This window comes from Euphorbia lathyris, chromosome 7 (assembly GCF_963576675.1).
Source record: "Euphorbia lathyris chromosome 7, ddEupLath1.1, whole genome shotgun sequence".
NCBI classification, from domain to species: Eukaryota; Viridiplantae; Streptophyta; class Magnoliopsida; order Malpighiales; family Euphorbiaceae; genus Euphorbia; species Euphorbia lathyris.
The window spans coordinates 80,733,244-80,805,332 of NC_088916.1; the positions used below are offsets into that span (position 1 = coordinate 80,733,244).

The 72,089-nt window shown below is 35.7% G+C and overlaps 3 protein-coding genes across 5 annotated transcripts; all 3 read left to right on the forward strand.

Moving 5' to 3' along the window:
- Positions 1-25,813: 25,813 nt before the first annotated feature.
- On the forward strand, positions 25,814-28,269 carry LOC136235964 (bZIP transcription factor 60). Its single transcript, XM_066026091.1, has 3 exons — positions 25,814-26,436; positions 26,955-27,178; positions 27,879-28,269. Exons 1-3 carry the CDS (start codon positions 25,973-25,975, stop codon positions 28,112-28,114), a joined length of 924 nt encoding a protein of 307 aa, XP_065882163.1. The 5' UTR covers positions 25,814-25,972; the 3' UTR covers positions 28,115-28,269.
- Positions 28,270-33,206: 4,937 nt separating this feature from the next.
- On the forward strand, positions 33,207-39,982 carry LOC136235426 (pyrophosphate--fructose 6-phosphate 1-phosphotransferase subunit alpha). The gene is made up of 19 exons (XM_066025093.1): positions 33,207-33,405; positions 33,730-33,902; positions 34,039-34,151; positions 34,543-34,617; positions 34,707-34,820; positions 34,911-34,978; positions 35,096-35,179; positions 35,968-36,021; positions 36,309-36,389; positions 36,485-36,578; positions 36,663-36,736; positions 36,933-37,043; positions 37,137-37,181; positions 37,268-37,324; positions 38,033-38,137; positions 38,230-38,346; positions 38,507-38,610; positions 38,772-38,937; positions 39,590-39,982. Exons 1-19 carry the CDS (start codon positions 33,316-33,318, stop codon positions 39,716-39,718), a joined length of 1,854 nt encoding a protein of 617 aa, XP_065881165.1. The 5' UTR covers positions 33,207-33,315; the 3' UTR covers positions 39,719-39,982.
- Positions 39,983-40,824: 842 nt separating this feature from the next.
- Positions 40,825-44,643, forward strand: LOC136200715 (protein FAR1-RELATED SEQUENCE 5-like). Of its 3 annotated transcripts, none has more exons than XM_065991142.1 (2): positions 40,825-43,300; positions 43,944-44,643. In XM_065991142.1, the coding sequence occupies exons 1-2, from the start codon at positions 41,201-41,203 to the stop codon at positions 44,106-44,108; spliced, it is 2,265 nt and encodes a 754-aa protein (XP_065847214.1). In that variant the 5' UTR covers positions 40,825-41,200; the 3' UTR covers positions 44,109-44,643. The 3 variants fall into 3 exon arrangements, with proteins under 3 accessions (XP_065847214.1, XP_065847215.1, XP_065847216.1); XM_065991143.1 differs by having other exon boundaries at positions 43,950-44,643; XM_065991144.1 differs by having other exon boundaries at positions 40,825-43,316; positions 43,944-44,084.
- The last annotated feature ends 27,446 nt before the right edge of the window (positions 44,644-72,089 follow it).

The following is a 72,089-nucleotide window of genomic DNA, read 5'->3' on the forward strand; positions in this document are numbered from 1 at the left end:
ATGTGTTTATATTTTAGTTGCTTCCCGCATTCACAAACACAACCTTGAGCTTAAACCTTCTTATACATAGCTGATAACGTGTCCCTTTTGGATTCTGACTTGCTTGAGGACAAGCAAGATTTTAAGTATGAGGAGGTGGTTTATAGCTCCCTAAATGCGAAAAATGTGTCCTTTTTGCAAAAATTTTAACTATTTGAGTCATTAACTTTTTGCCTATAAATTCCATTTTTCCTACCCTAAACCTTTAGCCAATGTTACAACCCTTTAAAGACCTATGATTTTGTTTAATTTTAATGCATTAATTTTGACCGGATGGATGATGCAATTCCAATGTGACCACTTTGTGCAATTAAATGTAGAGCGTTTACAAAAAACATTTCACCCAAACACTTGAGCGTTAGAGTGGCCACTTGTGAGCCATCAATTTTAGTCCTTTTCTTTCGTTTTCATGAAGTGTTGATCGATAAAACCAAATTAATCAGTTTTGGAGACTCGCCTGAGGTTCATTATGTTTTTAATTGCAAAATGAGTAGTCTGAACTGTTGTGAATAATAAAGTGTAGTAGATTCTTGTTTTTGTAAAGGAGCTATTTGTTGATTTTTCTCTGCTTTGGATTCTGTCTTGCTTGAGGACAAGCAAGATTCAAGTGTGGGGAGGTTGATAGCTCCCATTTATATAGGGTTTTTAGGATTAATTTAGTTTGTTTTCCCTTTGTTTCTATTTAATTTCAGTATCGTTTTATTACTTTTTAGTTAAAATTAGTAATTTCCTTTATTTATGGTATTTTTGGTGTTTTCATGGATTTTCAGGGACCTTTCGTGCATTTCCGAACCAGACCCAAGCCTATTGGAGCATTTCCGGATCATTCAAGGACCATCAGAGCACTTTTGGGATTCGTCAGGGACCATTAGAGCACTTTTCGGAAGCCCATGGACCTAAACAGATAAAAGCCGGAGCCACAGTTCCTCAAATAGGACCTGTCTCGGCGAGACATCACCTGTCTCGTCGAGACAGGCCCTCGTCTCGTCGAGACAGGCCTTGTCTCGACGAGACGAGGCGGGGGAAGTCGGGCCTGCGCCTTCCCCTTTGCTGAAATTCGCGGATCAGGACCCTAAAAGCCCATTTAACACTTTGTAAATGCCATTTTTACCCCTGAGGCATTAGGGTTTCCTTCCTAACTCTATAAATAGGGAGCTAATCCTAATCTTTTCGGCGGGGATTAGCCATTCAATAAATTGGAGAGCCGCTAGGGCTTTCTCTCCTCCACAATGTAGATTTAGCTTTTATTTCAGTTTTATTTTCATGTTTCTAGATTAGGTTTATTTCAGTTTTTATTTTCTTTTCTCAAGAACGATTGATGGGAGAAGCTCCGCATCTTCTATTTTTATAATTGGAATCGGCAAAACGGGTTTTTGATTTCTATCTCTTTCCCTTTCATCTTTTGCGATTATATTCAATTGAAGCTTTTTCCATTGTTCCTATTTTCCTATTGCTATGATTGGTTTGTCTATGAACTGATCTCCATCCAATTTGGGATGGGGATGAAATTGATTGTATGAATATGTATGATTAGGGATCTAGGACCTTTGATTGATCAGTTTATGCATGCTTAATGCCTAGATATTGTTAGGAACAGGATTTATGCTAGAATGAACATTGATAATGATCAACTAGCCTGTTTATGTATATAATGTGCTTAATGCCTGTGACCCTGACATTAAATAGGATTATAGATAGATGAGAACCTGACCACGGAATCGTCTATACCGAACTTGTGTAAATCTGACTTCGCTAGAGACCACTAGGAATGAGGCTTTATGGCTGGGCTACGGCTTTAGCCTTAGTTGTCAATAAACCTAATGCTTTGCATGACCTAGGGTATATGCCTAATCAAGCCGTCACCCGAATGCATGTGAATAGGTTAGACAAATCCCGTACAAATTTTTCTTTCACTTAGGACAATTACCTTCAATCATTGGTAAAACATAAATCTGAACTCCCTAAACCCATACCTAGGATTTAATCAAAGGAATCCTCAACCTATATTGTGTCATCCATCAATTCACCTTCTACCCTGTCAATTGTTCACTTTATTTTGTTATGTTTATTTCCTTTAATTCAATTAGTTAGTTATTAAAAACCCAAATCTTTATCCAACCCTCTAAACAATTAGATCATTCTAGGTAGATTTACTAGTTGTAACGAATAGTCTTTGTGGTTCGATCTCGTGTTTAGCACAATATTACTTGTTGCGATAGGATACACTTGTCCTATTAAATGCTATATACTTTACGAGCATCAGGAGGTCTTTAGTATGGGAGCCACTAAAGCTCCTGGGATTGATGGCATCCCTGTTGGCTTTTATCATAAACATTGGGAGACTGTGAAAGAAGGTATCTATAAATTTATTGAAGGTGTGTTTAGGAATCCTGAAGATATAAGGCTTGTTAATAAAACCCTTCTGGTTCTGATTCCGAAAGTGGCTAGTCCCTCTTCTTTCTTACAAATGAGGCCTATTAGTCTTTGTAATGTTTTGTATAAAGGTATTACCAAAATGGTGGCAAATAGACTCCGTTGCATTCTTCCTGATATTGTTAGTCAGAACCAAGGCAGTTTTGCCCTGGTAGACAAATGATGGACAATGTGGTTATAGCCCAGGAGATGGTTCACTCTATGAAGATCAAAAAGGGTAAGAGGGGTATTGTGGCTCTTAAGTTGGATCTGGAAAAAGCTTATGATCGCCTTAATTGGAGCTTTCTGCTAGATAGTCTGAAGAGAGCTGGTATCCCGGATAGTTGGAGGAGCCTTGTTGAGGTTTGCATTTCTTCTCCTACTTTTCAGGTTTTGATTAATGGTGATATGTCGGAGGAGTTCTCTCCTTCCCGAGGTATCCGTCAAGGTGATCCTATGAGCCCCTTTTTTTTGTTATCGCTATGGAAAGGTTGACTCACCTAATTCAAGAGGCAGTTGATAATGGGACTTTTCATCTGGTGTCCATAAATAGATTATGTCCCTCTATTACTCACTTATTCTTTACTGATGATGTCATGTTATTTGTGGAAGGGAACAATGAGCAAATTGGTGTGGTTATGAACATTATTAACTGTTTCTGTGCTGCTTCTGGTCAAAAGTTCAATATCCAAAAATCCAGGATGTTGTGCTCTAAAAATATGAGTAAGAGTACTTGCAAAGAGTTGAGCGATATTTCTAGTATTCCTTTAACCAATTCTTTGGGTAAGTATCTCGGGGTTCCCTTCCATAGTGATAGAGTTTCCAAAGCTTCATTTAAAGAGACTCTTGATAAAACTTCTAGCAAGTGTGCAAGTTGGAAAGCTAAAACTTTGTCTCTTGCTGGCCGTCTAACTCTTATTCAATCAGTCAATTGCGCGGTTCCTAACCATATTATGCAAGCTTGTAGACTGCCTGAGCCTGTCCTTAATGATCTAGATAAAATTAATCGGCGGTTTCTTTGAGGGAACTCTGAAGAGAGTAAGAAAATCCATCTTGTTCCTTGGGGGGAGGTTTGTAAACCTAAAAACATAGGGGGGCTGGGGATAAGACAAGCTAAAGATAATAACAAAGTGTTATTAATGAAACTCCTTTAGAGGATGTGGCAACTTCCTTCTTCCCTTTGGGTTCGTTTATTATGCGATAAGTATAGAAAAGATAGGATTTTTGGAGGTCCTAAAGAAAAAGTTTTAAATTGTTCTTTTCTCTGGAAAGTCCTCAGCTCTGTTTTCTCAGAATTCTGTTCTGGAATTGGTTGGGTTGTGGGTAATGGTAAGTCTATCAGCTTCTGGAATGACAAGTGGCTTGGTGACAATTCTTTATTAGAGGTTTGCAATTCCCCGCCCCCTGTTAATATTCGCCACTAGAAGATTACTGATGTGGTGGATTCTGAAGGAGACTGGATTTGGTCAAAGTTTGAATCCTTTTTAAGTGTGGATACTCTTCTGAGACTTAGAAGTGTAAAGATTAGTAGTAAGGAGGAGGATAGGGATACTCATTATTGGGCTTTGACTAACAATGGTGCCTATACTTGTAAATCTGCCTTTGATGCCTTTAGCCATAATGAGGAGGGTCCTCACTCGGATATTTGGAAGATTATATGGGCCCTTAAAGTTCCTTACAGAATTAGAAGCTTCTTGTGGCTTGGTATTAAAGATAGATTGCTAACTAATTCAGATAGGAAAAGGCACCATCTGGTGGAGTCTGGTGATTGTAGTAGATGTAGAGGGCATGAGGAAACCATCTGCCATGCTCTTAGAGATTGTACTAGAAGTAAAGAGGTGTGGAGGAAAGTTCTCCCTAACCACATGTGTGCTGCCTTCTTTTCCCACTCCAATCTTGACTGGTTTGCTGATGGTGTTAGAGGGAAGTTGCTGGCTAACCTGGAGCATGGTGGGATTTTCTTTGCAATTATTTGCCACCAGATTTGGAATTGGAGAAATAAGGAGTTATTTGGAGCTGAAACGGTTATTATCCCGAACTTGGTTGAGTTCTTCGCCAAGAAATTATATTATATTATTGATAGCTTCAAAGAGGATTCTCTTACTAAATATACCCAGAAAAAGGCTACTCACCTCCTTTGCTGGAAAAGACCTAGGGAAGGAGTGGTGAAACTTAATACTGATGGCTCTTGCCTAGTTGATGGTAAAATTGATGCAGGCGGAGTCTTGAAAGATGATGGGGGTGCTTGGCTGTCTGGGTTTGCTCAAAATCTTGGCTTGGGTGCGTCCTTTTCAGCTGAGCTTTGGGGCATTTTGTCTGGCCTTAGTCTTGCTAAGAGGCTGGGTGTGGAAAAGCTGCTGGTGGAGTCTGATAATCTGGAGGCTATTAATATGATATCCAGCAATAAAGCTATTTGCTTAAATAGCCAAAATTTGATTAAAGGTATCAAGAGAATCTGCTCTTCCTTTGTTTCTATCAGTTTCAGCCATGTCTTTAGAGAGCAGAACCGGGTGGCGGATCGTCTGGCGGCTGCTGGTCATGAAGAGTTGTGGGGGATCACTACCTATTCTTCTCCTCCGGCGTTTCTTTCTTCGCTCCTTTTGGACGACGTGGTGGGGGTTAGCTTCCCTAGGCTAATCCCAGGTTAGGTTTTTGTTTTGTTTTTTCTTTCATGTTCCTACCAAAAAAAAATATCACTCAATATTTTTAGCACTTATAATATTCAGCACTTAAAATTTAGTACTTATTTTTTCAGCACTTAATTTTCAGTTTTATCAAACAGCACCTTAGTCTCTACATATAAAATAATGTAACGTTTGATATAATTTCAGAATAAATTCTTTACTGAATGTGCTTTTTAGCAAGTTCTTATCTTAAACATCCGGTCTTTCATATCATTAGAAGGACCCACAATTCACATTTGGACACGTATATTGTGATCCCACTTAATAATTAAAATAGTAAGACCTTTTATAATATGTGTGGGTCCATGTTACACATGACAAAATATGTATGGAATGTTCTACATTTAACATGAAAAACCGGGTGTTTCTAATAATTTTCTATTTTTAGCAGTGACCGTAGAAAGTACTGTGAATGCTTTCTATGATATCCTCGAAAAATAAGTTTTTCCATTAGTAGAAAATATGCAATTTCGAATTTTATTGGGTGATTGAGCACTGGAGAGGTGTACAACAGAATATGAAAAAAAAAACTCAAATTTCGTTATCGAGGTTTTTTTTTATAGGATTATCGAGGCTTAAAATAGAACCACATGATAGGGTGAGCATAGTTCAATTACTAACCGAACCGATAGAATCAAAATTCCCTTCAAAATTAAAATCGAACCAAATCAAATGAATATAATAACCAAACATAACTAAATTGAATTTTATTGGTTCGGTTTGCTTATTATTTGATGCCCAAAATATATTATAACAAGTTAAAAAATTATAAAAAAAATATGAAACAAATAATAGTAGTATATTGATGATAAGCGTCTACAGTAGAGCGGTAAACTATTGTGTGTGTTACGGTTAAGATCTTTCTACGTTCTCTAAATCTACTAGACGCTACGTAGGGGCAAGTGTACCATGTCGTATCAAGTAATAATTCCGGTTAAGACCGGGTATCGAATCCACAGGATTTATAACTACAAGTATTAAACTACTCGGTTTTACACGTTATCTAATCGGTGAATACTTTAGGCTTGAGTTTGGTGATAACTATAAACTACTCCTAAATTATGGTGAAACGGACTTATGTAATTCAAACTCTAATGAAATGTTACGGGCAGTGATAAGTTATAACATATGGCAAACAATTCGAAACATATATGATTAATAATTTACTCTTGCAAAGACGACTATCTATAGACCGAACAACTCCGTGAGGTTCTTAGGTCGTGATTTCCACTTAAGGCTTAGGATCAGAAACTAGGGCCTGTAAGTTCCGTGGCTCGTCAATTCCTACGGTTTTCGGATTGTCAACTCTGGTAAGGCAACACCTATGTGAATCTTAATAGATTTCGGAGCTCGTAAGCGACCTACACAATAATCAATTATAAGTATCAAAACAAGCAATAAATAATAACACACATAGTGAAACCGAAATTGTAAATCATATATTATAAATGTGGAACGTGTAAATACGGAATACAACCAAACTTGGTACATAGAAAGAGTACAAACTAATTAACAAGTGAAAGGGATGAAGAATCAGCCCTTAGAACTAGCTAACCAGACTCAAAGTCGTCTCTTAGAACTTGGTGGTGGAACTCTCGAGCTTGATGGATGCGGATGGAACGAAACTTCGACGGCGTGACGGAAAGAATACACAAGCTCTCAAAGTGATAGAGTTTTATTACACAAAATCTGAATTTGATAGAGTTTTATTACACAAAAATATCCATATCTAAATGAGTGTCAAGCACTCCTATTTATACACAAATCAAGCTTGGGTCACAATTGTAATTACATTAAGTAAGGAGACTTTGAATGTGGAGAGAAGACTTTGAAGGAAGACTTTGAATGTGAAAGGAGACTTTGAATGTGTGTAAAAGTAGTAGGAAGACTTTGAATTTGATGTAGAATAATGAAGCATATGATGCTTCATTATTTTCTTATTTTCTCCCTTGCATATTTTACACCCATGAAAGATTTTCTAGGCTTCAACACGTCCAGCAACTTAGATTAATTATTTGATCCTGTCCAGCAACTTAGATTAATTATTTGATCCTGTTATGCTGAGAATTTGGAGATGATATTATTAGTCACTTGTTCATCTTTCTCTTAGCTTTCCAACGCATTTTGAATCGTCTCAATCCGAGTTCGTATGAGGGAGATACGATGAAAATACGAAAAATGTGTCAAATCTGCCCTCAATGTGAACAAGGTGACCTGAACACTTCAAGTTCCGCGTGGAATACCTCAAGCTCCGCGTGGATGAGCTGCTGAAGCCTTATTTCTGTTCTATAAAAGGTCCAAGCTCCGCGTGAATGAGTTGCTAAAGTTTATCAAACATTTCTCACTGCTTCAAGCTCCGCGTGGTACATGTTACGCTCCGCATGGACTGAGTTGACCTGTTTTCATCGCCTTTTCCGTCTCGTACGTTTATCCTGCAAAGCACAACTATGAACACTGAGATTACTTGATTTATTTATTTACTTTATTTATAACAAAATGAGATTCAAAATGACGAAAATTAACTAAAAGTACATAATTTATTACTTGTTGTTAATTTATTGAAATATGCATAAAACTAGCACTAAACCTAATAATTTAGCTTAAAAATAAACCGTAAATTATCCCAAAAGATAAGGATAAAACTTCCATATCATATATTAGTAATAAATACTGTCACACCCGACCCTAAACGGCATCGGGTATGAAGAGAAAACAATATAATTATCTACGAAGTTGACTCATCAATTCTTAACTCATAAAATTCTCAATTTAATTTTCTAATAGATAAAAATTTATTTGGACTACCTTAAGTTTTATTAATTGTTTGGCTTGGACTTGATAATTCTATAAAGCTTCCTATGTATCCCGAACATATTTTAATCTTTAAATCGGGAATCAAAGCCACATAGTTCTACCTATTTTAGGTAGTTCTCGACACGTTGATAAAATTAATATACTTCACTTTATTGCTATATAGTTTTATTTTATCGCTACTACTATTCAGAATATTGTTCATGACCGGACACTAATATTTAGTATTCCGAATTTATTTAATAATTCATATGAAATAATCTTCTTAAAATATAAATATATTTTATAAAATATATACCAAAATATTTTATCAAAACCGATAAAACTTTTAAGTTTATAAATTACGTTATCAAATCAACTCGTATCACAAATAAATATCGATAATTTCATATTAGCATTTTTGTCAATACAAACCGTGATCAAATAAATATAACATTTAAACCAGCTCATAATCAAATAAACGTTTTATCAAAACAGCTTGTAATCAAACAAACGTTTTATCAAACCAACTCGTAATCAAGCAAACGTTTTATCAAACCAACTCGTAATCCAAATAAACTTAAAACATTATATAAAATCATAAAATCATAACGTACTCAAATCTCTTTCCACAATCAAATTTTCAAGTTATTCCATAATCATAAATCATTTTCCTTCAATTAACTATTTCGTACATAATCACAATTATTCAAAATAGTTTACAAACAAAATACTAAAATCCATTAAAAATTAAATATTCTTTTAATATAAGTAAAATTCTTAAAACTCGTATAAAATCACCGATTTATAATTTAATCCAACTCCAAGAATTAAATTACTCAAAATATTGTATTTGAATCGATGTAATGTACTATCATTTAAAGTTAAATATTTTTATCAGGCTACTTTTAGTCACCAGAATAGTAACATATAACACTAAACTGGTATCGTTAATTCTGATCGAATGTTCAGTTAGACTCGTGACACTGCTAGTAATCTATTTGTACTAATTTTATATTCGACTTTATACCGACTCTACTTGACAAATATCAATATTAGTCCTTTTATTTTCGATCTATTTTAACTCTAACTATTAAAATTGCTTAAAATATTTTATTAATAGAATTTAAATAATCGAAATATTCTTATTGGATTATTCTCGGTCACTGTTACGATTCCGAAATCTAAAACAAACCCTAAATTCTAATTTTGAAACTTGACACCTTCTTTTACCTAATTATTTTGATCTAAAATTAATTCTAGTTAAAGTGTCCAACCAAATTTAACTTTGAATTGAATTGATCTTATTATATGTCTAGGGGATTAATCAATAAAGAATAAATTGATCCGGATCCAAATATGTAAATACATGCTTTATTTTTTTGATGTTTTCATTTTATTTGTTTGGTATATTAGGCTGTGGGTTTCCACCATTTTAAGGGATGAGATATTAAAATAGGTCTTTTTTTTTTTTGAAATATCAATCTAGGCTTCACATATAAAATAGGCTTAAGGTTAAAAAAGAGAGTCTAAATTAGCTTAATCGAAATAACACAGAACCGAATAATATTAATTAATTGAATCTTTTACAAAACTTTCTTAAATCATTATAATAAATCAGAAATTTGGACCTTTATGTTTCACAAATTAGTTGAATCAAAAATTGAAATTCAAATATAACACACTCTTTTCCAAATTATGGTATTTGTTCCCATGTTTGAATGTAGAGAAATTTTACTGTGCGCCATGCACACCACATCATCATCCAATGTGGTGTGCCATGACAAATAGAATCATCACACGTGGTAATTCCTTGAATTTCTTAAATAATAATAAAAATTGATTTAACTTTTTCCTCAAAAACACATCTGATATCAAACAACCACCATCGCCGTAAGATCTGGGCCGACAATATCCACAACTGACTTCATCATCGTCCCGGGTTTGGTTCCTTTTGTATCTGGTATTGTTGTTCTTATCAAGAGCTCGCCGGAATTTGAACCAGATCGGTTCAAAGTTTTCAAAAAATTCGAACGAGAAAGCTGTATTAATTACAATTGGTTTTTTGCCTCCATTAATGGTAGAAGAAGATGAAAAGGAATCAAAATCAGTTGTATAAATTGCCCTAAGGATTGAGGCTGCTTTAACGAGAGAATAAATTGAGGAGATTAGACTTTCAAATAGAAAAAAAAGTGAGGAGGTTAGCAATTGGAGAAGTCGAAATCGGTTTTCTTTTAGATTATCTGATTATATTTCCTGTTTAATTAAATAGATTTCCATCTATCTTGATTTTTGCCATAGTTGATTTTGCGACTCCAATTTACAAGATATCTTCGTGTGGTTCTGGGTGGATCTTGCCGGCACCCAAATTTATGGTGATGGTGGTTGTTTGATATCAGATGTGTTTTTGAGGGATAAGTTAAATCAGTTTTTAATATTATTTAAGAAATTGAAAGAATTACCACGTGTGATGATTCTATTTGTCATGGCACACCACATCGGATGATGACGTGGTGTGCATGGCGCACAGTAAAATTTCTCGTTCTTGATGGATCTTGCCGGCACCCAAATTTATGGCGATGGTGGTTGTTTGATATCAGATGTGTTTTTGAGGGATAAGTTAAATCAGTTTTTAATATTATTTAAGAAATTGAAAGAATTACCACGTGTGATGATTCTATTTGTCATGACACACCACATCGGATGATGACGTGGTGTGCATGGCGCACAGTAAAATTTCTCGCAATCATAGAAACCATTGCAAGTTTAATATGATAAAATTAAAAATTTATTAAAATCCAATATATATATATATATATATATATAAATGAAAAAGAAATATACTTTTAAATTAGGTAGTTATTGTTTTTAGGGTCAATTTTAAAAGAAAATCATGTGTTAAACACTGTTTTGTTGATGGAGAATTGTATTATTATTTATTTTATTTTTTTTTGTCAAAATCAGAAGTGTTTTGTTGAGATTTGCAAATTGAAGACTTTTGAATTATCATTACTAAATTTAAACGTTAACGACCTCAAAATGAAAAATTTCAAGAATTAAGCAATTTTAATTTTTCAACTTTTTAGTTTTGATGTCATTTAAGTGTTGTTTGGTGAATAGAAAGAACGTTAATCTGTTAAGGGAGAAAGCTCCAAACTTTATGATTTTGAAAAGTAAAAAATATGGTTCCACAATAAATATGATACTAAACAACTTTAATTCTAAAAAGTTTCTTTTTGAGGTTTTTAACAATCAAATTTGACTATGTTAATCCAAGAGTTTTCGATTTACCAATGTCGATAAACACAGTTCACGTTTTGAAAAAAATAAATACCACAATCTTCCATTTGTAAAATAGTGTAAACACAATAGTTTCTTTTAGAATTAACCCTTATTTTTATTAATATTATTAGCATTTAAATATGATAAAATACAATAAAATACGTATTTTATAATTTAATTTAAATTATATATATTTATTAAAATTTTAAACTTTATTAATATTAAGAAAATAAAATAATTTTTTTACAATATTTATCTAAATATAAAAAATAATACTTTAATTATTTAATTTATAAAATAAATGTAGATTCATAAATGATTAATCATAAGCGAAAGAGTGGTGTAATTAATCCAAGGTTTGATAGGGATGACAACAGGTAGGGTACTCGCGAGTAGTGTCAATTCCAAACCCTCACTCGTTTATTCTATAATTATATGTACTCGTCTCATTATCCTAACGGGTATACTTTTTTTTTTTTTTTGTAGAAAAGGAAAAGAAAAACGAATAACAACAAACTACCCAGGAATTAGCCTAGGGAAGCTAACCCCAATCCTATCTTCTAAGAGAAGATGAGAGATGAAACTAGGGGAAACAGAAAGGGTAGTAACGCCTAACGTCCCTTCATGGCCCGCCGCCGCCAAGCGATCAGCAACACGATTCTGCTCTCTAAAAATGTGTCTGAACTCTACGAACTCAAAGGAGGAGCAAAGCCTTATAATAGCTTTGATGAGGTTGCGACTGTTAAGACCCATAGAATGATTCTCAGAAATCATTTTGATTGCTTCCAAATTATCAGACTCCACAGAGAGCCTCTTAACACCCAGCCTTTTAGCAAGATTGATTCCAGTAAGAATAGCCCAGAGCTCCGCAGAAAAGGAAGAACCCAACCCTAAAAAAATTGATGGATACTCGTCCTATTTAATTCATGGATACTCTTAGCCGTTAAGAAATACATAAAACAAAAACTATTACAAATTTAACAAAGTATAAATTTAATAAATCATCCATTTAAAAATTGACCAAATTGAACCTTAATCAATAAGAATGAAATAGCTTAATGATGTCACTCAATGGTTGAAAAACAAAAGATTGGGGTTTGAATCTCATATCTTCCATCTAAAAGACAATAATATATTTTAATATATAAAATATTTATGACATGTACCGAGTACCCTAAGAGTATTCTCATACCCGTCACGGATAATGATTTTGATCTCATGCTCGTCACATACCCTTTTATATATGGTACGTGTAGTCCCATTAGAGTCGGATTGTACCGGGTACCCGCAGATACAGTAGTCGTTTCCATCCCTAGTTTGAATCCTACCTTTACTTAAAATTTATATATTTTTTATATTAAATATGGGTAAAATCTAATTGGACAAAACGCTCAACCGGAATTGTGTCAATCGGTTTACCTGACAGGTTCGAGTAGTTTTAACCGGTTTTCAAAGATGAAAAATTCGACAACCTCCGGCCTCGCAATGGTTCTGGTTGAATAGGGTTGATCCGACTGGTTCTGTCTAGGTCTAACAACTATGAATCTGACTAGATTGTGGCATGGGATCATTTTGTTGTCTTAATCCAACTCAACACCTCACAGATCGTTAATGCTTCTGCTATGATAGAAGGAAATTATTAAAAGCACCTAGTTCTCCATGTCAAACGAGGATCTTCCATACATATTTTGTCATGTGTAATATGAACTCATATATATTATTTCCGCTATTTTATTTATTCAGTGGGATTACAATACATGTGTCCCGATATGAGTTGAGAGTCCTCCAAATGATATGCAAGACCATGTGCTATATTAAGCCTTCCAAAGCTCCATAAATTGCAGTTTGACAAAGTCCTGACTGATCTCTAGTAAAAAAAACAAAGAAACTTAGAGAAAATTGGAATCATGAAAATATCTTGCTTTCAATACCCTTGAAACCAACAAATGTTTATCTTGAATGCTTCATACTCCGTTTTGCTAATAAAACCAAATTGAAATCATGTATATTTTTGAAGCCCTCACCCCAACTTTTGGAAATTACAATTTGTGCATTTTTTTCTAATGGACACCGGAGGACGACGAAGAGCCCGCCGTTTTCCATCGAAATCGATTAAGCATCTTATTCACATCTTCACAAAATTGATTCGTCACCAGAAAAACACTCATAATGCAAGTGAGAATATATTGTAAAAGAATTTGATGAGCACCTCTTTATCGAGCGGAATTTCTCCTTTCAATTATTAATATGTTCCAAATGCGGTCATTGAGGAAGCTAAAAGCGTGCATTTTTTACTCTTACGCACATCAAATGGTGCACCTAAGTAACACCCCTGAAGCCTTATTGACTGTCAATGTTAAGTTAACTGCGACCTTGTTCGAATTGATGGTGTTTTTACAAAAGAATATAGATGACTTGTAATAATTGACACATTGGCCGGATGATAGCTCATAAGCTTTGAGACACCGTTGAACCATTATAATATTGTCAAAAATTACCCTTGAAAAGCTAGTAGCTGTAATCCGCAAAAAACAAATGAAAAATCTTGGGCAAATCGAGCCACTTGACAATCATGAAAAAGATATGCATGCTCTTTAAGAGTTAATAATGAAGATAGACCTCTGTATAAATAAGGAACAAGAAGGGGGATAAGGGGTCGCCTTGCTAGAGACCTCTACTAGAAATAATAGAGCTAGATTCTCTTCTCATGAGTTATTTTATAAGAAACTGTTATAATACATAACATTAGCCATTTAACCCATTGAATTTCGGGAAGATGCCATATTGGGGCCAATTATAATAGGGCCAAGTCGAGCTCTAATGTGAGTTCAGATCTCTGTAATGCTAATAGTAATTTGCTTAAAGTGTACGCTCCTTTGAACACTGGTCGGTATCTGAGTCTTCCTTTTCTTATTAGTAGATCTAAAAAGGCTATTTATGGGTTCCTTAAGGATATAGTGTTCAAGAGGTTCAATAGTTGAAGTTTTTGCTTCCTAATGTGGTGAAGGAAGTTCTTTTGAAGTTTGTAGCTCAAGATCTCCAACTTTTTGCATGAGTATTATTGGTGGATAGTAAGGTGTGAGATAAAGGTAAAATCTTCTTTTTATTCCATCATGTTGAAGATATTTTATGATCGGTTTGTTTTCTGGCAAAAGCCTCCTACAGCGTCATCAAATGCAACATCGACACATCGTTGTTTAAGGTTAGATTGAGGTGTGATTTGAGGACATTCTTCATAAAGTGACGAGAGATTCATGTCTCTTCAATTTGTTTTATAATAGATTGGTGGCAATGAAGATCACGAAAGCAATCTCCTTGAGGAATAGTATTTTGTGGATTTTATCGCTTAATGTAGGTTGTGCTGAGATTGATGCAAAGTGTGTTGTGGATTGCTTGTATTTGTCTAAAGAGGACGTTTCAGAATTTAGAACTATTATCCAAAATTGTAGGGAGTTGTTAGATCATCGATCAAACCTGAATGTTTGTTCCTAGATTGTAACAAATGAGGTAGCACGCATTATTGTGCGATTTTGTTTTCAATACTAATTTTTATTTTTGTTTTAATGTTCTTTTTTTGTTAGTGAATTACGTAAGGATGTTCTTATTTCTTAAATAAAGTTTTTTCTCCTCTTTAAGAAAACACAAAGGTTTCAGGGGTCTCTTGAAGTTGGGGTAAATTTCATTAATGGTGTACAACCTTTGGTTCATTTCACATTTTGGTGTACAACCTTCGTTTTGTCTTACTAATATGTACGACCTTATGAGTGATCTCCCAATATGGTGTACAAAAGGTAAAAATGATTGGTCAAACCGGTCAAATCTGCCATGTCATATTTTTTCAACTTATTTCTTATAAAATATGGACCCACCTTATATTCAATTACCATTATACCCATCCCATATTTTCTTCATTTCTTTCTCTCTCCCATTTCTTAATTATTTTCTCCCTCTTCCAAATGAACCATCTCCTCACCTTCCACGTCTAAATCCACAGATCAACTTCCATTGCAAAGAAAACCTCCAGTTCTTCTAATTTCATAACAACATATGCTTTCCACCCAAATTAAACTAGTAATCATATAGGTTTCAAAAAGGATGCTTCTTCATTGTTTACGACAACTGGATTCTAATTTGGGATTTGATTATCCTTTGAATCGACTGTATCATCGTCCCCTTCAGAAGTTGTAGCAGAAATCCAACTCAGTCCCATTGACGTTCCTGGAACTGCACATGAGAGGAAAGGAGAGCGAGGCTCCGACCGACCGGAGTATGAGACGAGATCGGAGCACTGATTCGGAGGAAGAGACTTAATCGATTTAGGTTATTACTGCACAAATTTACTAATAATGGTGACTGGCCAATTTTTTTATAAATTGATACTCATTGTTTATATTGAAATAAAAATCCCTGGACTGGTCAACTCCTTGTTTCTTCCTCTTTCACTTTATTCTGAAAATACCCATGAAGATCCTCCCACAACCACCGCAAAAACCCTTTGAATGACAAGATCCGAGGATGGAGAAAAAGAGAGTCACAATTGAGAGAAGGTGAAGAATGGAGCCGGAAATGATGAGAGTCATGAAACCAAATAATTGGCGGGAATTAGGGGTGTGAGCTTGGGGAGAGAGAGGGTTTAGAGAGAAAATGGAAAATAAGAGAGAGAGTATTTGCAGGTTTTGAAGTTCTTAGTTTTCAGAAAAAACAAAAAAAAATTACATCATGGATCATAACATTTCAACTTTGGCCAATTTAAAAATTTAATAATAAGTAGCATTTGTCTAATTTGAAAGCTTTAACTTATTTGAAAAAATGACATTCGATGGAACTTGAAACCTTTTTATAAAACAAATAATACTTGCAAAATGGATAAAATGTTTTGAAATATAAACTTTTTTTGAAGGTTGAAATATAAAGGCTTATGAAATATAATTTGTAAAATTAAAAAATGAGGGTATTTTAGTAATTATATATATTGTGGTTAATTTTTGACTGGTCAAACTGCTGACATGGCGAGTTGACTTTGCGTTGACCGGTCACTTTTACCTGTTGTACACCATATTGAGAGGTCACTCATAAAGTTGTACATATTAGTGAGACAAAATGAAGTTTGTACACCAAAGTGTGAAATATGGCAAATGTTGTACACTATTGATGAAATTTACCCTTTGAAATTGGGCCAAAAGACGGATTGACTCTTGAATTTATCGAGTGTGTCATTAGCCTCGTGAACTTTTTTAAACGAATATATTATTATTTTAATGTGTTTAAAGGGACCTATTAATCTTTTAAACTTGCTTATAATAATTTATTGGCTTATTGAACTTATTTAAGTTAATATATATTTCCATTTACCAAAATCCAATCATATTCTATGGTGATGGATTCAAAAAAGTTAATTATATCACTTTAAACAAAACCAAGTTTAGAAGACAATAAGTTTTTTAGCCAACTTCGGAGCATCCTAATATATTAATCCAAAAACAAAATTATTCAATTTGGAGTTGACCCACAATAATAAGTTATTATTAGTAGGGAGAATTACAAAACTAACACCTTTTAAAGGGGTAGTTTACATTTCTAGCTCTTTTTTAAAAACTCACCAAAACTAACACATTTCAACAAGTAACTTCCAAGTTTACCCTCATCTTCTTCCTTAACATAACTGTGTGTCTTTATCTTTCCCCCCCTCTCTTTCTCGCGCTCTCTCTCTCTAAAAAACAGAACAATCTACAGAACGACTACGAATACTACAACAATCAATCCAACCCACAGTTCATACAACAAAATTTCTACAATCATATAAGTTTTTCATTGGTTTTTAGTTTTATTGAAAAGATTTAAAGTTTAGTTCATTCATCGTTAAGATCTAGCAGGTTGTTTCTCTACAACCCAATGTATACTACAACAATCAATCCAACCCACAGTTCATACAACAAAATTTCTATAATCATATAAGTTTTTCATTGGTTTTTAGTTTCATTGAAAAGATTTAAAGTTTAGTTCATTCATCGTTAAGATCTAGCAGGTTGTTTCTCTGGGTAAATTACACCAATCGTACCTGAAATATACCCCAACTCACACTTTGGTACCTGGATTACATTTTGTCACAAAAAAATACCCCAAGTACGGGTGACTGGACAATTATGTGCGTTTAGCCGGTTTCTGCCTGGTCAACTTCAGTTTGACAATTAATAACCTAGAAAGAGTGGGACCCACATAATATGGTGAATGCACAAAGACTAAAATACCCCTATTAATTTCCCTCCATAATTAGTCACATCTTTCGAGTACCTTCTCTCTCATGTCCATTCCAACAGTCTTTTCCATCTCTCTTACTGCTTCACTCAGTTCCATTTGAGAGAACTCAAAAACCATTCAAACCATTCGACATTTCTGCGCATACAAACACCATGGATCCTAGTTGAAAGTTGTACTGAAAAGCACAAATTTACCATTGAAGAGGCTGTCTGAAGCGCACGAGGAACGAAACCACTCCTGGATGGTTGTATTGCAACAGGTATGAAAGGTTGAGCGATCGTTTTCATTTTCTGCCTTAACCTGCTTTTGCGATATCAAGTTGCGATGTATGCGATATTTGTTCTTTATTTGCTTCTTCTGTTTGATTCTTCTGTTTGTTCTCTCTATTTGCGATTCTCATTCGTATCGCGATTTTAAATGCAGAATCCTACAGCACCTAACATCTCTGCTAAAAAATATGGAGTTCCCCTGTAAGTTCATATTTCGTTATCGTACTGTATGTGTTTTGTGGATTTTGATATTGATGCTCTGTTTCTATTACTTTATGAATGGAAGCTTGATTTTTGGGGAAAGTCTATGATTTATGGTGAAAGTCTATGTTTTTTAGGGTATTTTGGGTGTCTTGGGTACATGTTCTATTGTTTGAAAGTTGTTTGATGATTGGGTTTCCGACTTTGTTGGTGAAATTCTCTGTTTTATTGTGGAATTTTGGGTTTTCGACTATGGATGCTTAGTTTGTTGGTTTTCGACTATTGAAGCTTTGTTTTCCATGGATGCTTAGTTTGTTGGTTTTCGACTATCTGTTCTATTGGTTGTTGACTATGGATGCTTAGTTTGTTGGTTTTCGACTATCTATTGAAGATTTGTTTTTTTTAATTGTAGACCCGGAAAATGGGTATTTTGATATAATTCTCCATTACAACGGAAGGTTGAAGGGGTATGAGTACGTGGATGAGGACGTGTTTATATGGCCAGATTGCCATTGGGATAGGCTGTCATTGGTGGCAATAGATGCAAAATTGCTAAGCTTGGAATGTGAAGGAACTCTCCAGTATTTCTGGAAGTGTTATGAGGATCCATTTACTGATGATTATCTGAAGCCCCTTGGTAGTGACGTGGATGTCTATCATATGGCATTGGCTGGTGTTGAGTGCGGAGAAATTAACATATATGTTAAGAAACTGACAATGGAAGACATTGAAGATGTATTGGATGTTGGAGGAAGTGGTGTAGTGATAGAAGAGATTGGGGAAGGGAATGAAATTGTAAATTTCAAGAAGTCCAAGGCAAAAGGTAAGTCTAAGATAGGGGCTGGAGGTGAGGCTAATGTTGGGGCTGGAGGTGAGGCAAGTATTGGGGCTGGAGTTGATTGTAGTGTTGGGGCTGGAGGTGAGGCAAATGTTGGGGCTGGAGGTGAGGCTAATGTTGGGGCTGGAGGTGATTGTAGTGTTGGGGCTGGAGGTGAGGCTAATGTTGGGGCTGGAGGTGATTATAGTGTTGGGGCTGGAGGTGAGGCTAATGTTGGGGCTGGAGGTGAGGCTAATGTTGGGGCTGGAGTTGATTGTAGTGTTGGGGCTGGAGGTGAGGCTAATGTTGGGGCTGGAGGTGAGGGTGTGCATAGGTTTCACGCGTTTTATGAAACTGCAAACGAAACCACTCCTGTTCAATTCAATGATAACCCCTATGAAGGACGTGAGTATGAAGAGGATGCTAATGTTGGGGCAGGGAATGGTAATGAAGATGATGTTAATGGTGGGGCAGGGAATGGTAATGAAGATGATGTTAATGGTGGGGCAAGGAATGTTAATGCATCATCTGTCAATCAGGATAACGATGATGACTTTGTAGACCTAGATTACGTGATGGAGGATGATGATGAGGACTTAATTGAAGGGGTTAATAACGCAAGGATTGGGAGGCCTAGGACTAGAGGTAGACCATATGGTACTGGGGTTTATATGGGTAGTAGTGGAGTTGATCACACCATGGATTTCGAAATTGAGGATAATGATTCAGAATATGAAAATTCAGATGAATTGCATATAGACAGTGATTCAGAGACAGATTTAGGAGGTAGGCCGCGATATCCCGAATTTAATGCTGAAAGGGATATGAATGATCCACAATTTCAGATTGGGATGTTATTCGATGATCATAAGCAGTTCAAGGATGCTTGCAGGAATCATGGAATTAGAAACAGGTTTCAGTTGATTTTTAAGAAGAACACGCGTGAGAAGGTTGAAGCTGTATGCAAGGGTGTAGTTGGTCCAGATGCAAGCTGTCCTTGGCGTGCATATGCATCGAAAGTTGATTTCAAGGATCCAAATAACCCAACCATGTTACTTAAAAGTGGCCATTTCGTGCATGAATGTTGCAAAGTGTATTCTAACTTCCACCTAACATCCAAGTGGCTAGCCAAAAGATATTTGGAAGATTTTAGGAGTGACCAGGACTGGAAAGTTCAGGCACTGATTGATCATGTTCAAAGAAGTATGCAGTTGACAGTTGGGAGAATGAAGGGATACAGAGCAAAATGTTATGCTCTTGAAATGATTAACGGGGATGAACGAAGCCAATATGACAAGGCTTACAGGTTAGACTCAATTTATTTCATAGTGTCAGTTTATCATGTTTGAATCAGTTTATGTGCTTGACTCAATTTATTTGATAGTGTAAGTTTGTCATTGTGTAACTTTATCACACTGTATAGGTACATGGCTGAGATCCTCCGCTCTAATCCTGGCAGTACAGTGAAAGGTAGATGGAAGGATGAAACATTCAGGGGTATTTATATCTGTCTAAATGCACTGAAGGACGCATTCAAAGCTGGATGTAGGAAGTTCATATCTATTGATGGGTGCTGGCTGAAGGGCTTATTTGGTGGTCAACTGTTGTCTGCAGTTGGTATAGACCCCAATGATTGCATATTCCCAATTGCATTCGCAATGGTGGAAACTGAAAGTAAAGAGACGTGGACATGGTTTTTAGAGCTCCTAGCAGATGATTTAGGAATTGAACATAGCCAGGAATGGACCTTTATGTCAGATAGACAAAAGGTTTGTAATTTAACAAATTGTTACATGTAGTTCAACTCTTTGTAATCAAGGATTTAACCTGTTCTACTGTTACAGGGGTTAATTGGAGCTGTCGAACTACTCTTCCCTGATGCTGAACATCGACTATGTGTAAGGCACATGTACACCAACTTCAGAACTAAATTTAAAGGAAAAGAATTGAAGGACCTGTTGTGGAATGCAGCAAGAGCTCCTTACATGGCAAGATTGCAGGAATGGCTGAATAGAATTGAAGAAAGGTCCCCTGAAGCTAGAGAGTGGTTGAGACAAAGACCCAGTGAGCATTGGGCAAGGGCTTGTTTCACTGAGAGGAGTCAATGTGACATGTTGTTGAACAATCTATGTGAGTGCTTTAATAAGTACATATTGGATGCAAGGGACAAAGGGATCATTACAATGTATGAAATGATCAAGTTAAGGCTGATGAGAAGAATGAAGGCAAAGTCAGATAAAATGAAGTTGTATAAGAAGAAATGGTGCCCTAAAATACTAAAGAAGCTTGAGGTAAACAAAGAATTTGCCAAACATTTTGATGCTGTTTTTTCTGGGGGACCAAGGGTACAAGTTAAAGGTTTAGGAGATCAATATGTTGTCAACTTGGAAGCACATGAATGTACATGTAGAAGGTGGCAATTGACTGGTATCCCATGCTGTCATGCCATTTTAGCCATTATAGGGCAAAATCAGAGTGCAGAAGATTATCTTGCTGAATGCTATTCTGTGGCTACATATCTCAAAGTGTATAGTCACTTCATTGAGCCTACAAATGGGATGGATCAATGGCCTGAAGTTGAGTCACCTATCCCTATTGTGCCTCCATCCCCAGTTAAAATGAAAAGAGGGAGAAGAAAGAAGGCAAGAAGAAAGGACCCTGAAGAATTGGAAGTTGCAAAAGCCAGGGGAAAGTTAAGTAGAAGGGGTCTGATTACAATGAGTTGCAGCAAATGTGGGAGTACTTCTCACAACAGGAGGAGGTGTATAGCTACATCTGCTCCACAGGTGTGATTTCAATTGTATTACTTCAGTTATTTTTGTTTTTGTGTCTTAAATGTTGCTTATGACATTTCATTATTCGTGTAGTCCAAGAGGCCAAGAAATGCACAAACAGACACTTCTCAATCTACAACCACAAATGTATCTATACCACGGGCTCCGCCCCAAACCGTGCATTGGATGATGGATGTAAGTTATACTTACACTGTAAATCTGATAATTGCACTTTCATTACATGTACCAAAAGGTAACATATTGTATGCATACAGGGTTCAAGCCAATCTGGTGCACCAACCCAGAATGCAACCATGAACGTTGATGCAAGATCAGACCATCCTAGTCAAGCCAGCAGTTCTACACCTTTTGTTGCACCAAGACAGAATGCACCCAGCAGACCTCAGACTAGGAGTGCTGCAGCAAATGTAACTAGACGACCTCAAACTAGGAGTGTTGCATCCACAAGCCGGAGCCAACCATGGAGATGAATTGAACATGTGTGGTTTTGTGTTTTTTTGGAGAATGAATGTGAATAGTGCCGTTTGTGGCCTTTTTTTTTGGATATTCTGTGAATCTGTGCCATGTTTTCTGGATTTGAAAATTGCACAGTTGGGGTATATTTTGGTTCCTATTTTGGATACTTTGTTCATCTGTAAATTGCACTTGATATATGCAGATTATAGGCCATTCACAGTTGGGGTCTATTTTGGTTCATTTTCTTTCAACTCTGTTCATCTGTAAATTGCAACCAGGTTATGTGCAGATTATAGGCTCTTTTTTTGTCATTGTTCAACCAGTTTTTATGGCATAATTTTGCATCATTGTTCAACCAGGTTATATGCAGATTATAGGCTCTTTTTTGGTCATTGTTCAACCAGATTATAGGCTCTTATATTGAAGGGCATTGTTTTCCAATTATGTGCCCTGTTTTGTGGTGTACATATGTTTCAATTAACCAAATCCAAGTATCCAGCAACACAATTATAACAATTTGCATAAAACACTACTTCATTTCTTTCAATTAACCAAATACATAACTTTATACCATTAAAACTAACTACCAATTTTCACTACCAAATACATAACCAAATATATAATCTGTCCTTTTTCAATACCAAATACATGAAATTTAAGCCAACTGATACACAACCCATAAAACAAACCCAAAGCAAACAATAAACTTGAATACACAGTTGCATCTTCCTTCATTAACCCTTGTTCTTTCATTCCCCAGCAAATTCTGCAATTCACCTTCTTTTTCTCTTTCCATTTCGCTATAACGCACCAAATGAGCTTTCAATGTCTCACATTCTCTCTCAATTCGATTCAGCTTTCTCAGAAGCCCAAGGATAATTGATTTTTCTCTTTCGTTCATTGGCGGGTCACGCCACTCAAAATCAGAGAGATGGAGAGATATATAGCTATACACTTACCCCGAAATTTCTACAATTGTAATACCTCCTACCCGGATTCGCATTACTCCATGAAGTTGTACAAGGGGATTGCAGTCCACAGTGGCATATCAAACTTCCATCGCTATATGAGGCCGCCATCTTCACTGTTCTGAGAAAAATTAGGGTTCCTGGTTTTTTCGTTATGGGGCAGAAATGGCGATCGAGAGAAACGTATACTTAGAGAGAGAAGGCCATCGTTTTAAGTTTACAGAGAGAGAGAGAGAGAAATTAGGTATATTTATAAGCTTTTTTTTTTTGGATGGATTGTTTTGAGGGTATTTTCGTCTTTTCGTGTGGTTTGGGTCCCATTAATATTTGTCACATGGGTCAAATACGCGTTGACCGGTCACTTCCCGGTCACACACACATAATTGTCCAGTCACCCGTACTTGGGGTATTTTTTTATGACAAAATGTAATCCAGGTACCAAAGTGTGAGTTGGGGTATATTTCAGGTACGATTGGTGTAATTTACCCTTGTTTCTTTACAACCCAATGTATATTGTTTCTCTTCATTTTTCATGTTTTTACTGATCGTGCGAACTCCAAAAACAGTGACATTATTGTCTAAAAATATACTTTGGTTGGAATATCAGTTTCAGACATTTTCCCCCGACAGTGTCGATATCTGTAGATTTCTGTCGATATCTGTAGATATCTGTAGATATTTGTCGATATCTGTAGATATCTGTAGATATTTATCGATATCTGTAGATATTTGTAGATATCTGTAGATATCTGTCGATATCGACAACACATATCGACAAATATCTACAGATATCTACAAATATCTACAGATATCTACAAATACAATATCTACAAATATCTACAGATATCGACACTGTCGGGGAAAAAATCTGAAACTGATATTCCAACTAAAATCCATTTGCAGATAACAATGTCACTTTTTTTGGGGTTCGTATGACCAGGAAAAACATGAAAAAGGAAGAGAAACAATATATATTGGGACGAGATTGCTGGAAAAAGGGTCGTCTTCTTCCTCCTCTTCCGTTCTCCGTTCGCCTTCTTCTCTTCCTCTTTCTATCGCCGCCATTCACTTCTCCTTCTTTCTCCTCGCCGTTCGCTTCTCCTCCTCTTCCTATCGCCGCCTTTCACTTCTCCACCTCTTTGAGTGTGCCGCCGTCGCTTCTCGTTCTTGCTCCTCTTCCTATCGCAACATTTGATACGTTAGAGAGATGAAGTTCTGTTAAGGAAGAAGATGAGGGTAAACTTGGAAGTTACTTGTTGAAATGTGTTAGTTTTGGTTAGTTTTTCAAAAGGAGTTAGAAAAGAAAACTAACACCTTAAAAGGTGCTAGTTTTGTAATTCTCCCTTATTAGTATTAAGGATAATATGTAAATTTACTCCAAATATTTTTAAAAAATTACAAATTTATCTTCAACGTGTTTCTAAGTTAACATTGTTAAGTAAGATCAAATTTTCTCTTACTTAGCAGAAAATTTAAACAAACTATCCTATTCTTATTTAATTATCACATAAGATTTTGCAAATACCAATTATGTTTAATATATTTATTTTGTTACTACAACATATACAAATAACTTACCAAAATGACAACAGTTAAGTCTACCAGATACAAACCAGATACAAGTTAATCATAAAAAAATTGCATAAAATGCTTACTGTATTATTAAAACAGATATAAACAACCCTTCAAAATACACATAATTGTTTTATTTTATCGATAAATTTATCTGGAAGATCCGATATAATAGTCGAATAACTATCAAATCAGCCAATTCAAATTTTTTATTGTGTTGAGATAAAATTGAATTTGTTTGACAATGTTAGAAGTAAAATTACATCATATCATATATTAGAAGTAAATCTGCAGTTCCCTAAAAAAATCGTTAGAGGCAAATTTGGACTTTATACCTTATTACTATTTTTTTAATAAAGAATTACTACTATTTTTCCTTAAAAAAATATTTACTATTTTTTGTTTTGTTTTTGTTTTTTTTTGATGAAAATGCTTATAACTTTATTAGATAAAAACACAACAAGTACAACAAGAAAACAGCAGTAAGAAATCAATTCTTACAAGATCTACAAAGAGACTAAAACGGCTACAGAGAGCAAAAAAGGCCATAAAGGCATAAAAAAAACACAAAACAACAATAAAACATATATTTATCGTAAATCGAAATCTGCAGAAAAGTAGATGTAATCCAGTCTTCAGAATTTAGGTCATTCCGAACATTCGGATCTGTGTCCTTTCTTTTGATGCAATCACGTAGATATATTGATCCACGTACAAGATAAACCGTTTCCGCACTTGCTAAATTCGAAAATGATATAAATGAAAGAATAATAAAGGGTATATACAATTCAAACGGATGAAGAGATCCGATAAAATATATGGAAACTGACTAAAAAGAAAAAAACAATAAAGTAAAACACATAAAATCTAACCCGGTGTGGTAGGAAGAAGGAAGACAAACTTCCTTCCTTCTTCCTATTCAAAGTAGATCTTCGAAAAAATGACAATTTGAAACTCAACCGATGATGAAATTTGGAAAAAAAAAAAATGAGAAAAGAATTACTATTTTTTGTTAAATATATTAAAGTAAATTCTCGTATTACGGTCTGTTATTGAAAATCCTACGTGTCCCAGAAGCGTATTCCTATTGGTGGGATGATGGCATAGCAATGTCCCGGTAAATGTAGAATCCTATGTTACTCAATAACCATAGAATTCGTGCATCTTCACTATACGACTTCCACGTAGTAGAAAAATTCAACTATTAAACACGTGGACGGCTGATAATTTTCCTAAAACCGAGTTAACATTTTCCCTTTCCTTACCCACAAAGAAACCGAAGAAACCTACTGGTAATTTCTGAACGCAAAACCTCTCTCTTCTCTACTGTAATTCTCAGACTCCATTGGTTCTTCCTTAAATGGAGAGATTTTGTCCATATAATTAGTAGAATCCATCTTCTTCTTCTTCTGTTTTTGTATCTTTATTCATGGAGGACACTGATTTTGAAGAAGATGACATACTAGGGCAAATCGATTTCGATTCTCTGGAGCACCTCGATTTCGAGAATCTATTTGATGGATCGACTGATATTTCACCCTCTGTTGTCCCGGAGTCATCTTGTCTGGAGAATTTATCGAATCCATCTCCTGATTCAGTGTCTTCGTGGATCGGGGAGGTCGAAAACATGTTGATGATGGACGATGACGCCGGGGAACATAGTCAACATTTTGCCGACGATTTTTTGGCTGATTTACTCGTTGATTCTCCCCCTGGAGTCTCTGGTGACGTTGTTGTTGATACTTGTACAGATAAGGAGACTAGTAGTTCTGATAACGGGGACGGTGGCGTCTCCTTGACGGGTAAGGAGAGGGAGAAGGTTGTGAATGATGGAGCTGATGTTGAAAAGGATAGTGAAGATGCCGATGATCCTATTTCTAAGAAACAGAGAAGGTAACTCCTGTTAATTTTATTTTGTTAGATTATTTGTTTCTTAAATTTTGAAATTAACTTTCAATGAATTGCTGTGCGGATGAATCGCTTTGGGCGTTTTTTATGGCGGTTGTGGTGATGGATTGTGATAATTAAATGTTAAATTAAGATATCGTATTTTGGTATGTACTTGTTGTTTGGTGCTGTTGTTGTTTCCTTCGAATCTCTTGTTTGAAACTTTGAAGCTATTACCAAGCAAATATTGACCTCTGCATCCGCAGGGATGAAATATGTGAAGAAATCTGTTCTTATTTATCTATTATTTAGTACATCAGTCTTGAGGAATAAGTTTATCAAAGATCTTGAAAATGTTACATGTAGTAGTATCTAAGAATAGAGCTGTCAATTTCGTACACAACAGTACGTTTTCAAAACATGATTTGACACAATTATCATTTTGTATCATTTATATATAGATCAGATAATACCATTATGAGACGAAAACCTGTTTTGATACCCTATTATGTGTGATTTTCCAGGCAGTTGAGAAATAGGGATGCAGCTGTGAGATCAAGAGAAAGGAAAAAGATGCATGTGAAGGATCTGGAAATGAAGAGCAAGTATTTCGAAGGGGAATGCAGAAGACTGGGGCGGTTGCTTCAGTGTTGCATTTCTGAGAATCAAGCTCTACGTCTTGCAATACAGAATGGCAATGCATATGGTGTTACCTCGACCAAGCAGGAGTCTGCCGTGCTCTTGTTGGGTATGGATCATATTCTATCTTGCCATTTTTCCCTTTTTTTTATTGTTGTTTGATTCCTAATCAGGAGATAAAGAGAAAGATTCTATCTTTTTAATCGCAGAATAGGGGGAACATAGGAAAAATTGTTCCAAAATTATAATGTTTGAATAGTAACATATGAACCACTAAAGCTCAAAAACATCAATTTTTTATAAAAATTTGGAGTATGAACTTTGAACTTAGGTAGCCAATTGCTGCTTCTTTCTGAAGAGGTTCAGAATTCGCCACTGGATTCAACTCAATAGGTTTTATTGGACTTTGATAGATGCTAAAACATTATGCTTCCTTTCCACTATTGCTATGGAAACTGAATTGGAAACCTGGAAACAATATTTTTTTTTAAAATATAAGAAACGGAAACATGGGGAGAACATGTAAATAATACAACTACGTAGACATATCTATTGATTTTTAAAATTATAAGAAAGTAGAGGGGAAAAAGAGAGTTCATGACGATCTAGAAAATATTAGGGATTTGATTTACTGAAAATGTGATCAACATTGATTCACTTCTGGAAGTACATTACATCATAGAAAACGAAATTCCCGATTTTCTTAAATTATGGAAATGTCAACTGAGATGTTTTGTACAAGTTTATGTGAAACGCTTTAAAATCAAAAGTTTCTGCAGTTTTTGAGAAGTTATTTGGTTAATTTGCAGAATCCCTGCTGTTGGGTTCCCTGCTTTGGTTCCTGGGCATCATGTGCCTATTCAACCTGCCCATACTGCCTCAATCAACTCCGGTGGCAGTTCTACTCAGAAATCTGGAAAAGAAAGAACGAGAAAGAGGAGTAGGAAGTAAGCCAGAGACGGGGTCATTTATGAAGGGAAGGAGATGCAAAGCTTGGAGGAGAAAAATGGAAGCAGGACCAGTTTTTGGCGGAGTATTAGTGTAACTGTGTAAGGGCTATCTATCTGTTCTGCCTTTTTGTTTTGGTGACTACAGATGATATTGGTCCTCAGCAATGACTTAGACGCTTATGAGATGTTATGTTAATTAGCCAATCTTTTATTTATTTATTTTCATGAAAATCTCCTTTTACTTTTTTTCCTTTTTGTGATTGAATTATATTTGGTGTCTTCTATGCATACTTTGTTTTTGATAAAGTCACTGTTGGATGATGGAGTGTAAAATTTATCCAATGGTGAAAACATACAAAGTAAGATTTACTTTATCAAAAACAAAAAGTCAGCATAGCCTCTATCTTACCGGTAGTAGTTAGAATTTAGATGGCTGATCGGTGAGTTGATTAACCAACCAGTAAACTGGTTTTGATGTGATAATATATTTCTTCAATTAGGTCGGATTATGGAGATGATGCAGTACTATTATGGACCCTTTTTAAAAGGGGAATTCTGATTGAGCAACCAACACTTTGGGTTCAAGATGATGATCATTTTGGATAGGAAGTATTAAGAAGAGCTACATGATAAAAATTACAATGAATTCATACTAAAAAGAAATCTCTATCACTATTATATATATATCATAAATAAAGTATATGTTTAAATCCTAACGGGACGTTTGGTATTCTATTGAGATAGGGATCCTCGTTTAGTATTCTATTGAGATAGGGATGCGGATAAAGGTTGAGATAGGGATAAAGATAAATGGTTGGAAGAATCATTATTCAATGTTTGATATTAGGGATAAGGATAAAATAATACATTTTACTATTTTAATCTTATTTAAACTACATAACATTAATTTGAGGGATAAAATGGATTTTTTCATCTTTTTAAAATTGTAAAAGTTTATCCCACCTCCTTATATCATCTCCCTCTTAGATATAAGATTTGAGGGATAAGATTCATATCCCTCTTTTATCTCCCTAACCTATTTCTAAAACAAACATGAGATAACTTATCTCAATTTTTTTTTATACTCGTGTCATTATCCCCTCTAACAAATTTATAAATTTTAGATTTCAATTCATAAATTTTAGATCCTAAAATCTATATTCCAGCCTCATAATTTGCAAACTCTAGTTTTAGTTTTTAATATATAGTAAATTTACTTAGTTTTGATATAATTCAAATCATTATCTAATAATTGTAGATAATTATAATGTTATGATATAATTTTCTAAAACATGTCCCAGTTTTGAAAAAAAAAACATTTGTCCCAATGTTGCGGCATCAGGTGTGAGAATTTTTTTTTTAGACCTAATACACAAATAACTCCCTGAACTTGTCTAAATGTTGCAACGACTGTCTTTTCAAACTTTCAATTGTAATAACTTACCTTTTAAACTTGTCCAATTGTAAAACATAACCCTAAATTAAGATTTTTTTTACCCCGTACTTAAAGCAACCGTAAAAACGTTTCCTCGAATTCGTATCACGCCAAAGATCTGATTATCACACTCCACGAGCGTTGCAGCTTTTGTATTTCACGTGTTTCTTCAATTGCACTCAATGTCAGCAATTTGAGGTTATGTTTTATAATTGGATAAGTTTGAGGGGTTATGTTTTACAATTGGACAAGTTTGATGTTACAATTGAAAGTTCGGCAGTTGTAACATTTGAACAAGTTCAGGGGGTTATTTGTGTATTAGGCATTTTTTTATTTTTTTATTTTATTTTTTTTAAGACTCAATCGTCACTTGCACTCTGAATTTATCTACCTTAAACTAGAATTTCAAATCAATTAAGATTTAAACTATTAGCCTATTGATTGAGAGCTTACCTATGATCCTAGAGGTCATGGGTTCGAATCACATGGGGTGGGGTGTGTTGAGAGTTTTTCTTTCTCTTTAATGTAATCTTCCTTTGTTTAATATAAGTGCATTGCGCACAACTTTAAAAAAAAAAAACTATCAATTAGGTATTTAAAGCAAAAAAAAAAATCATCAATTAAGTTTGGCATGAAGATGTGACTATTTGACATAAATTGTAATAATCTATGTTTTGGCTAAAATGATTTTGAAAAAGAAGGTATGAAACTGTTCAACCGAATGATTTTTGATAAGAACTCAATTGATTAGTTTTGCTTATGAAAGAAAATGTTAGCTTCCTATTTCCTCGTAGAGTGTGTTCTGCCCCATCTGGGAATTTGAATCTATGTACCCAAAAACTTGAAAAGATTCAATTAATAGTTTTTATTTAATTCAAAGATGTCGTTGATGATTTTGATAATTTAAAATTTTAATTAACTTTGAAAATTTAGTTCGGGGAGGCAAATGAATGTTATGCCAATTAGTAAATAACAAGATTTTGTATACATGACCAAACAGGCCTATTTGTTCCAATAAAAAAAGCCCATAAGATGCAGCAGCAGAACTTAATTGTGATTGATTCTCAGCCAGCGTGGAGTGTTAGGTGAGGTGAGCCACAATTCAGTTGCTTTTTTTTTTGGTTGGTTTGGTGAGTGAGTGGGTTACTCTCCTTTTAAAATTACTGGAATATCCTTATCCTTTTCAGCATATTCATTATTCTCTTTATCTAACTTCCTACCCTCTAGTCTCTCCCAACTCTCAACTTTTATTATCCTTTTCCACTTGCCCTTTTTACCCTCTTTATTTTTCTCTTTTAAGGGTTAAATTAGTTTTTAAGATTAGTGGATTGCTAAATACCGGTCCCATTTTTACTTATCACCGTTCCTATTTGAACTTTTTTGTCATTATTATAATTTTAATCAAAAACTGAAAATTCTCTTTCCAAAATTATAAATCCGAACAATTATTATTGAAATTATGAAAATAATTGATGCGTGACAATCCAATAATCCTGAAAATGGATGCTTACGAGTCGGAAATATTAAATTTTACTTTTTTATCAAAAAAAAAAATCACCTTCCTTCTCCTTTCATTAGCATTTGTTGATGCGCCTTCACGGTTTAGTATCACGCAATTGCTAGAGATGCTAGAGCTCGTCATTCTTTATCGGTGGGAAAAGCACAACTCCGTCTAGTATCTTTCCCTGTTCCGATATAGCTTAATATCCCCACGAAAATAAATAATACATACTTTTTATGACGATTATGCATTTTTCGTCATAAAAAATTTGACGAATTTTCATAAAAGAATTTATGTCTAGGAGGATGAATCTCCCGCCTGGCCTATGGTCAGGTGGTGGGATGAATCTCCCTCCTGACCATAGGCCAGGCGGGAGATTCATCCTCCTAGGCATAAAACATGCGGATTCTTTCTCTAAAAAAAAAATCAGTTTTGAACATTTTTTTTTATGAAAATGGTAAAATTGTCCAAATAGAAGCGGTGATAAGTAATTTGAGAACGGTGAATAACAACGCCTAAGATTATTAAAAAAATACTAATTTTATTATCGTTTTACAATATAGTCTAATTTTACTCTAATAAATAATAGGAACATTTGCTTAATTTTACTTTTCCAAATAATTCTGTGACTGGTTTTCTACTATACCATTTACATTTCCACAGGCTGATGTACACTGGTTGGAATTAGGGAGGTGAAGGTTGAATTTTCCATTCATAACTGTGATAGTACCATAAATAATCTAGAAGATATATCTTTTTGGTTTTTGTCAAAATAATGTTTTTTTATATAGTTTTTCTGATTTATCGATTTGAGACACGTCAGACATCATTTTTGTGGATCATCTTCTAATTAAAGCTTTCTGCATACGTTAGAACTCAAATAAGAAATCTCTAATTTAAGCGATTTAAAATCTTTAACCATTCAAGTCAATCTTAATTGGTAAAATAATACATTTTCTAAGAAAAATAAAGTCTTGGTAAAAAAAATAAAACCTCAGTGGTTTCACGTTTTTGCAGATCGGTACATGTGGTTTTTTTGTTACAAAACAAACCCTATGATTTGCGCCGTTAGGAGAATCAAAGCAAATATCTTAACTCTGTTAAAAACGAGAGTATTTTGAGATTTTTTTTACTTCAAAAAGTCAAAATTAATATTAAAACTTCTTTTCTTCTTTTTGCAAGAATTCCATAGAATTCTAGAATTTCGGTGTCAAAATAGGAATCCCAAAATGGAAATCCATGAAGAAGAAGTTTTTTTCTCCTAAAATACCCTCTTGCCATGTCATCATTTTTAACAAAGTTAAGACATTTGACTTGATTCTACTAACGTTGCAAATCATATAGTTTGTTTTGTAGTAAAAAAACTCACAGATACCGATCTGTAAAAATATGAAACCACATAGATTTTATTTGAAATTAATATTTTTTAATAACACTAGTACTATTACTATTTAAAGGAGAAAATGCAAAACCATGTAGTTTTGTAGGTTTCAAAACTACATAGTATTTCTATTATTCTATTTGGTGAGCTCATAGACGAACATAATGAACGGGCAATAAACAAATTATTCGCAAGCAACTTTGTTCATTTATTCATGAGTTTGAGTTTACTTATGAACATAATTAATGAGGGAAACAACAAACTGGTCGCGAGCAAAATTTATGAAGAAATTAATGACTTGCTCGTGAGCAAAGTTTATGAACAAAATAAATTCGCAATCAATTGATAAACAAAATTTTAAATTGGAATTGAGCTCAAAGTTCGACTCGAACTCGTTAATTTTCTACCAAATAAGTATGAACATGTCAAAACTCGACTCGATTAAACATTAGACCTAAAAAGATTAACCGGATCTTATTTAACGATTTTTTTTTTACTCTTTTTTTTTTGAAGAGATTTTTTCTAGTATTATTATGAGGAAAACCAGATATATTAATTAATTTAAACAGAATCTAATTGAAGATAAATTCATACATGTCACGTAAAGCATATCACTGAAGAAATTCCATGATCTTTACTTTCGATCGTTGTATTCTCCAGCTGGCCCTATTATTACCTAATTTACTGTGGGCTCAAGCTTAATTAGAATGTAATTAAGGGTAATTAAGGTATTTTAGACGCCCTAATCATGATTTTATTGTAATAAACCTTGAATGCCAAGGCCAATTTCGTCCAGACAGTGCCGAAAATTCTGCCTTTAGTTTTGGTTGGTTGTATCGCCAACGCCAATTCTTCTTCTTTTCTTTCCGCTTCCTCTCTGTGTCCCTATATAAATAGAAAACGGCTTTTAAAGGGATTTTGCAGCAGTTTTACTACACATACTCTCTCTACTCTCAACCAACACCAACCGCCGGCCGACATGTATTCCGATTTCGGCGTTCCCAGAGAACTCTCTGCTCTTCAGAAGCTCCGATCTCTTTATCAACCGGAGCTCCCTCCCTGTCTTGAGGTTTTCCCCTCGCTTTTTGTTCCTGTTGGATTGTATTTAGGATGGATTTGCGAGAGTAGTATATGTTTTCTGTTTTTTGTTATCTTCTTTGTTTGATTATGTTGAGGCATTTCTGTTATGGAATTTTGGTGGACAGAGTGCAGTTGGATAGTGTTGTGCTGCTTAGATCTATTTACATGCTGAGAATTTGGTGTTCTGATGTTATTGGATTGGATCTTGTGTTTATTTCTGATTCTGTTTTGGATGAGTATCGTTTAGTTTGTTTGATCCTGTTTTGGAAATTTTGGTAGATTATGTTTGATTCGTAATGCCGCCATTGTGCAGGGTACTACTGTGAGGGTAGAGTTTGGTGATACAACTACAGCTGCTGATGCAGCTGATGCTCACACCATTAGTAGATCCTTTCCCCACACTTATGGTCAGCCTTTGGCTCACTTTCTCCGAGCAAATGCTAAAGTTTCTGATGCTCACATCATAACTGAGCATCCAGTTAAGAGGTGTGTACACTTCACGATTTTGTCATTTTGCTTCAGTTTGTTTTTTTGTCAAAATCTTAAAATATTGAGTGAATTGCGATTTATGTGTAGCGTTCTTGAAATTCTAATACGTGGCTAACTTCTCGCCTTTTTACAGGGTAGGAATAGTCTTTTGCGGGAGACAGTCTCCGGGAGGCCACAATGTCATATGGGGTCTTCACAAGGCTCTTAAAGCCCACAACCCTAAGAACACTTTACTTGGATTTCTAGGTAAGTAGATGCGTCTCATTCAATTGATGTAATTGTTTGCATTAGCATTGGCATGTGTGCTTAATGCTTATGATTCTTGATCTATGCTGCTCACTGTAATAAATTATTTCTTAATGCATCTTAACCTTTCATTTTCCAAGATAAATACTAGTTGAGTTCCATAAGATATATTTTATGGGCTTCTACAGGGATGGAATGTTGGGCATAACTATCTTAAATACCTACTATTTGCTTCCAGATCTTCAAATTCTTGTATATTTTTCCAGGAATAGTTGTTATATATTCATGTTTCAATCGTTGTCAACATTATCATTTTCTTTTTCGGTAAATCGAGTTCTGCTATTCTTCATTGGGAATGTTATATACTTACTCTGGTTGTGTATGTAAACAGGTGGCTCTGAAGGTTTATTTGCCCAGAAAACTCTGGAAATTACTGATGATGTTCTTGCAACCTACAAAAATCAAGGTGCATTAAGATATCTGATTGTCAAACTGAATCCTTAATTTTGGAAGCCCTGCAATATGACTAATATATAATTTGATTACTCTTAAAAGGTGGTTATGATTTGCTGGGACGGACCAAAGATCAAATAAGAACAAAAGAGCAAGTTATTTCTGCGCTAACCACATGCAATGATTTGAAACTGGATGGGCTTGTTATTATTGGAGGTAGGATTTATTTTTTCTGGAACCATAATAGTGCTAAGAATTTTTTTGTATGGATTGCATGGTTTTTATTTTTATTTTTTGTTATTGCAGGGGTTACCTCAAACACAGATGCTGCTCAGCTCGCTGAAACATTTGCTGAGGCGAAGTGCCCAACAAAGGTATTGTCACTAAATGAGACCATTACTTGTACATACATCCATTTAATACTTGTCTCACAATTGTGCGCCTTCCCCTATGTCATGTGACTCTAGCTAAACTGAATATGATTTCCTCAGGTGGTCGGTGTTCCTGTCACTTTGAATGGAGATCTCAAGAATCAGTTTGTAGAAACAAATGTTGGTTTTGATACAATATGCAAGGTTGGAAACACTTTTTTATGACTTCCTAAATTTTTGCTTTGGTGTTGGGCGGTCTGTCCTTTCTTCATTATCTCCTTTCTCATCCGTTTCTATATGTTGAACCAACAGTGAAATTTCATGCTATGATGTGTCATTATAAGTAAACATTTTATTTGTGGATTGGGAATGCTGGGTACACTAAATTCATTAATGCTAATATTTCTATATTTAATTATGGTAGTAAGAGTAGGTCCGATGGAAGCCAGTGTGAGCATATGGTGTTGTTTTCTGGGGTTGATTTAATTTTGAATTGAACCTTATGTTATTATATTCACTTGGTACCCTTTCATATTGGATGGGGATATTGGTTATATAATGTACCAATGAGAATATAAGAGGTCGTGATAGATATCATAAGAATTCTTTTTAAGATTGCGTCCCATGCCACTTAGCAGTGCGTTGATTGATGTGATTCTAAATCAAATAATATGGGCTTTTAACTTTAGTTCTCTGCATATTGAAATCCTAACCAAAAATATATCATTTCCCTCCATTTAGAGATTTAGGCAAAGTGATCAGCGCATGCTTAATTAAGAGATTGGTTACTGCACAAATCTGCTTTGAGAAACCTATTTTATTTTAAGAAACGAGTGTCCGGTTTCTTAAAGTTACAGAAACGTTACCCGAAATGTTTCCTACAAGTTTCCTTTTTGGAAACCTTTCCGACATGTGGAAACAATTCAACAATCAAAGTTTATGTGCATCATAGCCCTTGTCTGTTTCTGATTCTCATTTTTCCTGATATGCAGGTTAATTCTCAGCTCATAAGCAATGTTTGCACTGATGCTCTCTCAGCAGAGAAGGTAATGACTAATCTAAAATGATCTCATGAATGTGTAGAAGAATTCAGTCACTGCCATCTGCTGATATTGTTGCAACGGATAAGTTGATACTAGGAGTTTTTTCCCCACCCTTTTTGATCCAACTGGAAAACAGTGATAAACGTAAATGAGAAATAAAAGTAAAAAGAAAAGAAAACATGAAGGAATGTTAGATGTTCTCTTTTTTTTTTTTTTGCATTTTACTTTTTTTACATTTTTTGTTTAAGATTCTTAACCTTCCTGTATCTAATAGTTCTCTGCATTTCCAGTATTATTATTTTATCCGACTCATGGGCCGAAAGGCGTCGCATGTTGCTTTAGAGTGCACACTCCAGTCTCATCCAAACATGGTTAGTATTTCTTTTTTTTCCATGACTTTTTCGTTTGTCAATGTACATTTGCGTGTGCTCCCTTCTTTATATAAGATGGGATGTGGTCTCTGTAGGTAATTCTTGGTGAGGAGGTAGCTGCATCAAAGCTTACTCTCTTTGACTTGACAACACAAATTTGTGATGCAGTCCAGGCCAGAGCAGCACAAGGTTTTGGATAGTGTAGCTCACTTTGGCTATTTTTGGTGATAATAATATTATATTTTGTTGCCTGACTTGAATCACATTGATCAGACAAATACCATGGGGTCATTCTCCTGCCAGAGGGGCTGATTGAAAGCATTCCTGAAGTGTATGCTCTTTTGAAGGTAATTTCTGCGTCTTATAAATAATTTTTTCCCCCTCATCAGCTCACCTGCTTAATGCTATGTGATGTATCACGTGCCGCATGTATAATTGTCTAGGTAAACTAGGCAGTTCTATATTATATTCGTTTGCATTTTATGCCAATAAGTGGTAGGTTCTATTTTGTGCAAAAGTTGATACTGGATTTTTTTCTTTTAGGAAATACATAGTTTGATGAGGCTAGGTATTAACCCCAACAACATTTCATCTCAACTCTCACCGTGGGCATCTGCTCTGTTTGAATTTATGCCACTCTTTATCAAGAAGCAGGTTTGAATAGCCTCTCACACTGCATACTAGAAGATATCTATACTCAGTTTAAGCTTGGCGAGTGTAATCGAATCTTAATATTTAATGTCACAGCTGCTCCTTTACCCTGAATCAGATGACTCGGCGCAGTTATCCCAGGTAATCAACTGAACCTGAGTCCTTTTTTATTTTTCAAACTTGTAGATTTCCAATATACTTACCTTCTGTGACCTTCCCCATCTTAGATTGAGACAGAGAAACTTCTTGCTCATCTTGTGGAGGTAGAAATGAATAGGCGACAGGTATGTAAAATAGTTGTTGAAGCCTTTTTAATCCATTTAACTTTCTTCCTGATAGTCATGCTCTACTGTTGAGTTTGGCTTGTTAATGTGAGCTATTCTTTGTGAAAAGCTGAGTGTATCTCCTATTACTCATATTGCATTTAGCCCACTATGCTGGGAAAGAGTCTGCTCTTGAATGCTTGGAAAAGTTTATTATTTCAACCTACAACTAGCTTCTTTTTTTGACACTGCTGTTTTTGGCATATTGACGCATGTTATGGTCTCTCTAGTTTGCTCATTTCAGGAGACCTGAGATCACATTCTGGTATATAGTCCCCATCCCCATTCACCATTCATGCTGGCCCTAGTACATAATTGTGAACCTAAAATACTAGTGAAATATTTTCTTTTTTCTGTTGTATCCTTTTGATCATGTGTTTTTCCTTTAAGCTAGAGACTAATGTAAAAATGAATTACTTATTTATGTTTTCTGGTAGATTTAATTATTTTATTTTATTTTATTATTCTCTGGCATGATTTTTCAGCATCCTGTAAAATTGGAAAAGGAATTAGTGTTTTAATTTTGTGTTTTTCTTTTCAAAATAATGATTGCACGAGAGAGTATATATGCATCTCATCCCTATTCATCAGTTGTAACCTAATTTACTTTTCAGTTATTATATTTATCTTCTTTAAATCATATATTCTTTTCTTTTTTTCTGTGGACAGAAAGAAGGTACATACAAGGGGAAGAAATTCAATGCTATCTGCCACTTCTTTGGTTACCAGGCCCGAGGTTCTGTGCCATCGAAGTTTGATTGTGATTATGCCTATGTATGTTTATCTGATTATGCCTATATATATTATCTGATTATGCCTAGTTATGTTACCAACCTCTTATATAATGTGTGACAATTTCTCTTTAGGTTCTTGGACACGTATGCTACCATATTTTAGCAGCTGGTTTGAATGGCTACATGGCAACTATAACTAACCTCAAGAATCATGTGAACAAGTGGCGTTGTGGTGCTGCTCCAATTGCGGTTGTTTTCCAGCTCTAGGACTCAATAAGAATCCCTTTTTCATTTGTTTTTGAAGGAAACTTTTATCCTGTATACGTTGCAGTCTAGTTTATTACACGTTGCCAAAGCTTAGAACTGTATACTTATTAGGTTTTTGAAATCTATTTCTATGAAATCCTAGGCAATGATGACAGTGAGGCGTTGGGCTCAAAGTCCAGGTGCCACTTCAATAGGGAAACCTGCCATTCATCCTGCCACTGTGGATTTGAAAGGCAAAGCCTACGAGTAAGTTTTTTGTTTGGCCCTACCATCACAAAAATTGGTTATAATGTCTAAATGTTAAGAAAAGAAAATACTTGAGTTTGTATAAGAATTTTGTATATAGTTTTGCTTTTGTTTGTTAAACTGAACTTAATTATCTGATTTTTGCATGGATATGATTGCAGGCTGCTTAGACTAAATGCGCACAAGTTTTTGATAGATGATCTGTATAGAAATCCAGGACCCCTTCAATTTGACGGTGCTGGTGCTGATGCCAAGCCTTTAACTCTTTGTGTTGAAGATCAGGATTACATGGGCAGGATCAAGAAATTGCAGGAATACCTTGACAAGGTACTTTCTATAAGTTCTTTAGGTTTTGTGTTTTACATAATATGAATTATGAAAACCATATTGCAAGTGTTGAACAAGGTAAAATTAATCCTTAGAAGTCTTTACCAATGTCATTTTACGCCGAAAGTTTAAGCTTTGTAGATAAAAAAAACATTTATAAGCATACTAGGATGTAGATAAAAAAGAAAACCATTTACAATTAAACTAGCATAAGATCCAAGGGTCAAGTTTCACTAAATTTAGTTATTTTTTAGTCTTTTCCTTCAACCTTTTACATGTCATCCTTAATAAAAGTAGTAAAATTACACGGGATCTGAAAATATGACATGAATCCATTACAAAATAACTGGATTAGGAGTTTGTTAAATATGTTTTGGGTCTAATCCAAAAATGACATGAATATTTAACATTATTACTATATCCTCTCATACTTTTACGCTTCGCCCTTAATAAAAGTAGCAAAATTACACGTGACCGTGAACACAAACCTAACTGTGTTGACTCAGATTATCACACAAGTGTTTTGGATTGAGTTAGGGTTCACTTACTGAACACTAACCCGATACTCATCAGAAAACGAACACGACCTATTTACAGAAATTCTGGCCCCTAATTCTTTCAAAGCTGTCTAATTTTGGCCATGACTTTGCAGGTAAAAACAATTGTGAAACCAGGGTGTTCTCAGGATGTTCTTAAAGCTGCTTTGAGCATAATGGGTTCCGTGACAGAGGTGCTTTCGACAATGACATCTAATTCGCTCAACGGTCAACCAACCCTGTAGTATCACAATCATGAAGTTTGATGTTCTGTCTCAAAATTGGTGGTTTGCTGCATTACATCTTTCTTTTTTCACTATTTATGTATCTTTTCAGCCTTAGGTGCAGAGTAGTAGATAGATGATGACCATTTACAATAAAGCTGAATTTTTTGTTCTCTCGAACTGAAAAGATTGTTAAATTTTGTATAACTGTACTCTGCTTGTGTGATAATATCTGAGGGGGTGACTTAATGGAATTTTTGCAGAGGTGAGTTGGAATTTTGTGTATTATTGACTCGTTAGCACCAAATAAGAAAATTGATGCGTGTAATGCAAATGTATGGACTATTATTATTATTGAAAGCCCGCGTGATGCTCGGGTATATAAAATATTTTAGATCTTTTTCTTCGTGAGAAAATGATTTCAATGTTATCAATTAAAATTATATTATTTTAAAGTTGTAATTAATAAATCAATTGTACTATGGATATTCAATTTCACACAATATGATACTATTTCAATATGTTGTATTTATTTATTCTATATTTTTATTAATTTATTTATCATATATTTTTTACTTACTAATTAACTAATATTTATAATGTAAATTTAAGTTTTTATATTGGAAGTTTATAATTTCAAGGGATAAGGTGTAAAAATACATTTACCGTTTATAGACAGGAGCAGTTGTACTCTTAATTTTAAATATTATTATAGAACACACATATTTTGCATCAATTACACGTAAGTTGATTCTAATTTATTTTTTTATATTTTTTGTGATTTATTAATAGAATTTAAGATTCGGTGAAGTATATTAATTTTTTTTTCCAATTCGTACAAAATACAATATATTTTTTAATTTTTTGACGTAATCATATATTTGTGATTTGTTACTAATAAGTGATGCACATGTGTAGTATAAATGACAAGATTAAAGACCGAGATTTGATGAATAATTTCTCTAATCGGCCTAACTTATTAACTTTAAGAGGGGTAAAATTACACCATGTAAAATTGCTCGTATAAACGTTAATGATATTTTTTCGCCTTCCAGTATAAAATGTGGAACAGAATATAATTGCTATTGTCGGGTATTTTTTGTAAATTCGCCCTATAATATCGCATATTCAAAAGCATTAGTTAATTGCTACTAGTTTGCAAACTCATCATAGTCATCAAGCTATGGCTCCATCGTGTTGATCTCACCCAACTGGAATTTCGAAACCCTCAAACTCCCGAAATCCAATTTCCCTCCTCCTAATTCACTATTGCCTACCAAAACAAGGAGAAACAGTAATTCAAGCAGGAATTACGTTGCTTTTTCGATCATAGTGGAACTCGCCTAAGCTTTCTCAACATCACAGCGCCGTTTCTGCAGTTTCTGAGCTTAATCTGGTCAGTTCTCTACTCTTCTCTGTTGTTCACTGAACAATTCCATTATCGTTCTCTTTTGAAATTAGAATGTAACTATTACATAGTGTATAGTAAAATCACCGTTAATCATGGATATCGAGTCTCTGAATGTGATAGAGTTCGATGATTTGGTCGGTTCTGATCGGGAAGATGATATTGTCCTTGACCTAGAGCAATCAGATGATTTTGATCTTGGATACAATAACATTAGTAACGATTTAGTTGAAGCTCCAAATGCTGACCCTAATCTCGACCCCTCTGAAGGTATGGAGTTTGATTCTGAACAGGCTGCTCGTATTTTCTACAATTCTTATGCTCGTCGTATTGGTTTTAGTACTAGGGTTAGTGTGTATCAAAGGTCTCGCAGAGATGGCTCTATTATTTGTCGCCAAATTGTATGTTCTCGTGAGGGATTTCGTAGGGAGGGCAGTGAGAATAGGTCTAAAAGACAACGTAGTGTTACTAGAGTTGGGTGTAAAGCTCAAATAACAGTTAAGAAACAGAGTTGTGGAAAATGGATTGTGTCTAAGCTAGTTAAAGAGCACAATCATGATCTTGTTCCACCTGATAAGGTGCATTGCCTTCGTTCGCACCGTCACGTGTCGGGTCCTGCACGAAGTCTCATTGATACGCTTCAGGCTGCTGGTATGGGGCCAAGTGGAATCATGTCTGTGTTGATTAAGGAATCTGGTGGAATCAATAATGTTGGTTTTACTAAAGTTGATTGCCAGAATTATATGAGTAGTAGTAGGCAGAGGACGCTCGGGTGTGGCGGTCAGGTTGTTTTTGACTATTTGAAACAAATGCAGGCTGAGGATTCTGGTTTCTTCTTTGCTGTTCAAGGTGATTTTGAGAATTCAGCAGGGAACATTTTTTGGTCGGATGCAAATTCAAGACTCAATTATTCTTATTTTGGAGATACTGTCACTTTCGATACTACGTATAGAACGCAACGTTACCGAGTCCCTTTTGCACCTTTTACTGGGTGGAACCATCATGGACAACCTGTGCTTTTTGGATGTGCATTAGTGCTCAATGAGTCAGAATCCTCATTTGTTTGGCTGTTTGAGACTTGGCTGTCTGCAATGTCTGGCCGCCATCCAATCTCAATCACAACAGACCAGGACAGAATCATACGTGGTGCTGTTTCACAAGTGTTTCCTGAGACCCGACACCGATTTTGTAAATGGGACGTTTTTAGGGAGGCACAGGAGAAATGGTCTGATGTGCATCTTTCACACCCTACATTTGAAGTCGAGTTCCAAAGGTGCATCGACATGACAGACACAATTGATGAGTTCGAGTCATGTTGGGAATTACTTATTAAAAAGTATGAACTTGAGGATAATGAATGGCTTCAGTTGATGTACGATGCTCGCCAGCAATGGGTGCCTGTTTATCTGCGAGATACATTCTTCGGTGAGAAGTCCATAATGCAAGGAAGTGATAATATAAATTCTTACTTTGATGGGTTTATAAATGCATCGACTACTATTCTATCACTAGTTAAGCATTACGAAAAAGCAATTGCTTCTCGCTATGAGAAGGAAGTAAAAGCAGATTATGATACAATGAACATTCCTCCAGTTTTAAAAACCCCATCTCCAATGGAAAAACAAGCATCAAATCTCTACACAAGGAAGATATTTACGAAATTTCAAGAAGAATTAGTCGAGACACTCGCCTATCCTGCAACTGTGATCGACGATGTGGGATCAGCAATTACTTATAGGGTGGCAAAGTTTGGGGAAGACCATAAAGCACACTTCGTGAAGTTCCATGTTTTCGAAAAGAGAGCTAGTTGTAGTTGCCAAATGTTTGAGTTTTCAGGTATCCTTTGTAGGCATGTTTTAGCTGTCTTTCGGGTAACCAATGTTCTTACGCTTCCATCTCACTACATCTTGAAACGGTGGACGATAAATGCCAAAAGTCCCGTTATATTGGATGAACATGCTTTTGCATTGGACAGCATCAATTCTCAAGAGTCATTTGCTATTCGCTGTGAAAATCTAAGCCGGGAAGCCCTCAGATATGTAGAAGAAGGTACAGAATCAATACAAATGTATAGTGTAGCCATGGATGCTCTTCATGAGGCCAGAAGAAAGGTTGATGCTGCAAAGAAGCATGATCCGTTGTCCAAACAAAATACTCTGGTTACTGGTACTCAGCAGCTGCAGCCTTGTCTTTTGGTCAGTTCTTGCACCTGTAAGATAATTTCTAATTTATTGGCCTCTGTCTTCTTTAATGCTCTTCCACATCTGAGATTTTGCTGATTATCATCTATGCTGTACGGACACTTCTTTTTAGCAGCGGTTCTACGTTTGGGGTCCATGTCTGTGTCTGTTTCTATTTGAAGGCTAATTTATAAAGGTTATGTTTTAAAAATAACGTTTTTAAGTGTCAGTTTCCGTGTCCGTGCAACATAGATTATCATTTATCTGCTTGAACAGGCTAAATATGATGCAATTAGATTCTCAAATATCATTAATTTTCCTTGGAGATATGTTTTGTTTACTTTAGATTGTTCTATCAGAAATCAATTTGCTATTTGAATGAACAGTTATGAGCAATTTGATTTTGCTCCGATAAATTTTCAGGAATTTACTTCATCTCGTCTATTAAATTGATGCACATGGTCTGGTTGAATTAAGTAAACGTCCCAGTTAGCATTTTCGCCGAGAATTTGGTCTGAAAATGTTCAAAGTGACTTTATTGATGCAAAATGAACTTTTACGATGTTATCGAGACATTGTACTAACTTAAGTGACAGATTTATCATTGGAATTCAGACTTTTAAGTATCTTATGAGTTTTTCTGTGTTCGCTTTGTTAGGATCAGGACAAGAAAATTCAGGAATTGATCGCTGAATTGGAGCTTGCAAATCAACGATGTGAAGCATATCAAGCAAAACTATTATTTGTTTTGAAAGATATGGAGGAACAAAAGATTAAGATATCCATCAAGATTCAGAATGCAAGGCTCAATCTAAAGGATTGAACTCAAACTACTTGAATTCAGGGTCAATTTGGCCCCTTAAGTTGTCAGACATGTTCAGTTTAGTCCAAATTAAAGTTTAGGTATTAATTCAGTGATGAAGTTGATAATATTTGACAAATTAGCCTCAATATAACCAATTTCAAAAACTTAAAAATTTGTTAAATTTGGATTAATTTGTCAAATATTGTCAACTTCAAAACTGAGTTGATACCTAAATTTCGATTTTTGTTAAATTGTACTTGTCAGCCAACTTTAGGAGCTAAATTGACCTTTAATTCCAAACTACTTACTCATCTTTTTGGTTTAGTTAACCTGTGAGAGCTGTCATTTTTTTTTGTTGGTTTAGTTACCAGAAAATGTTGTATTTTAAATTCTAGTTATAGTACAGTTGAAATATACAATATGCAACCATGCATGAAAGTTTTTGTAAGAAGCGGTGTAACCCATCCGATTCGAAGTAGTTGGAGCCGGGGTAGAAGTCTGAGTAAGGAGTGACTTTTAGAGATGATAATGGATGTAGGAATGAATTGAATCTCACATCAGAAATGGAGAGAGTTCTAATAATGATTGTGGTTTATTAGTAAAAAAGGTTTCTAATAATGTAGACGCGTTTTAAAGTCGTGATGTCTATAATATTGGATTTGAGCCAAAGCAGACAATATCTATTGTTGAATAAATGATTTGATAATGATAGGAATATGGAGATAGACAGATAAGTGATAGGCACAATAATGAATTGAATCAGCTTAATGATTCTGGCTCAGAGGTCTTGTATTTATAGTGAGCCAATAATAGTTTGTATAGGAATACAATACATAAGTATAGTCGTATTGAAACTCTACCTAGCTAGGAATATAGACAGAGTGAAACTCTAACTAGATAGGAATCTATTTACAGAGATAATTAGAATATTATCTCTAACACCCCCCCTCAAGCCGATGGCGGGCACGAACAAAGAGGCGGGAGCGTAGCATCGTGAAACGAGCCGGAGCTAGCGGCTTGGTGAGTATGTCTGCAACCTGATCATCGGTTGGAATAAATCTGACACTGAGAAATCCTCTGTGAACTTGTTCACGAATAAAATGATAGTCTAGCTCAATGTGTTTCGTGCGAGCATGAAACACTGGATTTGAGGTGAGATAGATTGCTCCAACATTGTCACACCATAACTGAACCGGGGTGGGTAATGGAAATCCGAGATCGGAGAGAAGAGATTTGAGCCATAGCAGTTCGGCAGTGGCATTTGCTACTGCTTTGTATTCGCTCTCCGTTGAGGATCTGGCTATTGTGGGTTGCTTGCGGGTCTGCCACGATACAATGCTGGATCCAAGATAGACACAGAAGGCACCCGTGGATCGTCGATCATCAGGACACCCTCCCCAATCACTATCTGAGTAGCAATGGATGTGCTGTATTGGTTTGACAGACATGACTATGCCAAAATCTGATGTACCCTGAACATAGCGTAAAACCCTCTTGACTCCTTTCCAGTGTTCATCAGTTGGACAGTGTAGAAACTGACATAATTTGTTAACTGCAAATGCAATGTCAGGATGAGTGAATGTTAAGTATTGAAGTGCCCCCACAATGCTTCTATATTCATCTCCAGAGGTTAAGCTGGTGCCTAGCTCCTTTGAAAGTGTTGGTGTGGTGGCCATGGGCGTTAGTGTGGGCTTGGAGTCAATCATCTTCACTCTGTCGAGGATGTCAGCCACATACTTGGCTTGACACATGTGAATGCCATCCTTCTCATATCGGATCTCAATTCCAAGAAAGTATTCTGCTTTGCCAAGATTGCGAATGGGAAACTCACGTTCGATGGCTGCAATAGTGTTGGTGATGTGTGCAGGGTGGTTCCCTGTTATGAGTATATCATCAACATAGCACAGGATGTAAGTCTTTTCAGTATCGGTGCGTCTGATGAACAGAGAGTTGTCAGCCTGTGACATTTTGTACCCAAGAGAGAGGAGGAATGTTCGAAGACGAGTGAACCATTCTCTCGGTGCTTGCTTCAATCCATAGAGACTCTTTTTGAGAAGGCAGACATGATCTGGTCGGTCACTATCCCGAAACCCCTGCGGTTGTTCCATATATATGGTTTCTGATAAGTTTCCATGGAGAAATGCATTGGAGACATCTAGCTGATTGACGAACCAATTGTTTGCTGCTGCGATGGCAAATACAGACCTGATGGTTGTGGCTTTGATTACTGGACTGAATGTTTTTTTGTAGTCAATCCCAGCTTTTTGAGTGAATCCCCGTGCTACTAAGCGAGCTTTGTGACGATCAATGGTTCCGTCAGACTTCTTCTTTCTACGAAAGAGCCACCTGGAGGTGATGACATACTGATCATGTGGTCTTGGTACAAGTTGCCATGTGCCATTGTCCAGAAGAGCTTGAATCTCTTCAGACATTGCAGTACGCCATTCTGATTATTTGTTGGCTTTACTGAAGCATGTGGGATCCACTGTGCCATTTGGATGTGTAGCTAACAGTCCCTCAAACCTTCCTCTTGACTGAAGAGATGACTGTCGAAGTTGCATATAATGTTGTCGTGGACCAATCAGCGGTGCATTGCGAGGCCTGGGCCTTTCAGGTGGAATAGGAGCATGTGGTGCAATTTCAGGAGGAGGAGAATCTGTTTGAGGCATGATGTTCTCCTCATGAGGAACTGCATTCTGTATTTCCGGTGTGATGATGTCCGCAGCATCAACTGGAGTGTTAGGATCATTCTGAGGAACAGGTGTTGATGCAGCAGTGACCACTGGTGACAGATATTGAGGTGGAGCTAAAGGAGCACTGTTTGTGGCTTCAGAGTCAGGAGGAGTAGTTGGGGTTCCAGGATGAGGTCCAGGTGTGATGGGTGCAGAGTATGGAACCAGGTTAGAAGAAGATACTATAGGGTTGGGATTAGAGAAATTACCTGGATACGGGCCGAGTAGAGATGGTAGTTGACACGATGTGCTTACCCCTGAGTTGCTAGATGAAGGTGATGATGCAGTGATTGTTGATGCAAGAAAGGCTTCTTCATTGTGCTGCACAAACTTGCAGATGTATATGCGTCCGGTGGCATATTCAAGACAGATATCCCCGGAATGATTTTCTGATGGACCAAGGTAGACACATAGCTTGGAGCGAAAATCAAATTTGTGTTGATTGTATGGACGAAGAAGGGGATAAATACCACTGCCAAAAATGCGTAAGGCCTTATAGGCAGGTTGTTTCTTGTAGAACAAGAAATAGGGTGACTTGTTGTTTAGGATTTTGGTGGGTAAGTAGTTAATTAGCCTAATGTTGTGTATCATGGCATAGTTCCAAAATTTTGGAGGTAAAGATGCATTGGCTAGCAAAGTAAGGCAAGTGTCAACAACATGTCTAATTTTCCTCTCAGCTATACCGTTTTGTGCATGAGTGTGAGGGCATGCAATCTTGTGTATAATGTCATGGCGTTTGAAAAAAGGTTGTAGTTTTTGAAACTCCCCCCAAGATCAGAGTAAATGTTTTTAACCCTTGCACTATACTGATTAGAGATCATGGCATAAAAATCACAGAAGGTTGAAAAGACATCACTCTTATTCTTTAAACAAAAAACCCATCCAAATCTGGTGAATTCATCAATGATCATTAAAAAATAACGGTGGCCAAGACAAGAAGCAACTGGAGCTGGCCCCCAAACATCCAGATGTAAGTTTTCAAAAGTAAATGTGCTAGAGCGACTAATAGATGGTAAAGAGCTCTTAGCAAGCTTGCCTAATGGACAAAAAGAACATTTGCTAACTGGTTTTGAAGAGGATAGATTGTTTCCTTTGAGAACTGAGCTGACTGTCTGATTCTGACAATGTCCAAGCCGTGCATGCCACCTTTCAAAGGACACCTTCTCTCCAACTAGCGCCTCCTTCAGGATGGATGTAAGCACATAGAGTCCATCTTTACTCGGGCCCCGTAACAGGATTTCCCCAGTTGTTTGGTCCTTCACAAGAAAATGGTTAGGCCAAAATTCAAAGAAACATGAGTTGTCACGGGTAAATTTTTGAACAGATAGTAAAGATTTGGTAAGCTTGGGAACAAGTAGGGCATCATTAATTTTCAAATTATTGATATTTGAATTTCCAAAGTGAGAAATTTGCAAACCTTGACCATTGCCAAACTGAACTGTATCATATCCTGGATATGGCTGCATTTGTTGGAGTTGAGCTGGATTTGCCGTCATATGATTAGTTGCTCCTGTGTCTGGGTACCACGGCTCTGATACCATGTTGAATAAATGATTTGATAATGATAGGAATATGGAGATAGACAGATAAGTGATAGGCACAATAATGAATTGAATCAGCTTAATGATTCTGGCTTAGAGGCCTTGTATTTATAGTGAGCCAATAATAGTTTGTATAGGAATACAATACATAAGTATAGTCGTATTGAAACTCTACCTAGCTAGGAATATAGACAGAGTGAAACTCTAACTAGATAGGAATCTATTTACAGAGATAATTAGAATATTATCTCTAACATCTATATGGTATTGGATCAGAATGTTATAATTGATATCAAAGCTGACTCTTATATATGGTATGTGAGGGAAAGCTTATAGATCCTGTGACGTCCGGTTCGGAGTAGGTGGTACTAGGGTAGAAAATGGAGTAAGAAGCGAATCTAAGGGATGACAATGGAAGTAGGAACGAAATGAATCTCACATAGACATTAAGAGAGTGACCGATGTTTATTAGTAAAAAATGTTTCTAATAATATAGATGCATTTTAAATTGTGAGGCCTAAAGTGTTGGATTTGTGTCGAAGTATAAAGTATATATATGGTAGTGGATCTAGTTGTTATCGATGATGAATTTAAGATTTTCAACTAACGGAGGCAAACTATGCATGTAAAATAATAAGTTTAGAAAAAATAAGCGATAACAATATAAATAAACCATTTCTACTATAATATATCAAATAAATTGTATAAAAGCTCAAACGGATAGTCAAGGTATGCCTCCACATATAAATATCCCATTGGATTACAGCATGTACAACACAGACGGCTCTAATAGCATATCATGGTTAATCTTGAAAGATATTAGTTTGAAAATAAAATGCCAACTTTTTGTCAATGGAATATAATCATACAATAAGTATCTAATAAGTGTTGATATCACCAGTTGCGGAGCTAGGATTTTATATTTGGTGGGCTAAGTTTAACCCTACGGTTTGAGGTAATTTTCTAGAGTTCAGTATGATAAAATTGTTCTGTTTTAGCACGTTGACTAAAAAATTCAAAGTGACTATTGTGATATCCTAAGGAAGGTTAGAATATGGAACTATGTGGTTATGAAGAACTCCTTAGCTACCGACTAGACCAAGTGTCCGAACTTTATTTTGTGTTAGTTGATATGATTCTCCAAAATATATAATTAGTTATTTTCGGTAGTTAAAATTGACTAGTCTTTTTCACCAGCTATTTGTATTTTTTCTTTGTTTCTCTTTTCTTTCTTTTTTTTAAAATTTTATTCACTTTTAATAATAAAATAATCAAACATAAAGCTAAATAGTTTGGAGTAAAACATAAATTTTAGTTAGCTTATATTCTATAGGGATAATATGCAAAAATACCCTCAACATTGATAGTTAGGCGCAATTTTACCCCTAACATCTAAAATGATGCAATTTTACTCCCAATGCTGGCAGCTAAAAACAATTTTACTCTAATATTGACATGTTGAGTCAATTTCAGAGATCACCACCATTTATATATTAACTGGTTCTAAAAAAAATTCACATTTTTTGTGATTTAATAATTAAATTAAAGATTTTTTTTGTCCTACTCGTATAAAATATAGTATATTTTTTTCACGTCTATTTATATGTTTGTGATATGTTACTAATGAGCAATAAAAGGACGCACATGTAAAGCATATATGACAATATTCATGACTGAGAATACAATTTGATGAATTATTTCTCAAATCAACATTATAAGTAAATTTACACCTTGCTGCCAACTTTAGGGTAAAATAATTCTTAATTGTCAAGGTTAAAGGCCTTTTGCATCTTATCTCTATTTTATAATTATGTGATAAATACCAAATTTAGCTTTAACTTTTTAAGGGAAATGCAAATTTAGCCTTAACGTATAAAATGGTGCAAATTTAACCATTCTAAACAAGATCAATTTTAATTAGAAAAACTAGTTTGACTAGTATTTAACTGTTATTTCAGACATTGCAAATATCAATTATGTCCAAGATATTTAATGTATTACTGACAAAATAACAAAAATTCTGTTAAAATGCTAAAAACTAAATCTGCTACATATACGTTAATCACAATTTTTTTTATTAAACTGGCTAAAATATTTCTTGTGTTATTAATATATTTATAAAAAATCAACAAAAAATATATGAAACTGCTTCAATTTATTGATAAACTTATTTGGAAGGTCTGATGTGACAGATAAATAACAGTCAAATCAGTCTTTTCAAATTTTTAATAGCGCATAGCTAAAATTAATCTTGCTTGAAAATGTTAGAAATAAATTTACGTTACGACTAAACCTACACTTTCAAACGTTGGGGTTAAAGTTGGGGTAAATTACACTAATGGCTACTGAACTTTACTCTTTTTATTTAACAGTTATGACCACTGAACTTTAAAACTTAACATAAAAGTTACTCAACTTTACACTTTTTATTAATACTCATGGTCACTAAATTTTAACTAACTCCCCAGGATGACCATTAGTGACCCCAAAATGAAAATATATTCAAGAATTAAAGTGGTTCAAAACGATATTTACCATGAAACCATATTTTTATTTTTCAAAATCACCATTTTTGGAGTTGTTTTACTTTTAAAAAATTCACTATTTCTCCTAACCAAACAACATCTAAATGACTTCAAAACTAAAATTTTAAAGAATTAAACCTGCTTAGAACATCATTATCTCCTAACCAAACAGCACAAATGCCGTCAACAGACGTTTTGAGGCGTTGAGTGACCATGAGTGTTAAAAAGTGTAAAATTGAGTGACTTTTATGTTAAGTTTTGAAGTTCATATGTCATACCGTTAAAAAAAGCAAAGTTAAGTAGCCATGGGTGTAATTTGCCTCTTAAATTTGTTGTTTATCCTATAATGGGAAGATACCAGGATTATACTCAAACAATAGCAGCGGTACTCTCCGAAGTAAGCCCCGAAAATAAGGGTGCTACACTAATTGTAGTAACCAGAATAGGGCCTCGGCCCCTGATGCCCGGGCCAGACAGAAGCCTCCTTTGCTATCATGCGTTATTAGGCTTTTTCCTAAGCTGTCTTGAATAACGTGTTAAAAAGTTCAGTGACTATACTATTAAGAACAGAAGTTCACTGGCTACAATATTAAAATGGGTAAAGTTTAGTGGTTATTGGTGCAATTTAACCATAAAAAAAACCCTAGGAGTATTTACCAAATCAGTATAAAATCGAGCCTTTAATTTCCGTTCTCCCTCAATTTCTTAATCTTCTCTTTTGCAGGGTTTAGTTTCTGTTTTTCTGTGTCAATTTCTTAATCTTCTGCTTGATCTTCTTTTTTTACAGGCTTTAATTTCCGTTTTTTTGTCTCAATTTCTTAATCTTCTGCTTGATCTTCTTTTTTATAGGGTTTAATTTTTGTTTTTCTGTCTCAATTTCTTAATCTTCTGCTTGATCTCCTTTTTCTTATCAATTAATTGTATATTATTATTTGTTATCCCTATTTTGTGTTGGTATTAACATAATGGATGCAGGATTCATGAGATCTTCTTCTTCAATCTTGAAAGCAAATTCGAAATTCCCACTTCAAGAGCAAAATATTCGGAGAAGGAATTCTAATAATGAAAATGTAAGATCTTATTCATCCTTAAGCACCTTCTGTAATTGAGAATGTAAATTATTTAGTATTTCGTATATGGATCTAAACAGTTGGATAGATTTATACCGAACCTATCAGCCATGTATTTCGTATAATATGCATGTTCCTTTCATGTGGAAGTATCAATTTCATGTTTGTGTCAAAATGGTATGTTCCTTTCATGTGGAAGTATCAATTTCATGTTTGTGTCCAAATGGTGTTATCCCATATAGATTATAAATGCTAGAAAAAATGATTTTCGTGTTAGAAATTGGATTTCCGTTTCTGTTTCTATGTAATATGTATGTTCCTTTCATGTGGAAGTATCAATTTCATTTTTGTGTCAAAATGGTGTTATCCCATATGGGTTATAAACTATGAAGCAGGGAAACTCTGCATGACATGTTTTCCCTACCTATTTCTATTAAAATTCTGGAAATTCAAACTTTCTCTTTTGCAATTCCTATTCAATCTATGATTAGGAAAATTGAAACTTCCTATTTGAGAGATAATTCCTTCCTTGTATCCTTCAATTTAAAGAACTTACCCATATTTTTTTCTCCTATAATTTTTGTCTCTTGAATCTTGATTGAGCTTGGACTTTCTTCCTCTTGTTCTTCAATCTTGCTTTTTTAATGTATTATTATATTTTTAATATTTATAAATATGCCTCTATATTTTCAGTATTTACACATTTCCGTTTCCTATGTTTTTCAGAAATTATGTTTCCCAGTTTCCGTATCGGTTTCCGTTTCCGTGCAACATAGGTTATAAATGCTTAGAAAAAATGATCTTCTTGTTAGAAATTGTCACACCTTCAGGAAATTAATTGGTTTGGTTTTTATTTTTGTTTTGCAGCTAAGAAAATTGAAAGGTGGGCATAGATCAAGAGTAGGGGCATTGGCATGGAATAACCATATCCTTACTACAGGAGGAATTGATGGTGACCTCTATATGTATCAACAATGTGTGATCTATCTAGTCCATTGGCATGGAATAACCATATCCTTACTCTAGGAGGAATGGATGGTCAAGTAATTAACAATGACCGTGAGGATTAGATCACACATTGTTGAGACATACAAAGGGCATCATCAGCTTCGGGGCAACAATTAGCGAGCGGAGGCAACGATAACCTTGTTCATATATGGAATAGATCCGTGGCATCATCTACACAATGGCTTCACAGGCTTGAAGACCATACCTCTATGGAAATATCCATCTATGGTTAAAACTGCTGAACTCACTGACCATACATCTGAGAGTCGCTCGTGAACAATGATTATGTTTAATGATTCATTCGGACAAGAAGAGCTAAAAATACAAGTTTGGTGTCAAATTCCATGGCTTTTTATTCTGAAAAAGGCTGTGAGATGGATCCTAGTTAAAAAGATTTGCAGCAAATTTACATTCAGCTTTCCTGTGGATGTAGTCACTATGTGGCGAACAACTTAAATTTTTGTGCTTCTTTTTATTTCTCTTTTTGCTAGTAAAACATAGTATTTACAAGATTTGGCTAAATTTGGTTTCTATTTCTGATTTTAGGGTACGCTTTCTGGGAGTTTGACTACCGGAATGATGTGTCTGGAACTTAAAGTCTGTACGTTTTACAAAATTTAAAGCTTCTCTGCATTTTTCATTTACTGAAAAACTTGTCTAGGACTTTATGTCTCGGACACTTTAAATTTTGTAAGGTGCAGCCTTGTCTTTTGGTCAGTTCTTGCACCTGTAAGATAATTTCTAACTTATTGGCCTCTGTCTTCTTTAATGTTCTTCCACATCTGAGATTTTACTGATTATCATTTGTTGTACGGACACTTCCTTTTAGCAGCGTTTCTACATTTCGGCTCCATGTCCGTGACTGTTTCGTGTTTGCTATTTTATGATGGTTATGCTTTAAAAGTAGCGTTTTCAATGTCAGTTTCCGTGTCCGTGCAATATAGATTATTATTTATCTGCTTGAACAGGCTAAATATGATGCAATTAGATTCTCAAATATCATTAATTTTCCTTGGAGATATGTTCTGTTTACTTTAGATTGTTCTGTCAGAAATCAATTTGCTATTTGAATGAACAGTTAATAGCAATTTGATTTTTCTCCTGATAAATTTTCAGGAATTTTCTTCATCTCATCTATTAAATTGATATATGTGGTCTGGTTGAATTAAGTAAATGTCCCTGTTAGCATTTTCGCCAGAGAATTTGGTATGAAAATGTTATTGATGCATTTTATTGATACAAAATGAACTTTTATTATGTTATCGAGATATTGTAATAACTTTTACGTATCTTATGAGTTTTTCTGTTTTCACTTTGTTAGGATCAGGACAAGAAAATTCAGGAATTGACAGCTGAATTGGAGCTTGCAAATCAAAGATGTGAAGCATATCGAGCAAAACTATTATTTGTTTTGAAAGATTTGGAGGAACAAAAGATTAAAGATATCCATCAAGATTCAGAATGCAAGGCTCAATTTAAAGGATTGAACTCAAACTACTTGAATTAAGGGTGGATTTGGCCCGTTATGTTACATGACTTGAGGGCCAATCTCCGTCCGGCCTGAGGAAACCTTTGCACCCACCCGAGACTGTCCCTTGGCCTGCAGGTCCTGACACAAGGTTAGAATTCTAGCTCTTCCAGAGTGGTATCTCACTGATGGCTCTAGGGGGCCTTCTTCGCCTTCCACCTAAGCTGCGCAGGAAAGGCCCAAAACCAATCCGAGGAAACAGTGAAGCTTCATAGAGTCTTTCTGTACAGGTGCAGGTAGTTCGCATCTTCACAGACATGTCTACTTTACCGTATTGCCAAATGTGTGGACTGATATCTAAACTTCAATTTAGATTAAACCTAACTTGTTAGCCAAATTCAGAGACGAAATTTACCCTTAATCCCAAACTACTTAGGGGGCGTTTGGTTTGGGGTCTTTAGGAATGGGAATGGGAGGGTTTCATTCCCTTTGTTCTTGTTTGTTTACAAAAAAAAAACTCATTCCCTTTACCCACTTTAGGTTAAGCCGTTACCCCACTTTAGGTTAAGCCATTACCCCATGCCCTCTAGGGAATTGGATTCCCTTCACCCCATTCTCTTTCCTAAACATATCTAAACACATAGGGGAATTAATGGTTATTCCTTTCATTTCCTTTAGTTTCCCTTTCTTGATTCCTTTTTCCTTAACCCTTGTGAACCAAACGCCCCCTTAATCTTTCTTCTCCACTATAACCTGTGAGAGCTGTCATTTGTTTTTTTTTTTTTTTGTTTAGTTAGCAGAAAATGTTGTATTTCAAATTCTAGTTATAGTACAGTGGAAATATACAAATATGCAACCATGCATGTAAGTTTAAGTTTTTGTAAGAAGCTGTGTAACCCATCTGGTTCGAAGTGGTTACCCCGACACCAACCTTGGTGTTGGAGTAGATGTTTTAAGGAGCGGCTTTTAGAGATGGTGATGGAGGTAGGAATGAATTGAATTTCACATTAGAAATGGAGAGCAGTAAAAAGTGTTTCTAATACATGTAAATGCGTTTTAACAATCCGGTTCGAAGCATAAAGTATATACATAGTAATAGATTGTTAGGACTCGATGTTATGGAACCGATTAAACTAAAAGCTAAAGTTGATAGTTTAGATCTATTCATAAATCTTATATGGCCTAATGTTCCTCCAGTCTCCTTAATTTGTCCAAATTGGTCATATTACCCCTTTAACTCATCGAATGTCTTATTTACCATTTTAACTCCATAAAATGGGTATTTTTCACCCACTTAACGTGTCCAAATTGGTTATTTTACCCATTTCCAACTTATCGAATTTCCTATTTATCCCTTAATTTCATAAAAGTGACATTTTTCACCTCTTATGATCTTATTTACTCTTTTAACTCTATAAAAGTGGTATTTCTTACCCCTTTTAGTGCAAAATTAATAGGACTTAATCAAATGAGTTTGAAAATATATTTTATTAATATCAACTTTTTTATTTTGTTTTAATTTGATAATTATATTGATCATTCGTGTGTTTATTACGGTACCAAAATAGGTTTATGATTTTTGGGGAAGTATCAATTTAGGTTCCACGTACAAAATAGCACCAATACAGGTTTAACATTTAAAAAAGAGTATCAATTTAGGCCTCGATAACGGATTGTAAGGAATGAGAAATACCACTTTTGTGGAGTTAAGGGGGTAAATGGGACATTCTGTGAGTTGGGGGGATAAATGGACAAGTTGAGGGGACGAGAAATATCACTTTTATGAGTTAAGGGGGTAAATAGGACATTCGATGAGTTGGAGTGGTAAAATGACCAATTTGGTCAAGTTACGGGCGCTGCTGGAAGAGCACTAGCCATCTTATTAATTATAAGCAGTGGCGGAACCAGGACCTTGGATGACCCGGGGCTCAAACATATCAATAAAATGTTATCATTTTTTTTTAGAAACTAGCATTGAACTAATAGAAAATTAAACATGTTTACTTTTTTTTAATGGTAATGACATAATAAAAATGAATATTAAATATGTTTATTTTTTTTGTAAAGAAATATTAAAAATGTTAGCCTCCAACGCATTAAAAATGTTAGGCTCGGCAAATTTTTTTTAGCCTCCAACGCATTAAAACTGTAAAAATGTTATCATTTTTTTTTAGGAACTAGCATTGAACTAATAGAAAATTAAACATGTTTACTTTTTTTAATGGTAATGACATAATAAAAATGAATATTAAATATGTTTATTTTTTTTGTAAAGAAATATTAAAAATGAATTCAAAAGTGTTATGAAAATTAAAATAAAGAGTTCATTTAAATTAATAATGGTAACATGTTTTTATAGTTATTGAAAAATAAAATTAAAATAAATAAAAAAATTTAAAAAAAAATGAGACTAAAGGGAATCAAACACATGACCTCTTAAACAAAAGCAAGCATACTTAACCATCTCATCTACCTTTATATATTGAAATAACACTACATAGATTCAATATAATTCTCTTCAAAATATTACGAGACACCGTTACTAAATTTTTTTTTTCCTCAATTCTTGGGCGGCCAACCGGGGCTCGAGCCCCGCCCAACCCCCCCTAGTTCCGCCCCTGATTATAAGTGTTGATATCACAAAAAATATCTAATTATTGTAAACTATTTGCTCGAAACATCATTCATAAGAGTAACAAATTACAATGCAAATTTGCTAAATCAACAAAAGAAACGTAAAATAAATAAGCAAAATTAAATACTAAAAGGAGTGCAAATTGTTGGACTTAGGTTAGTTTAGTTTATCCATGCGATAAGGTGCAAAAATACTCAAACGTTTATAGCCATGAGCAATTTTATTCTTAATGTCTAAAATTGTGTAATTTTATCCCTAACATTGGCAGTCAAGAACAATTTTACCCATAACGTTGTCAAGTTTGGTCAATTTTAGAAATAATTCATCAAACTATTTTCTCGGTCATGAATCTTGTCATTTAAATTTCATATTTGAGTCATTTTTATCATGCATTAGTGACATATCATAAACATATGATTAGACATGATATTTTTTTAAATTAAAAAATTACGAGTTGGACAAAAAAAAATTTCAAAATAATTCGCTGAATTAATAAATATTAACCTCCAATTTTATTATTAAATCACAGAAAATATGATTTTTTTTAAAACGAACTGATATGTGATTGGTGCAGAATAAGGAATAAAATATCCATGTTTTACAATACTGTCTGAAATTGACCCAATTTATCAACAATAGGAGTAAAATTGCTCTTCGCTGACAACTAGGGGTAAAATTGCACCATTTTAAACGTTAAGGAATAACTTATGTTTTTTTTTTTCTGTCTAAAGCGATGATTTACAAACTGTAATAAAAGAAGAAAAAATAAGAATGCAAGAAAGAAATGGGTCAGATTCGGGACAAGAAAGCAAAGGTGAAAGGAAAAGCAAGGGAGTAATATTCCGGTTTATGCAAGGTACCAACGACTAAGAAATAGAAGTCTATTCTAATAGAATAGACAAAAGGGAAGGAAGAGCTGATGGGTGACTTTCTTTCGTTACCTAACCTAATAGAAATAAATGCCTAAGTAAAAGAACTAACCTCTAGCGTATGATCCTACCCAGTGCCATAGTGTAGAATTTATTACGTATAGTAATAGAATCAGTAATCAAGCTTGATCGAGCGTACTTCGGACAATACATTAACCTATTTGTTACCTGATTACTAACTTCTCGGAAGCAAGATAGGGAAGAAGCTAAAACAATAACTACACTGAGCTCTGTAACTAGACAGAGTACTAAGCCCTAGCTTAGAGCAGTACTGACGCTCCGCTCTGTAACATGTTAGACCATATAGAGGTGGCGTAAACCAGAACTACACTCTAGCTAAAAGAATAACTATACTAAGATGAGATCCGGAACCCCATAGCTACTACACTTATTAGTCTAGCTACAAGAAACCTATTAGAGCCAGTGTTATAGCTCTGAATCAATGTAGTATAGTAATGATAGAATCGGCAATCAAGCCTTACTTCAGACTAAGTAAAGATAGAGTAGACGCAATTAGCGGTCTAACCTAATAGCCTAATCGAATAGACAGAAAGAAGGGGTTGGAGCAAAGAAAGGGTTTACTGTCTAAAGCTTCTAGTTGACTGTCTTGTCTAATACTCTCTTTCTTTACCTATCCGATATAAACTTATCTACTACACCAGCCTAAACCATCACTAACGTAACGCGTATAAACTCATAGCTACGGAATCCACTGTGCTATTAATGAGAAAAATCCCTCTCACCACAGGATGCAAGGAACTTCTTGGCAAACTCTATAAAACGCGGTAAAATTGCTTCTGTCTATAAACGTTAGGGGTATTTTTGCACCTTATCCCTTTATTAAATTAGTTTTTTTATCTACTTTTTAAAATGAAACAGCATCGTTCCATTAAAGTGAAATGACGTCGTTCCATTAAAGTGAAATGACGTCATTTCATTTAGTTTTGAAAAAAAATTACAAATATTATCTTTAACATTTGGTGGGGTTAATCCTCTAAATGGGGCTTATTTAGTAAATAATTACTTAACTGAGTCGGGTTAAAAAATATTTACATGGGAGGGGTTGTTTTCGACCCGGGGTTAGAAATAGTACCATTACAACGCCAGGTATGTTGTAATGGTGACAACACTGTGAAAAGCAGGCATTATGCAGTGTTTTACCCATTACGGCGTACTAGGCACCATTATGGGTACAAGCCATCTGAATTCTTTCTTTTCATAAATAATTTAGATGGATCTTTACGGGGTCATATGACAAAATATAATACATTAAACAAAATTACCAAAAACCTACCTGAAAAATTGAAATTGGAAAGGAAATAATGGGATTGAAAGGAAAATATGGGGATTGAAAGGAAATTTTTCCTTTAAATTTTTGAAAGGGAGATTGTAAAATACAATCTCCCTAGGGAGGAGGAAGACCTGGTCTCTTTTCAGAAGCCAGGCTTCTGAAAAGCCATTACGACACCGTAATGGCAGAACACTGCGAATTGTAGTGTTCTGCACCATTACGGCGCCAGGTGTGTCATAATAGTATTAATCTCTAACCAAGATTCAGAAACAGCCCTTCTGAAGAAATATTTTTCAACCATATATCGAACAAAGGATTAACCCCTTTTAGTGCAGTGGTGTTCGATGGAAAGTTGTAATACCTCAAATGTAAATCTGTTCCTTCCTGATTGTTACCATTTGGATGTAGTCTTATAAAAGAAGAACTCGATCCTATTTTTAAAACCTAAATGAATTATATACTTTTTTTATTATGACGTAATTTTTACAATTTTTGAATAAATGTAATATATATATATATATATATATAATTGTAATATGTTATTGTGCACAAAACTTGAAGGATGTTTTCAGATTAAGGAGGAAACTAATGTCGTTTTGAATACTAAATACAATTATAAGGTATTTATGAAGTTATATACTAGAAGAATGTGTTTCGTATGAGAAAGAACACCGAAATATTTTATATTACATACGTGTTAAATAATTAATGTTCTTAGAGCATCTTCAAGAAACTCATTTGTTAGAATTCTTAAGTTAAAGTTTGAGGAGTTTGAATTCAAAATCAATTTCAAAAAATTCTAGTCACTCCTCAATTTACTAAACTTCAGAGTGTTGGTAAGGAAAAATAAGTAATGAGAAATTAGAAGTAGCGAAGGTGAGTTCAATTGGTAGGGCTAGACGAAAAGTTGTTCAAATGATTTGGACGTGAAAAGGATATGACTGAGTAACTGAAAGTAATATGTGCAAAATTTTAAGAACATAAGAAACTTGAAGAAATGACCGAATATGTTTTACACCTCTATAACTATAATTTTTTTTACTGGATATGTTTCACACATCTATAACTGTAACATCTTGTCTCAATACAATGTAGATATTGTCTCATTTGGTCCAAATCCAATACCTTAGTGCCCATTTGTTTCCATTTTTCGGAACTGCTTTTTGCCTTTCAAGTCTAAACAGGAGGCAAAAAGCGTTTGGTAAAAATTCGAAATAGCTGCTTTTTAGACAAAAATCAACTAATATATGCTGCCTATCCGTAACAGCAAACAGCAACAACAAACAGCAAACAGGAGCAACCGAAACAAACGGGGCCTTAGACTCCACGACTTTAAAACGTGTCTCCATGTATTGGATTTTCACATTATTAATAAGTCCCAGACACACCCTCTCAATTTTCAATGTTGGATTCAGTTCATTCTTACATCCATCCGATCCATTAGGGTTGCTCCTTGCTTGGATATTCTACTCCCACGTCATTCACTTTGAATCATATCGTTATAATAAGAGCATCTCCAATAAGGTGATATGACTTTCTAAATTGTCAAATTTAGCTAATCATTTAGATAGTAGAGCACTCCAACAAGTTAACATGAGTCTCTAAAATATATAGCTAGTTATTCTCGGTAGCTAAAATTTGCTATTTTTTCGCTAACTATTTGTATTTTTTTTTATGCATTCTTTTTCTTTCTTCTTTGTTTATCTCTACTTTATCTTTAATTTTATTCACTTGTAATAATAAAATAATCAAACCAAGAGTTAAATAGCTAATATGTTTAGAGTAAAACATAAATTTGACCACTTAAAATTTATAGGGATAATGAGCAAAAATACCTCCATCATTACTAACTAGGAGCAATTTTATCTCTAATGTCTAAAATGATGCAATTTTCCCCCTAATATTGGCAGCCAAGAATTTTTTTAACCCAAATGATGACATGTTGGGTCGATTTTAGAGATTATTATAAATGTAAATATTTTATTTCTTATTCTACACCATTTGCATATCAAAAATCCCTCTTTTTATATCTTATGAACTGGGCAGGCAATTTCTTTCTGAGAGGTTTGCACTTTAGAAAGAAGTCCCGCTTCCATCGGTCCTAGGCTTGAGATGAGAGATGGTTCAATCCTTTAGAGAAAGCTTTCACTGCTGAGCCAGGGAAGACAATTCTTTCTGAGGAGTTAGTAGAGCGAGGGAGGCCCTGCCCTAACCTTTGATTCAGAGAGAGTTGATAGAGCTACTTACCCTTACGATTTAAATGTTCTTCCTTCTTGAGTAGGTAATTTCTGGGGGTATCAGAATGTATTGGCTAAGGCATTGACTTCAGTTGGTAAAGGACATCGAGGGGGTGTTCTTCCTTGTGCCTTCCCATCCCCCGTCGGATCATCAAATACCGTTTATTACGATGCATGAATAAATATCATATAGAAGTATTGAATTCATGTTCATAGGATTCTCAAGAGAGTGAATTATTCGTCTCGATTCTTTGATTCTATAGATCTATAGATGAATACTATGTATCCCATGTTCTGATTGAAACTTGGCAATGTTGGTGGTTTAATCGCTGAGGTTTCGAACAAAGACGCAGGGAAAGCTGCAATCAATAGGATTTTCCTAAACCTCCCTTCGCGAAAGGAAGGAGGTGAAATTCTTTTTCCTTTCCGCAGGGATCAGGAGATTGGATCTAGCCGTAAGAAGAATGCTTGGTTGATAAATAACTCACTTCTTGGTCTTCGACCCCCTCAGTCACTACGAACGCCCCCGATCAGTGCAATGGGATGTGTCTATTTATCTATCTCTTGAAAGATTTCACATTTTTTATGATTTAATAATTGAAGACGAAATATTTAGATTTTTTCCCCAATTCGTACGAAATATAGTATAATTTTTTAATTTTTTTCATGTCTATTTATATGTTTTTGATATGTTACTAATGAATAATAAAATGACGCAGATGCAGTGGAGAATACAAGATTGGTCGGTTGGGGGGCCGATTTTACACGTGCATGAGTAAAAATTTTTTTAAGCTAAATCGAACTTGTTCAATTTTTTTCCGTATATATACGTGTTATAATCTGAGTAGTCAAGAACCAATTTTTAAGTACCAACTTAAAACTTCTCAAAATTAAGTTAGATTGTGTTTAAGATTCTTTACATATAAAAAAATTGTTTATAATTAAAAAAATGGATTTAAGAAATTTAGAAATTTTAATTTAAGAAAGGCCTAATATGAGGAGGCAAAAAAAAAAATTAGAAATTTGTATTTAGGAAGGGCCTAACTTTTGGTCATTCTTGGATCAATTTTGGGATGCTAATTCAGCACCTATACTAAAATTTCCTGGAGACAATGCGCCGAAACCACCTCAAATTGGGTAATTAAATACAACCCTAATGAGTTTTTTTTTTTTTTGAAGAAACAACCCTAATGAGTTAATTTTGTATTAATTATATAACAATCCCTAATTTACCAAATACTCAATCAAAGTTTTAGGTCAAATCCCCAATTTATTAAATACTCAATCAAAGTTTAATCAAATCACCAATTTAGCATCCTACAACGTCAAATTTTGTAGAGAGGGGGGCCGGAACTACCCCTGGGCATGGTGGTTCCGACGACCGGAGGGGCCCATGTCTCCTATATCAGCCCTTACGCAGATGTGAAGCATATATGCAATATTCATTGACTGAGTTTGATGAATTATTTCTCAAATTGACCCAACTTGTCAATATTAAGGGTAAATTTGCAGTTTGCTGCCAACGTCAGGGGTAAAATTATTCTTAATTGTTAAGGTTGAGGGTCTTTTTGCACATTATCCCTTTTTTTTATAGTTATGTGATAAATACCAGATTCTCCCTATCGTTTTAAGGGAAATGCAGATTTAACCTTAACCTATAAAATGATGCAAATTTTGTTGGTCCCGTGTAACGTGATAATATTAGTTCTAAGAGGGGGTTAGGAACTAATTAAACTTTTTTTTATTTATCAATGCTGACTTAATTAATATTTTATGATTTAACTCAATTTCAGGTCAGCAAGGCTGAGTATGATGTGAGACAGCTTTAGACAGACACTGACTAGAGCTGTTTCAATCGTGAGTTGGGAAGTAACACTTAAGTCAGTTTCGAACTCAGTACTCAGATTACTCAGCTTTAGTGTGTACAAATTATTTTGCTGAGTAATGTTAAGCAAGCAAAGCATACATATATATATATATATATATATATATATATATATATATATATATATATATATATATATATATAGAAAGGGTTAGAAGTTACTCAGCAGACTTATCCTGGTTCGGCCTCTCCGCCTACGTCCAGTCCCCGGAATCCTTCCGAGCTTTTTCAATCCTCTACTGAGCTCTTTAAAGGTAGAGCACAAACCTTTTACAATAGCAACTGAGTATGCAAGAGTACCGTCCTCTATTCCTCTACTCAATCCTATCTACCACTAAGTACTATAACCGAGTACTCAGCTTCTCTCTACCACTGAGTACTATAACCGAGTACTCAGCTTCTCTAACCTTTTACAGATGATACAAGATTTGTTCTTACTAAATGAAGAACACTTTAGATGAATAAAATCACTCTAGACTTTTACACAATGATTGAAGTTTGGTGTAAGAGCTTACTTTTTTCTTTTCAGACAGCTTCTATTTTGGATTTTACAAGTGAATTGACTTGAAGAAGATTTGCTTGTCTGTCTGTATCTCTTGTATACATATGTTATCCAAGTGATGAATTGGCCTTTATATAGTGATCTTGAGGCGCCAATGATTTGAATCCCGACATAGCCGTTGTGGGAGAACGGTCTCCATTCGTCATCACTTGGTCAGCAGTCAGTGCTGCAGGCCAATCATGTCTTCTGTTTTCGTCAGGAGCCAGGTTTGTCTTCTAACGCCAGGTTTGTCTTCTTGTGCCAGGTTTGTCTTTTAGTAATTTATCAAATGGTCCATGCTTCTCGAAAAGGTCCTTCCGATAGATTTCTGAGTCTTCTGTATTTTGCTCAGACCTTGTCTTCCAAGTTGACGGATCATTGACGCTGACCTGACGACCACTCAGCTTGACGTAGCGGTTTTGCCTTCAAGCTTTTCTAAAGAAGACATTTCTTTTCTTGTAGCTGAGTTGCATTCCTACTCAGCTTCTGCTGTGTAACTTGAGTCTACTGACTTTTGGCTTTCTTTTATAGATGTTCAATTCCTGTTCTTATTACTTAACTTACTCAATATTGAACAAACACATTAGTACAATTAAATCAAAGCACTTAAATTTAATTGTTTAATCATGGGATTATCTTAAATAATTTTGTCAAATCAAAATCATGTGAAAAGGTGTTTGAACAAACTCCCCCATTTTGATGTTTGCAAAAGTATTTAGTAAGGAACTCAGTGTTGAGCTCCCCCATGATAGTTGACCTTTTCTATTCTTCTGAAAATACTCCCCCGTAAGGGTTGGATCTACTGACTTAGTTCAACTCTAAACCTTCTAAGATCTAATCGAGTGAAGCTAAGGTTTGAATCCACTGACTTAGTTCAATTCTAAACCTTCTAAGATTTAATCGAAATGAGTTTAAGGTCATCTTCAGAAGTAGGTCAATACTTGGAACGTTTTTCGTTTACTCAGTTTTAATACTTAGTTAAGTTCAGGCATCAGAGTAAAGGTGAACTGAGTATATTAATTGGGACTGAGTAGTTTTACTTAGTAGCCCAGTACTTGTTTAATGAGTAGTTATGTCAGCATGTAGATAAACACAACATATAAAGCATCACATGTATATATATAAAAGATAGTATGAATAAGGGTGCTTTCATATATATATATATACTCAGTCCAACAAGAAACATGCCATATATAGAAACACAAGTTACAAGCTAAGACTATTGCTAGTTCTATTTCTTGATGTTGACTTGAACTTGGTTAGCTTTGGGTTTGGTCTGCTGGCTAGGCTTGGTTATTCTTTGTTGCTGAGTTTGGTTGCCCGGATTAGCAAAAGTTGAGCCAGGAGGCTTCTGCTGAGTTAGATTTTGAGTTCCTTGAGCTGGCTGCTTATCTTTCTCCCCCGTTTTGCCAGCATCACCAGGCTGAGGGGAAGAAGCATAGAACTGACCCCTCTGAATAGCACGAGTTAAGATAGTTGAATATTGTTGCATGTTACTCGTACTTTCCTTGAGACCACTGAAGACCTGCATACCATCGGCCATACTGGATGCGGGGATCTTAATATGAGCGCTGAGCATACTGAGTAAAAACTCAAGTGACTTCCCAATCCAAGTAATGGAGTCGGTCATCCGTGCATACGACTGATGATACATCCGGAGCATGGAAGCATCGTAGATATGACGCTGAGCGTTCAGATGACGGACATGGTCAAGAGTTGTTCGAGTGCAGAATAGGATGTCGTTGGTCTTCACTTGGTCAGTTTCCATTTCTTCTTTGCTCAGGTTGAGTAGGCGTATAGCCTCACCAATTTATTCGATGGAGCATTGAAAAGTGGAGGAGATAAGTTCACGAGCTCCGATTAGCTCAGCGGTCAGCTGGGTGAAATGCTAAGTGACTTCAGCAGAAGTTGCGGATGATGAGTTCATAGTAGATAGGGCATTGATTTTCCCTTCAATTAAGTCCATGTGATTTACCATCATCAGCTGAAGTTCCGCCAGCTTGACCATGAATTCCTGCTTGGGCTGCTGAGAGACTAAGGAAGTCATAACATTCATCAGCTCCTTGAGACCTTTGAGTTCGGTCAGAAGTTGCGTAATGGATGAGAGTTGAGTAGACTCAGCAGGAGTGGACCCAGCAGCATCGGCTTGAGACTGATCAATTGCTTGTAGAAGCATATGGGCTGAATTGATGATTCGACGTCCTGACTCAAAGGCGTTGAGAAAGTTGTACGCATCATCTTCAGAATGGTTCTGCGAAGTCTCAGGGCCGTTTCTTTGTCAGCACCAGATGTTGGAGGATTTGGGTGCTATCCAGAAGTCGAGGTGCCGCCTTGGTTAGGAACGGCATGCTCATTATTTAGGCCAGCAGCATGAGCTGGCTGACTTACTAACTGCTCAGTAGGATTAGGAGTGGTTTGCCCAGCAGTAGTATTTACCTGCTCAGAGTCCACTTGAGGCTGAATAGGAGTAGTCGGTGGAGTCAGTTCAGAGTTGGCTTGAGCATGAGGATTTTCTTTTGCTAACTCATTGTGTTGAGCAGCAGGAACTTCGATCACTTGCTCAGTGGAAGATGGAGCAGAGGTGTCGGCAGAAACTTGACCCTTAGGAATTGTTGGGTCAGCTTGTTCCTCAGTTTGAGTAACAGAGGCTTGCTTTTCCTTCACTTGACTTGGAGTGGGCTCAGAGATGTTGGTGAAGAAGTTGAATTTAAGCCCAGTCAGGTCAGTGATAGGGTCCCTTAGCGGAGCATCATCTAAGATGTCTATGAGGTTAGGCTTCTGTCCCTTCCGCTTGAACTGTTTTTCAGTGCTTCCCTTGTGATTTTTGGTTGGAGGAGAAGGGACAACAGAGATAGGTTCTGGGGACTCAGGAGAGGAGTTGAGTCCGAAGTCAGCATAAAGGTCCTCAACCTTGTTCTTCACTGGAGACTCAGCTCCTTGTTCACCAGCGTGCTCAGCAGTAGCTGTGTTACTTGGGTCAGCAGGTTGCATCTCGTCAGCTTCAGGCTGTTCCCTAGTGCAACCTTGCTCTTCCTCCTGACTGCAAGGAGTCTTTTCCAAGTCGATTTCCTGACTTCGCAGGAAATGTGAATCCTTTGAGATGATGAAGTCAAGTGGAGTAGCATCCAATGGCGTCATCCCAGAGGTTTTCTTCCGCTTTAGAGGTTCCTCAAGTGTCTTCTCACTTTCTTCCTCAGGCTCAGCTCGCTTCTTCTGTCTGTCAGCTGACTCCGGTTTCTTTTGAGCTGGCTCAGCAGGAGCAGCTTTCTTCTCTCTTACCGCCAGCCTGATCTTCTTCACAGTTTGATTAATGTTTTTGGCTGTCGGTGTTGAGGATGGGTCAGCTTTCCTCTTTCTTTCCTTCTTGGATCGCTCAGCAGGTGCTTCTTCAACCATAGCTTTCTTTCCTTTCTTAGGTAGCTCAGCAGGTGCTTCTTCAACCATAGCTTTCTCAGTAGGTGCTTCTTCAACCATAGTTTCCTTTCCTTTCTTTGATTTGAAAGGAAGGCTGTGAGCTAACCCGAATAGGATTGCTGAGGTGATCTTAGTGCCTACTACATCTATTTCCTCTTTCAGGCTGACCTTGTGATCCTGAAGAATTCTGGTGATGAGGGAACCCATCCTAAGAATCCCGGTGCTGCGTTGGAAAGCCTCAATGAGAAAGACGGGCATGTTGAGTGGTTGGAATTTGAGCATATGCCAGATGAAGCATTGCTCAAAGTTTGAGGCTGAGGAGGAGGAGCTGACCTTGGGAAAAAGATAGTTGGTTAGGATGTAGTGTGCCTGTCTTTGAGGCTGACCCAAATTAGTACTGGAGACTTCACCAACGTGTTTCTTGGGTTTACAAAACTCAGCTTCGTACTCAACTCGCTTGTAATCATTTATGCATCGTAGTTCAGAACCTTCTTCTTTCAGATCTAGCAGTATAACGAGATAAGAAGGGGTGATGGTGATCTCCTTGTTCTTAACCTGAGTGATCATACAGTCATCATCATCGTTAGCTACTTTCAGGTTTGCGTAGAATTCCTTCACTAGTTGTGGGTAGGTTGTTCCAGGGAGAGAGAAGAGGGTAGTCCATCCATTCTTTGAGATCCACTCGCAGAAGGGTTTCTCAGCTTCGACAAAGCTTTTAGAGAACCATCGGGAGTGGAAGACGTCGAGGTTCTTGGTACTGCTGAAGACGGGAAAGAATTTCCTTTCCTTGGGTTTCCTGCTCTTCTTCTCTTTCTTTTTCTTCGATGGAGTAGATCGGTCAGTTCGGGGGTTCTCACCGAGGATGCTGACCTCGTCCATAGGCTGGTCAAGCTGACCATGGGTCTGTTCCTGAGACTCTGAGGAAGTCTCGTGATACTCCTGCTCAGCTGGAGAAGGAGGATTAATGTCGGAGCGGTTGTCATCGTATTGCTCACCGGAGATGTTCTGAGAATCGTTTGACATGGTGATCTTGAGGAGTTTTTGAGAAATGCAGAGATTTAGGAGTTTGAGAGAGAGAGATCGAGTGCGAAATGTTTCAAGCGTAAGAGGGGATTAGTGAGAAATCGTACACTATTTATAGCCAGATCGTGTTGATCTGATAGGTCAGAATGGCGGTTCGTTCTTGAATCAATCAACGGCATTTAACTCTGACATTAATGACACATTCGGCGCATGGTTTTCTAATCATTACGCTTACGTCATCCTAGGTGGCTACTTAAATGCGCGTGCAAACATTTATTGTTCAAGTTATTTAACTCAGCATCTAAGGGGTTCAATGTTTGGTGTTCTGAGTGTATAGCTTAGTGTAGAAGGGATACTCAGCATGCCTAGTAACTCAGTATTTGGCAATCACTCAACATGTATGGCAACTCAGCATATAATGATTTCATGGCATTCATACTTACTTGGCAGTTAATCAACATGTAATAATCACTCGACATATTATAATCACTCAACATTCATATTTACTTATAAATTTAATGAAGAGGATTAGACATACCGATAGCTTCCCTTAGTATGCTAAACTGTTCACGAGCCAACGGCTTTGTGAAGATATCTGCAAGCTGCTCATCCGTTGGGACGTAGGTCAGTTTGATCTCACCTTTGAGTACATGATCTCTGAAGAAGTGATGCCTAATGCTGACATGCTTCATCCTGTTGTGCTGGATTGGATTCTTTGATAAGTCAATGGCGCTTTTGTTGTCACATTTGACTTCAATTTTTTTGTTTGAACTCCATAATCATCCAGTTATTGCTTGACCCACAAGACTTGGGCAACCAGCTTCCAGCAACAATGTACTCAGCTTCAGTGGTAGACAGGGCTACTGACGACTGCTTCTTACTGAACCAACACACTAGACAGCTTCCAAGGAAGTGACATCCTCTTGAAGTACTTTTCCACTCAAGCTTGTCTCGTCCATAGTCAGCGTCAGTGTATCCAATGAGTGTGAAATTGTTTGTATTAGGATACCATAAACCTGCATTTACGGAGCTTTGCAAATATCTAAGGATTCTTTTTACAGCTATGTAGTGATATTCCTTAGGGTCAGCTTGATATCTTGCACAATAACATACTGAGTATTGTATATCTGGCCTACTTGCCGTTAGATAGAGTAGAGAGCCTATCATACCTCGGTACAATTTGCTGTCTACTGACTTACCTTTTTCGTTAGCACAAAGTACAGTATCAGTACCCATTGGAGTAGATATTGGCTTATAGTTTTCCATATCAAACTTCTTTAATATCTCCTTGGCATACTTAGTCTGGCTGATAAAGATGCCATTCTTACCTTGTTTAATTTGAAGTCCAAGGAAGAAGTTGAGTTCTCCCATCATAGACATCTCAAACTCAGTTTGCATCTGCTTGCTAAATTCCTTGCACATTGACTCATTAGTAGCACCAAAAATAATATCATCAACGTATATTTGTGCCAGCAGGGTATCTTTACCCTTTTTTTTAATGAATAAGGTTGTGTCAGCTTTTCCTCTGACATAGTTTCTGGTCAGCAGGAAGCTGGTCAGCCTTTCATACCAAGCACGTGGTGCTTGCTTCAGGCCGTACAGAGCCTTTTTGAGTTTATAAACATGGTTTGGGAATTTTGGATCCTCAAACCCTAGAGGCTGACTAACATATACCTCTTCATTTATAACTCCATTAAGAAATGCACTCTTGACATCCATTTGGAACAATTTAAAATTCATAAAGCTAGCATATGCACACAATATTCTTATAGCTTCTAATCTAGCTACAGGGGCAAATGTCTCACCATAGTCAATACCTTCCTGCTGACTGTAACCTTGAGCTACAAGCCTTGCTTTGTTCCTGACTATGTTTCCTTGTTCATCTAGCTTATTACGAAATACCCATTTTGTTCCTATGGTCTTTTGATTCCTTGGTTTAGGCACTAAATCCCATACTTCGTTTCTTCTGAATTGATCGAGCTCCTCTTGCATCACAATTATCCAGAATTCATCGTTCTCAGCTTCTAAGAAGTTTCTTGGTTCAAGAACTGACACAAAAGCAACGTTGCTGAGATATCTCTTGAGTTGATTTCGGGTCATCAGGGTGTTCTCAGCGGCATCAAGAATGCTACTTTCAGAGTGTCCTCTTGGAACCTTGATCTCTTTTGGCAATATAGTGTCCTCAGGGGTAGGTGTTTCAACAATCTCTGCAGGATTATATTGGTCAGCAAAGATAATTTGAGGTTCGTTTTTACCTTTGGTCAGCCCTTGAGGTAGTGACTCAGCGGCTCCATTTTGGTTAGCGAAAGCTGAGCATGGGTCATCTTCGGCAGGCTGACTTATCTTCCCTGCAGGGTCAGTTTCATTGAACTCAACATGTACAGACTCTTCTAAGACCTGAGTTCGTTTATTGAACACCCTATATGCTTTACTGTTTGTTGAGTAGCCTAAGAATACAGCTTCGTCAGCTTTTGAATCAAACTTAGCAAGGTTGTCTTTAGTATTTAGAATGAAACATTTGCAACCAAAGGCACGAAAATATCCAATGTTGGGTTTTCGTCCTTTCCAAAGTTCATAGGGGGTTTTCTTAAGTATAGGTCTGACCAGAGCCCTATTGAGTATATAGCAAGCTGTGTTGATAGCTTCACCCCAGAAATACTTTGGAAGCCTATTCTCACTCAGCATTGTCCTAGCTATTTCAACTAAGGTTCTGTTTTTCCTTTCAACTACCCCATTTTGTTGAGGAGTTCTAGGAGCAGAAAAATTGTGGTCAATGCCACTGACTTCACAGAATTCATCAAATTGTTGATTTTTGAATTCTCTGCCATTATCACTTCGGATGTGAGCTAATTTTAGGTCTTTATCATTTTCAAGTTTTCTAACCAATGTTGAAAACATCTCAAAAGCTTCATCCTTGCTACTCAGCAGGATGACCCAAGTGTACCGAGAAAAGTCGTCTACAATGACCAGGGAAAATTTCTTACCACCCAAGCTCAGCGGCTGGACTGGTCCGAAAAGATCCAAGTGTAGTAACTCTAATGGACGCTTGGTTGAGACTACATTTTTACTTTGAAAAGATTTTTTAGTTTGTTTTCCTTGCTGACAAGCATTGCATAATTGATCCTTTTCAAACCTGAGTTTAGGCAGTCCCTCAACTAATTGCTTTCTTGCTAATTTGGCAAGGAGGTCCATGCTTACATGACCAAGTCTCCTATGCCATAGCCAGGAATTATCTTCCTTTGACACTAAGCATATATTCTTTGAAAACTTCTTTTCTAGGTTTAGCATGAAAACGTTGTCAACACGAGGTGCAGTTAGAATCAACTTATTTGTTTTACCCTCGAGTATTCTACACTCAGTGGCATCGAATACAACCTTTCTACCGTTGTCACAAAGCTGAGCTACACTCAGTAGGTTATATTCAAGTCCTCTGACTAGGGAGACTGACTCAATAGTAGGATTACCTCCAACAGTACCTGACCCTACTATCTTACCCTTTTTGTTGTCTCCAAAACTTACATTTCCACCTCGTTTATGCACAAGTGTGATGAACTGAGTTTCATCACCAGTCATATGCCTTGAGCATGCGCTGTCAATGTATCACAACTTTGACTTCTCAGCACACCTCAGGCTTACCTGCAATACAACTAGTTATCTTTAGGTACCCAAGTCTTTTTGGGTCCTCGTTTGTTAGGGTCAG

Excerpts from the sequence above, each read along its gene's own strand:
- LOC136235964 (XM_066026091.1), top strand. The coding sequence starts at position 25,973 with ATGGAGGACACTGATTTTGAAGAAGATGACATACTAGGGCAAATCGAT. Across the intron at positions 26,437-26,954 it reads ATTTCTAAGAAACAGAGAAG|GCAGTTGAGAAATAGGGATG; the intron begins GTAACTCCTGTT and ends GTGATTTTCCAG. Across the intron at positions 27,179-27,878 it reads GTCTGCCGTGCTCTTGTTGG|AATCCCTGCTGTTGGGTTCC; the intron begins GTATGGATCATA and ends GTTAATTTGCAG.
- LOC136235426 (XM_066025093.1), top strand. The coding sequence starts at position 33,316 with ATGTATTCCGATTTCGGCGTTCCCAGAGAACTCTCTGCTCTTCAGAAG. Across the intron at positions 34,821-34,910 it reads TGGGCTTGTTATTATTGGAG|GGGTTACCTCAAACACAGAT; the intron begins GTAGGATTTATT and ends TTGTTATTGCAG. Across the intron at positions 37,325-38,032 it reads TAGAAATGAATAGGCGACAG|AAAGAAGGTACATACAAGGG; the intron begins GTATGTAAAATA and ends TTCTGTGGACAG.
- LOC136200715 (XM_065991142.1), top strand. The coding sequence starts at position 41,201 with ATGGATATCGAGTCTCTGAATGTGATAGAGTTCGATGATTTGGTCGGT. Across the intron at positions 43,301-43,943 it reads AGCTGCAGCCTTGTCTTTTG|GATCAGGACAAGAAAATTCA; the intron begins GTCAGTTCTTGC and ends TCGCTTTGTTAG.